General features: G+C 53.8%; 1 protein-coding gene across 1 annotated transcript; it reads right to left on the bottom strand.

Annotated features, from left to right (window-relative positions):
* Window positions 1-2,754: 2,754 nt before the first annotated feature.
* SH3BP4 (SH3 domain binding protein 4) lies at window positions 2,755-35,563 on the bottom strand. Its single transcript, XM_082285221.1, has 6 exons — window positions 35,489-35,563; window positions 15,331-15,412; window positions 13,324-13,502; window positions 9,169-11,531; window positions 3,658-3,846; window positions 2,755-3,316 (listed from the first exon to the last, which is right to left on the bottom strand). The coding sequence occupies exons 3-6, from the start codon at window positions 13,439-13,441 to the stop codon at window positions 3,092-3,094; spliced, it is 2,895 nt and encodes a 964-aa protein (XP_082141347.1). The 5' UTR covers window positions 13,442-13,502; window positions 15,331-15,412; window positions 35,489-35,563; the 3' UTR covers window positions 2,755-3,091.
* Window positions 35,564-70,173: the final 34,610 nt, after the last annotated feature.

The following is a 70,173-nucleotide window of genomic DNA, read 5'->3' on the forward strand; positions in this document are numbered from 1 at the left end:
TTCATCCCAGGCTCCAGATCTCCCTGCAAGCCACGCTTTGTGTGGAGACCCCGATAACCCAGGGGTCACTTTCCTTTCCCTTCCCCTCCTGACACCTCTCCCTGACCCTTTTGGCGCTGGATGAGCCCATGGAAGATGATCCCTCACTTGTGAGGGCTGAAGCAGAGGAGAAAATGCTGTGAGGATGCACTTGCAGGGTGACCCGTGCTGAAGCGCTTGGCTCCCTGAGGAATAAAAAGCCAAATCCTTTCCTTGAAATATTCCAGGGAGCTAGGCAAGGGGGAACTCCCCAAATCATCTGGCTGGTGTCCCTATTTCCCAGAGCAGGGAAAGGAGGCACAAGGCAGGGTGTCCATGGTGGGGCATCACCTGTGTCCATCCCACAGAGCTGGGGCTGGCCAGGGCTGAGAACCCCAGGGAAAACCAGACTTCTGTGCAAATAATTCAGGAATAATTCAGAGAAAGCTCCAGGGAGCCTCATCTGGGATCACAGATCCATCCTGTCACTCCTCCACCCTTGAGAGCCCTGAAGCCACAGCCAGACACCTGAATATTTCCTTTTCCTGGCTTGGCATCTGACCTCCACTGGGACTGGAAGCACCACAACGGCCTTGGCTAAACGCAGGGATGTTTTCTCCGGCCAGAAAACAACCAGGGAAACTCCCCCGTGCCAAAACAAACCCTGCAACCCCACCTTCAGGAAGTCCCTTAGCTGCAGCTTGAGCCTAAGCAGCAGTCTGGGCAGCGAGACTGTTCCCAGCCACTTCTCCCTGGAGAAAGTGGGATGGGAAGGCTGAGGGGAGGAAATGGGATTGAGGACCACTGGCTCCGGGTGCTGGCACAGTGGAAACCCCACTAAATGAATCCCACTTATCCAAGGTGCTTTGGGGATGAAGAGACAACACAGATGAGATCTAACCGGGAGCACTGGAGAGTAACAGCTTTACTTGGACTTTTTGGGGTTTTCCCCTGAAACACTCCTTTTTCTTTAAAAAAAGGCCCGTTCCCAATAAGAACAAAACCCAGTTCCTGCACAAGGGTGGCAACGCAGAGGCCCAGACAGATTTTTAGGAGAAGGCCTTGACATTTAGTCCAGAAGGCATCTGGGGGACACATTCCCAGTCCCAGCACGGGAGGAAGGACTGGATTTGGGACCAAATTACCACAGCCTCACCCCGTGTGGTGCTGGCCGTGGTCCCAGGGGGCTGGGGAGGGCACAGGGTGCTGAGGAGCCGAGCCCAGGGGGTCTGGGGCAGCTGCTGGAATGCCAGGGTGGGTATTCAGAGTACCTGAGGGAGACAGAAAAACCAAGGGAGAGCAGGGGGGTTAAAAAAAAAAGCTGGGATTATTCACGGCTCACGGGAGGCTCCGACTCCTGCCCTCACTGCTGCTGCCACTCTCCCAGCACAGCCTTCTGCAGAGCTCTGGAGCCTGCCAGGCAAAGGGGGAGAGCCCAGGTTCAGGTAAAAGCCCAGGGAAAAGGCATCCTGCTGCCTGCACGTGGAGGTCACCCTCACTGCAGCAGGGATTTCAGCTCCTGCATGGAAAAATGGGCTCCTGGGGTGCCTCAGGGAGAGGGAAAGGGGCTGGGTGCTCACAGACCCTCTGTGCTACGGGGAGTTGCACAGGAAAGCCCCGAGGAGAAATTGAAGGTGCTGTTGTGGGGTCCATGGAGAGCAATCACTTCTGGGGATGGAAATTTGGGAAGAAGGAAATACACCATTCCCTCCACAGGATGCCTTTCCTACTCTTTCTTCCATTTTTTTTCCCTTCCATTATTTTTTTAATTAACCTGAAAAAAAAACCAAACCCATCCCTTAACAACCCTTACACATTCTCACTACAAAGAGCCTCTGCACTTAAAATAACCTTTCTGTGCAAAAATATTCCCTTCCCAGGTGAAATACCTGAACGCTGGGGAGCAGAAGGAGGAAAGGAAGTCGTTCCAAAAACTCAGATTTAAAAGGAACGGGGGGAGGAAAAACATACTGGCACAGGGTGCCACAAATATTGAGGCTGTTGGCAGCAGGTTTATAGCAAAGATTATTGACAGGTTAAACTGGATTTGGGGAGCCCTGAAGAATTAGAAATCAATGGCAAAGAGCACCTGGAACATCCCCAATGAGCTCGGATTTCAAACTAGGAGGAAGATTCTCTCTTTTCCCTCTTCTTCCTTTTTTTTTTTTTTTTTTTTTGGCCTGTAGAGGGATTCTGTGGATGGCAACAATTCCCTCTCATCGTCCTCCTGATCCATCTCCTGAGGTCTCTGGCAAGCCCCAAACCTCCAGCTTCTTCCAGAGCTGTCCTGCACCACATCCAGGGGGGGATGAAGTTCCTCCTGGTTAAAGAAACAGGAACAGGCAACGAGCATCTCCCTGCCCACAAACGAGAAAATCCACGTCTGCAGAGACAGGAAAACAACCCCAAAAACAATGCAAAGGGTCACAGGGCCTGTGAATAAAATAAAACAATTTTTTTAAAAAGTATTTTTTGGTGCAAGGTGCTGCTTAGGCTGAGCACACCCCAAATTTGGGGACACCCCAAGTTCTTACGGTGCTTCAGTCACATCTGGTAGCCAAGATCCTGCCCGTGGTAGGGGGAAAGGGCATTTCCTGTGCTTCCTCTTAAGATATGTGTTTACAGGACCCGTATTTGTCTCAAACCCCATCATTTAAAAGCAGTTTCTACGACCTAAAACCAGCCACAGCTTCACCCGCCCCTCCCCCAAAGCCGTTACAACTTTTACTGCTCGTTACAAAAATTAGACTTTTATTTGTAAATGCCTAAAAAACCACTTGATCTCTTTTGGGACCCCCTCCCCACCCCTTCTGCCTGCCCTCTTGAAAGTCTGGGGTTTCTTCAGTAAGAAAGAGTTTAACTGGATGAAAAGCTGTCCCCTTCCCGATGAATTCCCATCGAGGTGGGATGTCTCCTGCTGCCTTCCAGCCCTGGTGGAGAACTTGCAAACTTTGGCCTCTTCCAACCCACGCAGAGCAACCTCCTTCTCTTTAAAGTCAGCTCAAGAAAGAGGAGAGGGGGGGGAAAAGCACAGGACAAACTTCCCAGCCAGGGAGAAGTGGACAAACGCGGGCTAGATGGCAAAATCCTCGTGGTCCTGGGGGCTGAAGGCAGCTGCCCGCAGCATGTCCAAGGAGTTGACGAGGATCAGGGTGCCCGTGAGGTGCTTCCAGCGCTTGGTGATGGGGTTCTTCATCTTGTCCAGCCCCGTGTGCAGCTCCTGGATGACGTCCCGGTAGCTGTCCCCCATCTGGCTGCTCCACGTGAGCAGGAAGTCGTACGCCGGCTTCCACATGGCCTGGGGCAGAGGGGGGACAGGTGGGAGGGGATCAGAGCTCAGCCAGCAGCCCAGAGCAAGCACCTTCCCAGGAGAACACCCCCCCAGATCCCTCTGGTCCTCCAAGAAGAGTGTGCTCTGGAGGAATCTCCAGAGAAACATGGAATCATTTGGTTGGAAAGCTTTAAGAGCGCTGGGCCCACACTGGTGGGGCTTGGCAGCGCTGGGTGAGCTCCAACACCTTGAAGGTCTTTTCCAGCCAAAAGAATTCCAAGATATGCAACCCACAGGGCCCCAGATCTCCACAGAGGGCCTGTGGAGGCCCAGATCTCCACAGAGGGCCCGTGGAGGCTCACTCTCACCTCGCTGTCCACCGTGCCCGTCTTGTCGCGGTGCGGGGCCTCGTAGGCGTCCATCTGCTGCTTGGACACCTTGGCCAGCTTCTCGGCCAGCTCCCGCCAGCGCTGGGCCACCTCCACGGCCGTGGTCAGCAGCACAAAGTCCTGGATCAGCCGAACCACCAGCCCCTGGCAGTCCATCTTCAGCAGGGCCTGGAGGACAGGGGGGGAAAGCGAGCAGGGAGTCAAGGCCGGGGGTGCGTGGCAGGGGAATTCCCTCCAGGAGCATCCCAAAACTCCTCCTGCCTCCTTGCTAGCAACAGCTGGGGAAATCAGGCCAGCAGGCCTGGGCAGGAGAGTAATCCCATTAATTGGACAAAGTACTCGACCCCTTGGGGATGGGCTTTGCAGCCGGGCTGGCCAAGGCAGCCTCATTCTCCAGGCAACCCCTCCTGGGATGTCCAGGCCCCACCTTAAGCAGTTTAAAGCATCCTGGGGGCTGAGGACAACAGATGCTTTTAATCAAGGGAACTAATCCAGACTCCATCCCAGAGCTGCACTATCCTGCAGAGCAGTGGGCAAGGCACAACCAGGACATTTTGGGATGGCACCTGGACATCAGCCCTGTGAGGGGATGGGCTGGGGTGAGACCCAGGTGAAGACTCCGACAGTACAAGCATTACTCAGCTCGGGATGTTCTTCCTCCTCTCCTCCTCCTGCATCATTTATTGTCCTAAAAGCCAAGATTTTCCACAAATGGTTTTGAAGTGGAAAGAGCAACTGCATCAGTCCGGGTTTTCGAGGTAGGAGTGACTTAGCCAGGAAAAAAAGGATGGAGTACGGTTAGCTCCTGCCTTGAAGTGTCAAATCCCATTAAAATCCCCTCACGGTGGGATGAAGCTGCAGTAAGGGAAAACCCCCCAGTGCAGCCTAGGAAAGGAAGGGTTTAATGGCAGTGTTCAGTCTCAGAGGATGGGATCTGACTGCCAGGATCGTCACCTCATTCCCCAGGGCTCCCCCAGCCTTTGCCAGAGCCTCTGGATCACAAGAGTCCCAGCAGCATCAACCCCAGTCCTTGGGCAAATCCCACCCTGAGCCTCAGGAAGTGGTTTGATGTTATTAAACATGGAAATCAAGCAAACAGACCCCACCAGCTCCTTCACAGCAGCATGGGGATGGTTCTCCCAGAAATGTGGCCAGAACCCACCTTTCTGCCTCCGTGGGCCCTGACACCCTCTCCCAACACAGGGGGCCAGGCAAATCCAGGTCTGGCTGTGGGGCAAAGAAAGGTTAAATCCTCCCAGTGGAGGTTTCACTTGGGGGAGGGAAGATGGGAACATCTGAAACCACTCCAGTGATTTGCAAAGCAAAAGCACCGTGGCTTTTCCCCCTTATCTGCTCCCAGCTTAGAGCTGAGCTGGGTTCTAATCACAGCTGCAGCCCAGCACGTGGCTGCTCCTCCAAAGTGCTGACACCGGCTTCCTGTGGGAGCCAGGGCGGCCATAAACCCCCTCGTTAAACAAGCAAGGAAAATCCATGGGAAAGAGCCCTCATTTGGTGGTGCAGAAGACAGGAGGAAGCATTTAGATGTCACACACCTGTGCCAGAACCGCCTCCTCTGCTAGAGCCGCACGGATCCACCACCCTCTCTGGATCCACCGCCCTCTCTGCAGGGGAAGGATCTGGAGGGTCCTAAGGAAGGGGGCAGACTGAACATCCCCAAACCCGCCTTTCCAGGCAGCTGGATCCCAATCCCGGGCAGAACCTGGCATTTAGGAAAGCAGGCTGAAGGAGCTGCTCTCACCCCCCGCCCGAAGTCAGAGGCAGCGGAAGAGGCCTCCCAGAGCCGGGAGCGCTGCAGGGTTAAGAGGGATGGAGCTGCAGGAGATGGATTCTCCTGCTCCTCCTGCTGCTCCAGGTGAACAACAAAGCAGCAGCAAAGGAAAGCAGCCGGGAGGCCACCTCAGCAAGAGCTGCAAAATCATCCAAAACAAGGAGTCCGGGAGAGACAGATCGGCCTGGAGCGCCGCGCGTTAGCTCCCAAACCTACTGCTGGCCACGGCACCACGGGCTGTGCCCTGGCAGCTCCAAGCACACGGGCAGAGGTGACAGGAGACAGGGACAGCACCAGAGCCACGTGGGGAAGGGGTGCGAGGCATCCCAGACACCGAGGTGGCAGCCAGAGGGGGAATATTACTGGGAACGGCGACACACTGGGATTAGCTCGGCAGACTTAATCCTCCAGTGGGATTATGGCCCAATTTTTTCCATCCTCCTCCCTCGCCCTGGACAAGCCTCCCGGGATAGCTGGGTGCACCCACTGCGTCTCCATCCCTCGGCACCCAGGTGTGACCTGGGCTGTGCTTTGCCAGAGCCCTCCAAAATATTCATTATTTATTATTTACTCCCCTGGCAGCAGCTGGGAACCGGCTCCGCCAGCCCAGCAAAGAGCAGAGAGGGTGTTTGATATTCAAATCCCGGTTCAAAGCAGAAACACCTCCACTTAAAAGGCATCCAGGGGAGGCTGAATTTACATCCCAGCTTTGAAATGCAGAATCCCATTTCCTAAAGAAGGAAAGCAGCTAGTGGAGGAAAACAGCTCCCACCTGGGACTTCCTCAAACATATAAACATGGGATAAAGGCCCAAGGAGACCGTGAGACCCACAGGGTGAGAGGATCCTCGTGCACAGGCTCCTGTCTCATCCTCCTCTTTGGGATATAGGTCAGGTTTTGACCCAAAAAAGTTGCCTCTGTACAAGTGTTCCCCAAAACAACCCTTGTTTAGGCATCAAACGTCTCTTCCACTCGTTTTTTGTCTGTCACCACCTCCAAAATCATCTCACACATTTAAAATACACACTGTCAGCCTTAAATACTGATATTTTTTTTTTTTTTTTTGCCTCATACTGGCTCCATGGGGTATTTTCCTTGGACATGACGCCCAGCTGGATCTCAGCATGCTGACGGTGGGCAGGCCTGGCACAGGGTGCCCAGAGAAGCTGGGGCTGCCCCTGGATCCCTGGAAGTGTCCCAGGCCAGGCTGGACATTGGGGCTTGGAGCAGCCTGGGACAGTGGGAGGTGTCCCTGCCCGTGGCAGGGGTGGAATGGGATGAGCTTTAAGGTCCCTTCCAACCCAAAGCCATGAACACCCTGACCTGCAGGACTTAAGGACAGCTCCAGCCCCCCAGCAGCTCTTTGAGGCCTGCACACACCAGGGACAAGGAAAAACTCTTGGCAGGAGACAGACAGCACATGGATACCTGGATACCGGGAGTCAGAGCAAACAAAACAATGGGAGGGGAAAAAAAAAAAACCACCCTCCCAACCTCATCTCGTGTGTGACCTTTACAAGCAGCCTGGAGAAGAACAAGCTCAGAGTTTCCTTTGCACGGCTCCCTGCTGCCGTGCCAGGAGCATTCCCAGCAGAGCCGTGCTTTTCCCAACAGCAGTGTGTGTTGGAGGGATGACAAACCAAAGTGTCTCTAACAGCCAGAGAGGGAGAAATGCTGTGTCTCAGGGCACGTCTATCCCCACGGGCCAGGCACCAGGGGCAACGAAATCTGCTCGAATCCACACCCAGTTTTTTTACTTTTTTATCCATGTGCTGCCTGCCTCTGACCGGCAGAGAGGAGGGAGGGAGAGCTTTCCCTCCCTCTCTGCTGTGCTGAGTAATTCCTGAGCCACATCCCCTCCCCGAGTTACCGTCACACTCCAATGCTAGTGCCTGATTAGAAAAATAGTAATTAGAGGCAGATTACTGATTAACCAGTCATCATGGCCAGGCTTTGCCTTGCTTGGCTGCTGGTGCACGACTCTGCCACTGGCATTTTGTGTGCTCGACGCTGAACTCTGATAAACCTGCTTCTGCTTCTCCCTTCCCAGCGCTTCTGAGGGGAGACAACCAATTTTCAGATGAAATGGTCACACTGGAGCTTAGTGCACCTGGTTCCCCTTGCCAGAAAGCCAGTCCATTTGTTACAAATAAAATCAGATTTAAACACAATAAAACCCATTACTGCTCCATTGCCATGCCCTGAAACATCATTATTTCCTTCTTTCAACAGGCTCAATCTAATTTCTCCATAGGCTAAGGAGGATTTGACGGCAGCGAGGGGTTTGGAAGCGGCATCGTGTTCCAACAAGAAGGGAGCTCATCCTTTATCCACGGGCTCAGCCTCCCAGAGAGCAGGATTAGAGAGACAAGGAGAATAAAACCTGCCCTGGGACTCTGCTCTCCAGGCAGCCACAGGGGAGCAGGATGTTTTCCTGCAGCTCCTTGAGCCTTATCTTTCCCTTTGTCTCCCCACTGAGGGTTCTCCATGACCTACAGACCGCCTGGGATCCCTGAAAACAATGGGAATAGATAAAAGCAACACCTACGGGGTTGGCAAACAGGGAAAGCAAACAGCGCAAAGCTCCCGGAAAGATGCAGCAAGAGCAGCATGGATTTCATCCCAACGTTCACTGAGCCTGATGACTGAAGGGGCAAACCCTCCCTCGGGGGGCAAAGGGCGGATTTTCCACTCCTGGATGAGGAAAGGGGTCACTGATGGCCAGGAGAACCCTGCAACAGAAGCAGCGTTGGTGGCACGACCTGAAAGCTGAAAGGCAAAGCTAAACCATGGCCCCCCAGGCCCCAAAGTGGTGCCTGGGCACAGGGAACTCTTCGGACAACACTTCCATAAATAACAACGGATTCCATACTCTTCCTGACACCTTCTACTCAGTCCTTACATTTCCCCTTCTCCCTAATAGGAGTGTGGGAACTGAACTCCTTCGTTCAGCTCCAGTCCCCTTTGCCATAATTTCATTTTGCCAAGCTATTCCTTAATCCAATTGCCATTTTAAACCACGCTGTTCCCCCTAACTCAGTTATCCTGCTCCTGTGGGAGGGCAGGGAACAGGAGAGAGCTGCAAATCTCTTCCAGACCTTTTGCCCTGTGTTTTCTTTGGCTCGCTTCCTGTGAAATGCTAGAAACGATCACGGAGATGATGTTTCGTATGGGATTGACTTGCTAATGGCATCCTAGAAGTACCGGCAGGCAGTGCTCTCCCAAATTCCTTTCAGGACAAGGAGCAAGCCACCCATTTCCGTTTGCAGTGTATAAAACGTCCCAGCTCAGAGGTGTCCTTGGTTTAGCTGCCACTCAGAAAAAAAAGAATCCCCATCCCTGGCAGTGTTCCAGGCCAGGCTGGACAGGGCTTGGAGCAGCCTGGGCTAGTGGAAGTTGTGCCTGCCCATGGCACAGGGTGGGACAGGATGGGCTTTGAGGTTTCTTTCAACCCAAACCATTGCGTGACTGCGGAATTCCGAGTGCCTCAGCGCCTCCCTCATTACTGCCGTGATCCCCCTAAAGCCCCCACTGACCCCAGGGCTGGACTCCCACCTGGCAGCGCCCAGCAGTGTTCAAAAGACCTGAAAGATGGACTTCACTCTCTACAGACCAAATTCAGAAACCTGCAACTCCCGTTCAGCCTGATCCCTCTGCAGAGCCAGGAACGGAGCCCCCCTTTCACCAGGCCTCAGACTCACCGTCATCAGCTCCTTCTGGAAGGATTTCCTCTCCTTGTTCTCCATGCTGTTACAGTCTTCCTTCAGCTTCTCCAGGACGGAGGCCACTCGCTCGGGCTCGCTGTCCAGCTCCGCCCGGCAGAAAAACGTGAGCGGCAAGTTCAGGTAGCCCAGGGCGTCGGCGAAAGAGCGCCAGCTGCTGAGATTCTCCATCAGCAGAGTCCTCACCGAGGCGTAGATGTAGGTCAGGAACTTGCAGGGCCTCAGGATCTGCTCCAGCAGCAGGCTGGTGGTGAGATCCGGCCCGGAGAAGTAGCTGGGTTTGACCTTCCCGACCACCAGCACGTTTTTGGTGTGCACGAGGCCGATTTTCCCCTGATAGTAGCCAATGTACCACTCCTTGGTCCACAGCTGGCCTTTCAACCTGATCTTCTCCTCACTGAGGAGGGCTATGACGTCTCCCTTCTTGTACTCCAGCAAATAGTGGTTCTTGCTCTGCCTCACCACCGTCTTCAGCAGCTTCCCGTACTTCAGGCTCAGCACCGGCCGGTCCTGAAAAACCGGATACTTGGTGGTGGCAGCCAGAGGGGAGAGGATGATCTTCCCCACCTCGTTCTTCTTGAGGAACCGCCTCTGCCCCGTCGGTTTGATGGCACTTTTCGGAGGCGGCTGCGGTGTCTGGACACAGAACTGGGTCAGAATGGCATCCTGGTCATCCTTGACTTGTATCCTCAGCGTGAAGTCCGAGAGCTCGTTGGGGTCGTGGGACGCGATTGGGAAGATGAGGCGGCTGACCTTGCCCAGCTTCATCTGGAAGCCCCTGACGATCTTGGCTTGCTCGCTGGCCTTCACCTCGTAGTTGGTCATGTTGGAGAACATGCAGAGCTTGAGGTCCTGGGGCCGGGACAGGGCAAACTGGTGCTTCCCCCAGAGCTGGAGGGCGACGGGAGCCGGGCTGTGGGACTGCCTGGTGACCTCGTTGACCAGCAGGGTCTTGGGCGCGCACTCGTGGCCGAACATGGCCACCACAGTCTTGAAGGAAGGGTGGATGTGCTTGGGGCCGTAGACGCCCACCGTGATCTTCTTGCTGATGTAATCCCACACGGTGTAGGGGTAGAGGATGTTCTGGCCCTGCGCCACGGCCGCGATGTACATGCAGGGCTCCAGGTTCTCCAGCTGCACCTGGATGGTGTCCCCGTAGGAATAGCTCAGCTGCATCGGCGTGTAGGGCCCCTCCTTCATGTCACTGCGCAGGCACTGCAGCCCCACCAGGCTCTTGCTCATGATGTCGTTCTTGACCTCCGCCGACACCTTCATCTCCAGGATGATGAAGGTCTTCACCTCCATGTTGCTGAGTTTGATCTGCAGGACGGGGCTGATGGTGCTGCACTTGTCGCTGTTCAGCTCCAGCGGCGGGTCCAGCATGGCCTTCATGGAGATCTGCTGCGTCTCCCCGGGACACACGTGGCCCTCGGGCACATGGATGCTGATGTTGGTGTCCGGCAGCTGGACGGCCCCACCAGAGCTGTCCAGCTTGCACACAATGTTGGTCTCCACCGGCTGCGTCTGACCCCAGCCAGGATTTTGGCCAAGCAAATCCAAGTCGTGGCAAGACCGAGCCAGCTTCCTGTGGTTCAGCCACGCTGTCCTAAAATCCTCCCGGCTCTGGAACTGCTCAGGGGTGGGAGACTTCAAACTGCTGAAGAAACCCGACGATGCCGGCGCGTCCGACTTGGCCTGGAGGACGGACAGCTCGGACAAGCTGTAGGAGCGCTTACTTCGGAAGAAGGGGTTGTCCCTTCTCACGGGCTGTTCCACATCCAGCCTGTTCGTGGAGGGAAACTCATCAAAAAGGTTCCCCAGGCTGCTGTTGGCGGCCGAGCTGGGAAGAGCCGACGTGGGAGCCCCCGTGTCGAAGAGCAACAAATCCACGGCGACGCTGGAGTCGGATTCTTTATCCGAGCCGGGCGCTGCTTGCAAGTTCCCATTCAGGAACGGGTTGGTCTGCACTCCGTTCAGGAAGGGGTTGTTCTGGTAGGATTTGGCAGAGTTCCTCTTCACATCAGCCCACTCCCCGAGCAGGTCCAGCTCCTTGACGCCCTCGTCGGGGCTCTCCAGCAGATTGTCGATCATGCCGCTGTCCGTGAGCGAGGAGTTGCGGTAGTTGACGGGCTGCACGTAGGAGGACGGGATGTATCCCATCTCCGTGGTGTTGTGGGCGTACCACCACTCCCCTCCCGACGTGTCCAGCACGTACAGGTGGTCCCCCTTGGAGAACTTCAAGGTGGTGAAATTCGTGGGACAGTAATCCTTGATTGCTACGACTTCCTTCGCGTTCCCGAAGGACGTGGGATTGTTCACCAGCAAGGCACTGGGAGAAGGCACTGCAGAGGCAAGGAGGAGACAGCACTGTGAGAGACGCACAGCAGAGTCACCACAGATTTGCAATCATTTATTCCTGGTCACTATTCCACACTGTTTTAAGTGATGAAGGTAAGTTTTGGAATCACTGAATCACTAAAGCTGGGAAAGCCCTCTGACATCATCGAGTCCAACCATTAACCCAGCACTGACACGTCCACCACTAAGCCATGTCCCCAAGTGCCACATCTCTGTGTTTTCTGGACACTTCCAGGTCCACTAATTCCCTGGGCAACCTCTCAAGGAAGAAGGTTTTCAAGAAAGCTCCACCATTTCTGCTACATTCACACCTTTCTTCCTTAAAGGGTTCATCCAAACCCAAGATAACTCTTCCTACAGGTGACAAGCCCTCTTGCTCTGCTGTAACCCCTCTCCTGCCCAGGTCAAACACGGCCAGAGAAGCTGTGGCTGCCCCTGGATCCCTGGAAGTGTTCCAGGCCAGGTTGGATGGGGCTTGGAGCAACCTGGGATAGTGGAACGTGTCCCTGCTTTCAGGTCACTCCCAAATCAAACCATTCTGTGTTTCTAAAGGTCACCCAGTTTGAACCCCCAAAGAATCCCAGCACCTCCCTCCCACAGTGCTGCCGTGGTCCTGGCAGCATCTCCAACCTCCCTTGCAGCAGTGCCAGCAGAAAGTTGTTTTGCCAGGGGACCCCAGTTTGCATCCAGGCAGGGTTTAGCCTACACTGTCACCCTATTTATTGGCTTTGCTCTCATTTTCAGGATGTGTTTCTGTAAAAAGCACCAAAGCCGAGCTGCAGCTGACGTTCCATCAATGGTTAATTGTGTGCTGTCTCCCTCGGCAGACTGAAGAAAACAAGGAAAGCTGGATTTTCACCAACAGGGAGCTGCAAGGGAACTGGGACAGCACCTGCTTCAACGGGCTTGAGAGCTCTCTGGGAGGAAAAGGGAGTTTAGAAAACACAGGAAGCCCTTAAAATCCCAGAGACAAAGGGATGGGAGCTCAGACTGCACATCCCTGCAGCCACTACTTCTCACCATGGAAATAACAAGGCGAGGAAAGATACAGCTGAGCAAAGAGAAGCCTTTAAATATAGCCTGGGGATCAAATGTTCAGAGGAGAAGAGTTTTGTACACATCCTGAACGACTCATCCGCCAGCAGGCAAAGGCGTGAGGACATTTATCCAGTGGAAAACTACACAGAACCTCCAAATTGGAATTATTTGGGCAGCCTGGCAGGTTGGAAGCCACTGTTAACTTGGTCATCCTGCAGGACGGAGCATTTTTGGTGTCAGATCAGACAGGCAAGTGGCTGCTCCTGTGTCCCTCCAGCTGGGCATGCGGAGGGTTAACAGGGATGTGCTGAAACCCCTTGGAGAAGAGGAATCATTCCTATTTCTGCATTAAAACCCATCCACTTCGCAGCAAGTGTTTGATGTTCGGGTGCTACACCTGCAAAAACAATCGCGTTTGTGCGTGTTTTGTTTGTTTCGAGGCCCTCGGTGCGCTCCAGCTTCCACCTGGAGTTTTTCCTTGGGATGCTCTCCTGCCAGAGGAGCAGCAATTCCCCTCCCACCTGACCACGGCTTTTATGCTGGGTAAGGAAAACATAGCAGGGGAAAAAAAAAAGGGGCAATAAAAGGTGGGGAAGAAAAAAAGGATTATTGGAGCAACCTGCAGGATCCCAGCGCTGGGGAGAGGGAACACCTTTGTCACCGCCTTGTGGGTGTCACCGAGCCCTCCCAGGAGGGGAGGACGGGCCCGAAATGAGGAGAAGGATCAGCCCCACGCACCTTTGACGTCGCAGAGCGCGGTTTCAGCAAAGCCCTCGCCCAGGTCGATGAGCGTCCCCTCGGACTTGCACCGCGGGAGCCCTCCCGAGTTGGCCGCCCGGATCCTCTGCGCTGCCATCTCCGCTCCAGGCAGGCACTACATGGCCATGGGGACCCCAGTGTCACCTCGGGGAACCAGCCTGGGGGACAGAGACAAAGGCCAGGGTGTTAGAAAGGCTCCGGGCTCCCCCATGCCACCCGCACGCTGCTCCCGTGGTGCCGATACAGGAGAGCGTCCTCCTGTTCTCCTTAAACCATCACGGAATATAACCTGGATGCTCCCAGGAACCACCAGTCCTTGGAGGGCAAGGACAGCCTGGTCTTGCATGGTGCTGGGCACACCCCCATACGAAGCAGCCCTCTGGCCTTACAGAGTTTTTTTGGGAATACGCTGCTCCCAGGATCATAAATTGCTCCTTCTCCCTGTTTCCCAAGCATTTGCTCGTTGCTGTCACACAATTATGAAACCACCGAGCACTGGGCTGCTGTGAGAGCATGGAATACCCACGGGACTGGGCTTTTTTCCATGTTCAAATGGGTCATCCCTGTCTCCCAGCTGCAGCACTGGGATCTCCTGGGATGGGGCCTGGCTCCTCCCGCTTGCTCCCCGCATCTCTCTCCACACCCAGCCAACCAGGCAGGGCAACATCCCTTCCTGCACTGAATAGGATAAAAATAAAGGGGTTTTTCCTCCTTTTTTTTCCAGCGGCACTTGCAAAAACACTTCCAGAACCCCTGTGGAAGAGCAGCTGCATCAGTGTGCCGGAGCCGAGAGGGAAAGGAGCCCGTTCCCACAGGACACTCCGACCACCAACGTCGCGGCTGATGCAAGCGTGGGCAAGAGCTGCCCTGACGTCACCCGTGTCCTCTGCAGCTGGGACAGTGGCCAGATGGGCCAGGACAAGCAGGGAAGGCTGAAGGCATGGCTGGAGCACAGCCTGAGCCCTGAGTTGCTACGCCAGGTTTGCACCAGGGAGCAGGAACGCTGTCGGGCGTACCCGGGATCATGCTGGAAATTCTGGATCCATCCCCTGCCTCCTGCTCCCTCAGACCTGCCACAAAACTCCAGCCTGGCTGCAAAACACCAACAGGTCTTAAACATCCAAGTTTTAATTAGAAGTTATGTCTGAATCCCTTGTTTTACAAAGGGATTTTCATCCACTCCTCACGCTGTTCTTCCTTTCTGCCTCTCCCATGCAATCTTTTTTCTTTTTCTCCCTCAGCTGGAAAATGAAATCAAGCAGAAAATAACAGCCAGACCCAAATTCCTGAGGTGGGAATACAGAGCTGATGCCTCCTCCGGCACTGTGAGGGGGAACAGCAAGTCCTGAAGGATTTGGTGCCCTTTTCTGGAATGCAGCAAGAGGAAATGTGCTGGGGAGAGCCTGAGCAGGAGATACTCCAGCCTGCTTGAAATGCTTCCCAAGCCATCCCCAGGGCTGGTATGCCGGGAATGCGGCTGGCTGGAAGGGATGCACCAGGCTCCAGCCAGAAAAGGGAAGGGAGAACTTTGTCTGGAGCAAACATTTCCCCTTCCAGGAGAGCCTCCTGCCTGGAGCAATCCAAAGGGAGAGGGCTTGGCAGGGAATAAACACAGGGCAACCGGGCTTTGAGTCAAGGCTGAGCTTATCAGGGCTGGGACAGGTAAGACAGGAGACCTGGAGCTGCTGCCAGGGGGCAAGACAAAGGAAAAATCAGTGGGAAGCTCCAGCAGGAAGCAAGGAAGGGAGGAAGGATGGATGCTCCCCTCGGCCGGCACCATTCACCCAGCTCCAAGCCCCGCTGTGGTGTTTCCCATTAATGCCATTTGGGATTGCAGGTTTTCCAGGTGGCATGGAAACACCCCAAACACACGGTGCCTCCCCTCTAGAGACCCCACAGACACTTTGTGAGCTTTTATAGGGTTTTTTCTTCCCTGGCTGGGAGGACAATTCCCCTCCCCCACCTTCACAGAGGCAAAAAACAAACCTCCACAACGGCATCACCAGCACAGAAAGAGCTCAAGTGGCAAAGTTTTCACCAATTCTGGCAATTCTTGCACACGATCCTGCTGGGAAAATAAATAAATAAATAAAATCAAACCACTGTGGCATCCCAAAACTCCCCCCTGCACAAAGTAGGAGAAGACCAAGTGTAAGCCACAGATATGTTTTGAAACACCTGCCTGCTGGTCCAGCATGGCATGAATTTTACATGAATCATGGCAGCTACAGCCCTGACAGCTCTCACTGACATATCCTCAAGCCTGGAACTCGCAGGGATGCTCCCCCTTCCTTTATTTATGCAAGGAGATGGGAAGCTTCGTGCTAAAGGTCTCTGACAGACGTGGGCTGTGTGGAGAAACAGCTGGAAAAACCCCCCTCTGCATCCAGCCCTGAGGCCTCAAAAGGCAGCAAGAATCTACACACAAAGGAGGGATAATGGAAAGGGATTTCCTCTCCTGGCAGGAGCATCCTGGATCTGTCTGTCTGTCCCTCCTGGATCTAGGGATGCACACACACACTTTAAAGGATGGGGATCCAGGCCCCCCACGGCTGGATTCGGGATGGGAGCCCTGTTTTGGAGCTGGGGACAGACCCAAAACGTTCCTGAGCGCAGAGATAACCAGCAAACCCCCAAATTCAGGCTGTGTGAGGATAAAAGGGATAATGGGAGCGGCGTGGGGGGAAACAAAGGGTGGAAGGGGCAAGATTTGTTTAGAAACCACTGAGACAATGGTCTGCAAACTCCTCTGAAAGCGCTTTAAATTTAGCCTGGGGTTAAATATAGCCCAGGGAAAAACCCGGCCCCACGTGTTTACCCAAAGCCACAAACAGCATCCGAAATGAACGGCGGAGAGGAGGGGGTGGGAAGGAAACCAGTGGGTGACCAGGGCTCACCCTGACAGTGCCAGCAGCTCGTCCTGCAGCCTCTCAAAGGCATCCACACCTGCTTTTCACAGCGGTTCTCCCGCTCCCATTAGGAAAAGGGAATGCTGCAGGGTCAAATCCAAGCCTGCGAGCCAGGGGGACCTGCTGCCTGCTCCCCCCATCCCAACAGAGAGCGGCTGCCTGCATCAGGGCCCCACGGTGGCTGCATTATTCTGGCCAAAATCCTAAGCAGGCTTTGCTGGGAGTTGGAGAAAGCTCTAGGGAGGCCCCGGTGAGCACATTTCCATGGGTGCATCCTCACAGCTTCCTGGGATGGACGGGGCTGCCCCCCGATTTAACTTGGCATGAGCTGGGGGTAAGGATAAGGGGTTGGGGATGGGATGTGCGGGCTGAGCACACTGTGGAGAGCCTGGCTGCTTCTCAAGGGGTAGAGAGGAGACAGCAGGGAGCATCTCCAGGGTCTTGAATCAGTGCTCCTGGATCTTCTCTTATAGAAGTCATGGAATATCCTGAGCTGGGAGGGACCCCAAGGAAGGTGAATCCAAATCCTGGCCCTGCCCAGACCCCCCACCAATCCCAGCCTGGGCATCCCTGGCAGCGCTGTCCAAACGCTCCTGGAGCTCTGGCAGCCTCGGGGCCGTGCCCATTCCCTGGGGAGCCTGGGCAGTGCCCAGCACCCTCCGGACAAACCACCTTTTCCTAAAATCCATCCTAACCCTGCCCTGGCCCAGCTCCAGCTGCTCCCTCAGGTCCCACCAGCAGGTCTGGGGCGGGTGGCAGTGTCACATCTACTAAAAAACCACTTATTAAAACGTACTAAAAACAAAACCCAAAGGTCACTTTTCCTACAGCACTCGAAAACACAGCATTCAGCATCCCAGCTGCAGCATTTCCCGGCACGGAAAAGGTTAAAAATAACTTCTGCAAACTGTCTGCTGCATCTTATCCCAGAAATCCAACTGCAAGCTCAGGGGAGCCACCTAAAACCTCCTGGCACAGGCAGAGCCCCGTCCTCGCCAGCGCTCCCAGCTCCGTTCCAAGCTCATCCTGATGGGATTAGAGGATGGACACACCTCTGTCCGGACACTGAGCTATCAGTCAAAGACACACCACGGGCACCTAGCCATGCTGGACAGGGCTGGCAGGGAAAAGCAATCCTGGGAAAAATACCAAACCCACGTCCTGGAGCAAAGAAATGCAATAAAAACCACGGGAACACCCCAAAGTGCGCAGCCCCAGGGCGGGAAGCAGGATCTGCTGCTGGCCAAGGGAATGTCTCTCCAACAAGCCCAGTGTAGGTGGGAGAGAACCCCTCCAGGAGCCTCAGTGCTGGAAAATCCCAGAATGCCAAGAATTCAGGCTGATAAGACCCAGGAGGGCTGGCAGGTACCAAGCACCATCAGGGCTGGAGATGGAGCCAGGTCCTTCCAGGTGCAGCCACGGACCTGCTGCCAGCAAAGGGAGCAATCCCTGCCCATCCCATGCTTCCCAGCCCTCCCTGGAGCTGCAGGGTCCATCCCATCACGGCATGTCCATGGGAAGCACAAGGAACAGGAGCCACCGTGACACAAGACTGGTCAACTCCGCCGTGACTACCACCCCACAACCTTGTTTTTCCTGGAAAATCTATAAAAAGCCTCTCAAGACCATGGTGCAAGACCATCTCCCACCCTGCCCCTGGCCACAAATTGAAAATTGGGAAGAAAGGAAAGAGCTTCCAATCAATCACTCATCATCCCCTCCCCATGCCAGAGCCAAGATCAACTCCAGGCACTCGTTGCTTATGGCTTTTAATTTGCTTTTTCGTTCCCCAAAGTCGAGTTCCTCCGGCTCTCCTACAACCATGGAAGTGTTTTCGGAGGTTTCTTCTAAAAACAGTCAGCTTTGCTTGGATATGAGCAAATTTAAACACTTTCTAGGTAGGAACTCATGTCCCAGAGCCACAGTGCTCTTGTGCCACACCACTTGTCCCACACAATGAATGTACTGAGAATGTTGCTTTCATCAGTCACAAAACCCTAGTAACTCAAATCCATGGAAGCAGATGCAGAAAAGGCCCCTCCAAACCCCAGGGACACCCCAGCCCTGAGGGAGCTGCTCAGGGAGTGCCTGGTGACACCAACACACTGCAGTCAGCAATGGCCTTCAAAAGAAACTGAGAAAAGGCCCAAAGTGGCCGAAACTGCCAAATTTTAGCAAACAATCTGATTTAGGAACTTGATTTTGCCCCGTGAATTCTCCACCTTCAAGATCTCCCGCATGGCTACGACACAACACAACGCTGGCCCTTGCTCAACACGCTTCCCGCCCCCCCAGTGGAAGATGATCCCACTACCTCGAGAATTCCCTCCTTTCTCCGTGCTCGTATGGACAGATCTTCAGGCACACCTTCAAAACTGGCAACACCAGCACAGCCCCACCCAGGTCCTCGGCAGCCCCCTACAAGGCTGGGGTGGCTTTGGAAGCTGCTGGTGGCAAGGAACAGACTCAGATGACCTTGTAGCTCATCTCCCAGTGATCCAGGTCTCTTCCATGCTGGAGGGGATGGGTGGGGGAGAGCTGGCTGCTGTTGAGTTCTTCCCCTCAGAAGCCTGGCCCGAGCATTCTCCAAGTCTGACGCCAGCCGTGCTGCGTATCCCGGTGATTCCTGACCCCGTTGCCTCTCTCTTATCTCCTCCTCCTCTTCCTTCACCGCCTGTGCTTGCCAAGCCAACGCTTTCATCTTCCAAAAAAAAAAAAAAAAAAGAAAACCCACCCAAGCCAAGCAAAGATAAACCACCCCTTAAGACAACACCAAACACCAGCTCTTTGTGCCGGAGAGAACAGCCTGGTGTGAACTCACACGTCCGTCCCAGCACGAGCCTCGCGGGAGCTGCCAGGAGCACAACACACGGCGCTTCAGTCCCTTTCCCAGCAAACAAGAAGGGACTTGTGGAAGTATCGGGACCTCCCATCCCTCCTGCAGCACCCTCACGTCCCAGGGGTTTGCTTTGGAGCCCATTCCCACCATGTGATGTGGGAATGACTGCACCCAGCACGGCGGCAGCGGAGCCTGGCCCCGCGCCGTGCCCTCCGCTCCCTGCCAAGCCCCACAGAAAAACCCTGCCCTCGAGCTCCAGCTTGGCTCAGCTCCGGCTGCCAGGCAAGGGCAAGCCAAGCACGGCCAGGGTGATGGAGAAGGGAAGGGAATGAAGGCAATTTTGGCCGAGTGCGTGCTGCCAGTGTCTGCTGGTGCCTGGAGTCCATCACAGCCTCCCTGCTGGGGATGTCATCCTTCACAGGCAGAGCGGGAAGGACGGGAAAGCTTCCTTTTATAGCACGAGTCCCGCTGGATATCCATCACCAGCTGCTCAGAGACTCAAATATAGATCAGTCTTGAAGGTGGGAAAAGGGAGCTTTCCCTGCAGGACCTCCTGCTGCTGCCCAGCACTGATGCCATGGCAGAGGAGCGTCCTGGAGATGCAGGCACCACCCTCAAGCACCCACAGCAAGCCCAAAACCCACCCCAATTCCCTGAAAGCGGTGCTGGTGTGGCAGAGGTTTAAAAAACCTGGACGTGCAGGAAAGTGCTGGAGGTGCTGCACGGGGCAGGAACCCTTGTGAGGTTTAGAGGGCCACAGGAAAGGTCTTCCTGGGACAACAGACCAGGTCCTCCCACTCCACAGCAACAAAACCATGACACACACGCCCGTCCTGATAACACAGGGAAGGAAATAAAGCTGGACTTGCTTCCATGGTTTCAAGACTGCAAAACCAGCCACTTGCCCTGGCATCCCCAAAAAAAGCAAGGCAGAGGGATGTCTCCAGTGGGATGGTCCTTGGTGCAAGGGATGCTGCTGGAATGCCAGCACGGAGAGCGAGGCACTCCCCAAGAACAGATTCCTCCACTCCACAGAGCCAATTAAAAACCCAGAGGCGGTGTCTGCCCAAACGTCTCTTGGTGAGGCAGAGGGATCAAAGGAGACCTCAACAGGAACCATTGTGGACCTCTTGCCCAGGGGAGGGCTTGGTTCCCTGAACCCACAGACATTTTTGCCTCCACAAAGTCCTGCAGCAAGGAACTCCACGGATGGGCTGGAAAGCAATGGAAAACTCATCTCCCTCAGGAACGGGCTCATCTGATGTCCACTAGCCCTCGGATCAGAAGAGGCAGACTTCAGTCCTGGTCCACCGTGCCCCTGATGTCTGCTCAATGTTCTTCCAAGGGAAAAAACACTTCCTAATCCAGGCAGGGCACTCCCAAAGGTGTCCTGGCTTTTCAACAGGGACCTATGGATGGATGCTCCTCTGGCAGGGCAAGGAGTTTGATCCAGACAAGTCCCATGGGGACCAAAAAATCCATGAAAACCCAAAGTCATATCTACTGCCGCGGTCCCAGAGGAGTTAAACATAAAAGCCGAACTCAAGCTTTAAAACCCTTGGATGGAACAGGAGTCCAGGAGAGAACCATCTTCCTGCAAGCCCTCACAGCCCCTCCAAAGCCCTTCAGAAGCCCAAGAGTTCGGCCAACAGCCAAAGCAAGACTGTTCCTAAAGGATGTTTAGGGCCAAAAGCATGGACCAAACGTCTCTCAAACTGGGGAAACTCAAATTTGAACTGGATCAGGCAACGGCTCAAGCTCACATAGGCAGTCGGAGGTGGAGGAGCAGTGAAACCCAAATTTCCAAAACCATAATAAGACACTTTCAAAGAAAAAATGGTCTTGATCCTGCCAGAATCACCAGGAAAATGCATACAGACACCATGGTCACCCAGGAGATCTCGGGCCAACACCCACAAAGAGCAGAGTAAGGGAAACCGTGGAAGTCAAAAGGAGGGGAAACAATTTCCCACCTCGGTGGGTGCTGCAAGAACCATCTCATACTCACCCAAGGGGGGGCCACTCAACCCCTCCTCCCCATCTCAAATCAACCAGATCCATGGAAGCTTGAAGGCTAAAGGCACCAACTGAGAAAATCCTGGAGCAACTCACTATCTTTCCACTCTCCAGCCGCAATCCCTGCAGCGTCTCCTTCCTCAGATAATTTGGATGCTAATTTGGCCTTCAAGAGCTGTCAAAACCCGAAGTCCCTGAGCTGCTGAGCTTCCCCCAAGAGGAGATGATGACAGAGCTTTAACTGCAGCAACACTTCAGAGCCCTGTCCCCATCACCCTTCAGCGATTCCGCCCTTGTCTGACGGAGAGGAGCTGCTGCAATGCCACGTGTTCTTGTTGCTGGCTGGAAAACCAGTCCCACCAGCGTATCTAAGAGAAGGGCAGGCACAAGAAACTCACTCCTGCTGCTGGCTGGACAGGCTGCCACCACAACTGGTGCAGAGAGGACAACACAAAGCTCCAGAGATGAGCTGCAGACCACCAGAGACGAGGCAGCTCCAAGCAGATCATCACACAGACAACTCCATGCAGCTCTCCCAGCCAAAGTACTCCACCAAGACTGATCTGTCTCCAGGTATCCTCAGTCAGGAGGCCCATTTTTGGGAAAAACAAGGGGTTTTGTCCCCAGCTCACCGCCTGAGCGAGCCCATGGACACCAAGCAATGACGGATGAAATCTCTCTGGATTCCAAGAACTCATCTGAGCTGGGACAAAACCACTCCCTCGGTTCAATGTTCTTGCACACCTTTCTGATTAGTCCAGCACTGATCTGCTGCTGGATTACAGGACACCCTCCTCTATGCTGAAAATGCTGACGGGAGCCAAAAACCTCCTTTCCTCTCTCTCTTTAGGTAGAAACAAATAAGAATCAGCACATTGCAAAGAATTCCCTCAAAACAGCAGGGTTTTTTTAAGCTCCTCTTTGGTAAACATTCCCAAAGCAGATTGCCCAGGACACCTGGGTGTGAGCAGCTTAACCCTTTGCTGGAGTTGATGGTCTTTCATAGGAAGGCAAGATGGGGGTTGGTCACATCATGGGATGCTCCATGCTTGACCCAATGCCACAAACCAGGGATTTCCATGGTAGAAAGAGGACAAGTCTGTTGGGAGCAGATGCCTGGAGAGCAAACTCCCAGGTGATGATGCAAGTAGGAAGTGGATGTGAGGGCAGATCAGAGAATCATGGAATGGTTTGTGTTGGAAAGGACCTCAAAGCTTGTCTCATGGGCAGGGACACCTCCCACTATCCCAGGCTGCTCCAAGCCCTGGCCAGCCTGGCCTGGGACACTGCCAGGGATCCAGGGGCAGCCACAGCTGCTCTGGGCACCCTGTGCCACAGCCTCAGCACCCTCACAGAGAACAATTTCTTCTTAATATCTGATTGAAACCACCCCAAACAGAGCCGGGATTAGGACATGGGGCTTGATCCCACCTGCAAATCCAGCCAGCTGCAAACCCATCCCAGAAAGAGTTCCTGCTCCGATCCAGAGCATGCTTTGAACACCACCCTCACTACACAGACACAAAAGACCACGTGCCTCATTCCAGGTGGTTTTCAGCAGCACAAGTCCTCGCCTTAATTTCGCTTAGAGCTTTTCCAGCGGTGGGAATGAGTTTTCCAGGTGCAGACACCTACCCCTGCCAGCCAGGAGGGTGCCTGAGATACACCAAAACCGGCTGCTGTTTATGCAACACAAGAGCAAACACCACGCCTGCTTGTTTAATTAATCACCCCGAAATTAAAGCACATCAGACTGCACAGAGACTCTGTGCAACCTGCAAATTAACTCAACCTGGGGGTGAGGGAGGTCAGATAGCATCCAAGCAGTGGCTCCAAGCGTTTTCCACAGCATCAGGAGTGCCATGAAGGGGAAAAAACCCCAATAAAATAACACCACCCACCTCCATCTGTCACAGCTTCAGGGTTTTGTTGTTTCGGTCTCGGAGCTGCTTTGGGGTTTTGTTGTTTCGGTCTCGCCAGGTTAAAAGCTGCTCAGCCCCATCACCGTGGGTCAGATGGCTGATAAGGAACCAATTTCATCACTTTAAGCCCCAAATGTTTATGGGAAGGCTCAGTCTGCAAGCAAAGCCATGCACTTTGAACTGCAGCTTTAGGTCAGTTTGAGAACACACGAGGTCCGTGTCGGGATTTAGGCGGCGTGAGGCGAGAGCCAAAGTCCTTTCTCTGCAGCCTCCACCGTGTATGATGGCAAAGCGGCTGCTCTGGGCCAAGGACATAACCCTCAGCAAAAAATTTAGCCCTTTTGGGGGAAAATGCCCCTTATTTAGCAGGATGTTTGGGCACAGAAATAGTAGTTTATGCAAATTTGGCAAAATCTTTGCTCTTGTCTTGTTGGACAGAGCACGGTTGAATCTCAAACACACTTTTTGCAAGCATTAGTCACCAGGGGAAATTAAAATTACACCTGAAAGTCATCCTAAAGCCACAGCAGGTTGTTCCCTGCTCAAGGCAGAGCTTTATTGGTTGAGTGGAGTCGTTTCTACAACCCTCTGCACTGCACTTGTAAGCACAAAACACCCTCCCACACGGGCACCACACACAGAGCACTCCCTAAAGAAGGGACAACTCCAAGCCACCACACAGGGAACATTTCCAAAGGACAAGTTATTCCCTCTCTGCTGGCTCCAAGAAGCCAGCCCCAGGCAAGGCTGGAAGGAGACAGACCTGCCCTGGCTTCTCATGCCCGACAGGAGTCTCAGAGCCTCCCCGTTCAAGCCCCAGAGCCACGTGCTCCGCTCATTCCCACTGAGATTTCACAGAACCCCGGAAGGGTTTGGGTTGGAAGGGACCTGAAAGCCTTTGCCCATCCATGGGCAAACCTTCCACTAGACCAGGTTGCTCAGCTCCCATCTGTAAGACACCACGAAGCCAAATTCTGGATTTCTGCAGCTTGAATTAGGGGTGAAGCGTTATCAGCTGTGACAAGGGGCGGTTTTGGGCCTACACACAAGTGCCCAAATTAGAGGAAACAAGACAAAGCCACTGAGAGCCACTCAGGGGTACAGAAGAGCCCAAAGCCTGTCCTCTGTCTCTACAAGAACACCTCTTTTCAGAGAGTAAGGACCAAACTGAGGTTAAAAAGCCCCACACGCTCAGGGACGGATTCCCTACGTCAGCAGGCCGCGAACAGCGCAGAACCTGCTCCATTTCTGGATTCTGTGGGAAAACCACCTCAACCCCACCACCAGCTCTGCTTGGAGGCTGCTTTGACAACCACAGGGATGTCTTTTAATTTCCAGACCCAAACACGGGGCTGTAAGCAGCAGGCTCTCGGCTAGAGAAGACAAATCCATGGCACCTTCACTGACTTGCCCAGATGACACCTCCTGTTCTCAGCATCTTCCACAGCCTGATCCCAGATTTTTTTCCCCCCCTGTTAGGATTGAGCTCTTCCATACCTCAGTGTTGGTCACATCCAGCAGATGTTGGTGCCAGTGATGGGACAGCTCTGTCAGGAGAAGCAGCCCTGAGGAAAAGACCTGGACCTCCAGGGGATGGGAGATGTTTGACAAGGGACTGGAGTCACAGGACAAGGAGGAAGGGCTTTAAACTGACAGAGATGGGATATTGGGAAGAAATTCCTGGCCGTGAGGGTGGGCAGGCCCTGGCACAGGGTGCCCAGAGAAGCTGTGGCTGCCCCTGGATCCCTGGCAGTGTCCAAGGCCAGGCTGGACGGGGCTTGGAGCAACCTGGGACAGTGGAAGGTGTCCGTGCCCTGGAATGAGATGAACTTCAAGGTCCTTTCCAACCCAGACCATTCCATGATTCCAAGCAGGACACGGCAAGAACTTTCCAGGAGCTGAGGACGCTCTCCAGCCCAACCAGCTGACGGCCACATGCAGCCTTCAGGACTTTGAGGGGTCAGGCTGGAATTAGACACGCTCTTGATGAGGAGAAAAAAAAACAACCCTCAATATCAAACCAATGCAGATGGAACTTTCTTTTTTTTAATTAAAACTTGCTTGAAGTGCCACATAAAAGAAGTGAAATCCCAGGCACAGCTGACGCATCAGGAGAGATTTATATTTAGAAGAACGACTTAAAGTACTCGATCAACAGGGGGAAAAAAAACAAAGGGAACTTTTTCAGCAGGGTCCAGAAGGAGGAAAGAAAACCAAAAGGGAGACAGATACCACCACCCATTACTCCTTAGGGCAACATCCCCTGGCATTTTAGCCTCCCAACAATCCACTTTTACAGTGAATCCAGCTTTTTTTTTTTTTTTGCCAGGCATGATCCTAGCAAACAACATTTACAGCAGGAACACATGATGTGTATCACAAGACAACTGGCACCAGTATTATTTTTAAATACCATCCGCTTCTGCTTTTAACAGGACAATGGGAAATGTGTTATTGCTTGAGCATAAAACAAATATACCGAGGTGATAAAAAAAAAAAAAAAAAAAAAAAAAAGCCATTCCTAAGCTTTGCAGGGTGAAGATTTAAAGAGAAATAAAGCAGAGCACCACCAGAAAAATAGAATCCTTCGAAATCTGCCATTCCTCCCGCTGCATTATTCATTTGGGAGCTCTCAGTCCAGAAGTCAGAGCCCTGCTTAGCCGGATATCCGATTGCTCGCTGGGCCTCATCCCAAATTTCTCCAGCATTACTCACACTTTTCTTTGTGCGGGAAGGGGGATGAGGATTTTCTGGTGAAAGGCAAAAGGGAGGCAGAAGTGTCTGCAGCACTGTGGAGCGTGGGATTTCCATGGACAGGCTCAGACCTCTGCTTCCAAACGGCTCCCATCCCCAGGAGAAAGAAATTGGGGAGACGCTCGGACTCTGTGCTGCTTTGGAGCTGAGGATGAGCTGGGAGCTCTCCAGGCAGGAAGGAGCACTGGGGAAGGGATGCTCATCCCAAAGGAAGATGCTCTGCATCCCGGTGGTGCCCAGCAGCCTCACCTTCCCTGCCAGCATTCCCACTGGGAATTACCTTCTGTCCCACTTTCACGAGCTCTATTGCCTCAAAGCAGCCATAAACCAGGAATCACCTCCCCTGTCCCAAAGCAAAACACCTCCCCTTCCCTCTCCAAGGCAGGGGAGCATCTGATGCAGCATCACCACTTTTAAGTGTCACGATCCCTTAAAAATTAGGCCCAACAGCAAATATTCCCATGCCATTTATCCTGCCCGACCACAGGGCAATCTGGACACACTGATTTCTCTTCCCACCCCCAACAAAAGCCCTTCTGGAGTGATTTCAGAGCCCATTTTTGGAGACACGGGCACCACGAGTGCAGAGACCGCGGTTTAACCTTCCACCACTGACGCTCCGTGCCTCAGTTTCCCCGCGGTATCCAAACCCTTCAGGACACGCGTTCCTCCCGTGTGCCTAAAGGACACATCTCCGCCTGCCTGTGCTCAGGTTCCCTGTCACAGCCAGGAAAAGCAGCTTCCCTCGGGATGTCTGTAAGGCCAGGCTTTAAAACAGAGCCCAACACACGGAGCTAAAGCCGGGATGGAACGGTCACAGTGCAGACAGGGGGTTAAACACTCACCCTTCCCAAATCCCTGCTCCAGGGCCCTGCATTCCTCTGCTCAGACAGCGTGCAGGGCTTTTTCCTGCTCACTCTTTCCATGCCTGGCCGTGTCCTGCACCCTGGATGTGGTGGATGTTCTAAGAGCTCCTGTTCATGGGCACAGCAGGGCTGGGAGAGGCACCAGCTGCTCTGACCAGTCCCACCTGGAGGAGCCTCAGGGATGTCCAGTGCAAGGTGCACAATCATGGAATTCCTTGGGTTGGAAACACCTTAAAGCCCATCTCATTCCCATGGGCAGGGACACCTTCCACTATCCCAGGCTGCTCCAAGTCCCAATGTCCAGCCTGGCCTTGGACACTGCCAGGGATCCAGGGGCAGCCCCAGCTGCTCTGGGCACCCTGTGCCAGGGCCTGCCCACCCTCACAGCCAGGAATTCCTTCCCAATATCCCATCCAACCCTGCCCTCCAAACCCGGGAGTTTAAAGCCCCTCCCCCTTGTCCTGCAACTCCGTGCCCTTGTCAGGCATCTCCCACGGCAGGTCCAGGAGCAGGGATGCTCTGGAGAGCACAGCACATCCCGTGGGGATTCGGATGAGTCCCCGTGTCCTCCCTGTCACCGGGCTGGAGCTGCGACCTCATTCCAGGGATCTCATCGGGCTCTGCAGGAGCCCAGATGGACCGTCTGGCTAATCGAGTTAATTAAAGCATTTTTCAGCAGCGATTAACTTTCAGGCAGCCTCTCCCTGGGGAGCAGGGGCCACAGCTCGGGAAAGACGGGAAAAATTACTTGGAAGCACCGACGGCACTGAGCTGTTCCTCTGCAGCGTTTGCTGACTCCAACAACTCGCAGTGAAAAAACCAACCCCGAGTCCCCAAAACTTCACCTGTTTTCCAGGCTGAGCAGGATGTGAAGAGCCAGGCAGAGGAGGGGAGCTGCCACGCCGGTGTCCCGATCCCAGAGCATCCTTCCCAGCCTTGGAATGATGAGCTGGTCAAGGCCAGTGGCTCTGTTTTGCTGACAAAGTAACTGCCATCCCCCCAGGGACAGCAAATGTCCATGGCCCATTCCCAGAAAACCAAGGAAAACTTTTCCAAAGACCCCAGCAAAGCCTTGTTTTGCAGTCTCACTCCCCGACAAGGTTGGCTGCTGGAAAGGAGACGCTTCCTGGGAAGTTGGTATCAAAAAAAAGGCACAAAACACCCCCAAAATAATCCACCCTGGTGCTGGGGATGCCAGGTTTTCCTCCCCTTTCCCCAAAAAACCCACCTGTCCCATCCCAGCAATCATGGGATGCATCCCTGCAGAGCTACCACTCGTGGGGAGGCTGCTCCAGGAAACCTGGAGCCAACAGCATGCACAGGGAAGGAGGAGCTGGAGCTCGGGAAGACAAGCTGTGGGATGCATTCCTCCCTTCTCCTCCTCCCTTTTTGTGGAATGCATCCCCCATCTCCTGCTGTCTTTTTTGTGGGATGCACTTGGGCATCTCCTCTTTCTTTTTCTGGGATGCACCCCCATCTCCTCCTCCTTTCTCTCTTGTGGGATTTCCTCACATCTCCTCCTTTTGAGGGATACCCCCACCTCCTCATCCTTTTTCTTTTTTTTTTTTACAGGATACACTCGGCCAACTCCTCTTTTTTCCAGGAGGCACCCACGCATCCCTTTCTCCTTTTGTGGGATGCGCTTGCACATCTCTTTTTATCCAGGATCTCCCCACGCATCCGCTCCTCCTGCTTTCTCTTTTTTTCTGGGATGCACTCACACATCTCCTCCTCCTTTTCTGCGGGATGCACTCCCCACCTCCTCCTTTTTCTGGGATGCACCCCCACCTCCTCCTCCTTTTTTTGCAGGATACACTCAAAAGCATCTCCTGCTTTTGTGGGATGAACCCACGGATCTCCTCTTCTTTTTCATGATGCACTCAAGCACCTCCTCTTTTTCCCACCCCAAACCTTATCCATTGCAAGGACCAGTTGCTCCCAGGCCCATTGGGAACTATTCCCTGTGCCTCCTTACGGATCCCAACAGCTCAACCTGCCCCAAAGGCGCAGCCACATGCACCTGAAAAAACCCACTGAGGGTGTTTTTGGCAAAAGAAGCACGGAGGGGACTTGGGGGAGGGAGCAGAGCCATTCCCAAGGCTGCCTTTCCATGCAGCCTTCCCAGAGCAACCCCACCCCGGGAGCCCTAATCTGATGGCAACTTTTCTATGGAGCAGCCAGGATGGGGAGGGAGAGAGGCTGGAGAAGGGGGGGGAGAAAGAAAGCAAGGAAATGCCTCAGAGGTGAGGAGGTTTTTTTCTGGCCAGGGCCGCCTTGTTTTGTTCGCCTGCCTCCAGCACGCTGCCATTTTCCGGAAGCCGGAGCGCTCACCAAAAAAAAAAAATGGGAAGTTTCTCTTTGTTTAATTTTAGCCGTGGCAGCCTCTGCAGAGAGGGACCCAGCAGCCCCCCGCCCTGGGCCGCTCTGGGAACGGATGTGAGCCAAGAGGACGGAGCTGCAGCAGGGAATGAGGCAGGAATGAAGGGTTTCACATCTCCCACAGCCACACGAGCCGGGTTGAAATGCTCTCAGTCCCAGAGGTGGGTGAGACTTGGGAGACTTGGCTCTGAACTCCCTGCGTGACCACTGCATCTGTTATTCCAATTCCTGCTCCTTTTTGGCTCCCTCTCTCACCCTTTACCTGTGGAGGTGTTTTTAGATGGATAACTTGAGCATCTTCCCCCGCCACGCCAAGCAAAACGATGGATGCTGCACCCAGCCCCGGACACACCGAGAATCCAACCAAACCCACTCTGGGACTTATCCCAGAGTCACAATTTCGGGTGTAAAAGACCTTTAGGATCACTGCTTCCAGCAGCAGTGCCCATTAAAACACCTCCTGCCCCGCTCTGTGCTGACCCGGCCGGCGCCACACCGTTGATTGTTCCATTCCCAAAAAGCCTTTTCTCCCTGTTCCTAAGGAAACAGCCGGCGGCTGTTCAAACAAGGCCACACACCACGCCAACCCTGCCCCCCAAAAACGACCTGAAACGCTCTGTAGGGATGACCTAAAGCACTTTACCCGGGCAGCGTGGCCAGGCACGGCGGGAGAAGGGCGGCAGCTGGATTTAGCTCCAGAGAGAGGGAAGCACGGAGCCGTGCCCGGAGCTCATGCAGCACGGGATGAGCAGGGCAGCCTCCCAACCCCACAGCATAGCCAGGAGTCCTTGCTGGGTCAAAATTTTCTGGAGTCAGCTAGAAAACATCTGGTTTGGCTCCATGGCAGCGATTTCCCTCTTGGAAACGATGGGATGGTCCCCAGGACGACCCTCCCGTGGGGTAGGAGAGGAAGCAACTCCAGAAAACACAGAGAACAGTGAGAAGGAAAAGCTTTCACAATATTATTATTATTATTATTTATTATATTAATATTATAGTTGTTATTGTTATTATTAAAGCTTTCCCCATCATTTAACGGGACTGCAAACCAGATGTGCATCACCATCCCTCCAACTTACACAAATAGCACCCAGATGATGCAAAAATCACCCAATCCCAACATGGTTTGTATTGGAAGGGACCTCAAAGCTCATCCCATTCCACCCCCTGCCACGGGCAGGGACACCTTCCACTGTCCCAGGTTGCTCCAAGCCCCATCCAGCCTGGCCTTGGACACTGCCAGGGATCCAGGAGCAGCCCCAGCTGCTCTGGGCACCCTGTGCCAGGGCCTGCCCACCCTCCCAGGGAACAATTCCTTCCCAATACCCCATCTAAACCAACTTTCTTTCTTTTTGAAGCCATTTCACTTGGAAGAAACACAGGAGTGATTGCAAAATAAGTGGCTGGGCCACCTTCCACCTTTGTACTTTAATATTCAGAGGTTTGAGGCTACAAAGCTTTTTTCCCAAACTGAAAGAAACTGGATATTGGGAAGGAATTGTTCCCTGGAAGGGTGGGCAGGCCCTGGCACAGGGTGCCCAGAGCAGCTGTGGCTGCCCCTGGATCCCTGGCAGTGTCCAAAGCCAGGCTGGACACTGGGGCTTGGAGCAACCTGGGATAGTGGGAGGTGTCCCTGTCCATGGCAGGGGGTGAGATAGGATGGGCTTTAAGGTCCCTCCAGCCCAAACCAGTCTGGGATTCTGTGATGGTCCTATAAAGAGAATTTGGGATGTGACACCACCTCTCTCCAGGGCAGAGCAGGCACACCCATTTACGTAGGGAAAAGCAGGAACACTTCTTTAGCCCCAGGAGCTGGGGAATGAGAGCACTGCTCTCCCACTGATATGCCAGCTGGGAATGGGAATGGTGCCTCCCAGCACCAAAAATAACCCCTCACACAAATCCACACAGAATCGGTGGGTCAAAAATAGAAATGTCCCATGGGACTGCGGGCACGGCTCAAGGGGTTCCCAATGGAGGGGCAGCAACTTGGCCACCAAAAAAAATGGGATTAAAGCCAGGGAATGCTGCTTGTGGCGCACCGAGTGATCCCTCCCAAAAACGTGCAACCCACCCAAAATGCCACCTTCCCCAGCAGAGAGGGAAAAAAAGAGAATCCAGGGCCAGGAGGAAAGAGTTGGAAGTTTTACAGCCTGCTCTCTGATCCGTGAAAAACTGACTTCACCCTGGGAAACACCTGGACCGAGGCAGCAGAGGGGTTCCATGTGCTCCTGCACTCCCTGGCGCTGGGAGCCATCCACACACATCCCTGCCCACACTCCCACGCTTTTCCTTAGGAGCCCACGGGAGCAGAAATACACGGAAATCACTCCCAGCACCACCGGGAGAAACTGAGGCCTCCGGGCTGCAAGGAGGACTACGGGAGAGGGGAAATGCCATAGGTATCCTGAGAAATGATCCTTCAGCGTGGTGTTAATGGAACTGGGACATCACCTGGGCACTAAAAACCAGATCTGAGCCGCTGGGAGCGAGTCCTTCCGCCTTGTCTGGGAAGCAGAGGGACTTGTCAGGACACGCGCGTGCCAAAGCTGCAGGTCCTGCAAGAGCCTTCTCCTTTCTCCGCTTCCTAAAATCCCAGACATTATTGATGTGTGGTCACAAAGCCAGCTGGGGCTGCAAATCCTTCTGAATTTACAAAAACCCTGCAGCCCTGTAAGCACTGCCCTGGTGTCCCCACAGCTCGGTGACACCAACCCTTCAGCTCCTTTGGGGACAGGACTCAACCTCACTGCCTCCACCAGGAGCAGCCCAGGCTTTCTCCTGCCCCTTTCCAAGTCCAAGAGGGATTTTTCCCGTGCCAGCACCAGCGGAGCCACGTGCTCCCTGCCCCAGCCAAGGCTGGCACGGCGCTGCCGAGGTCCCTGGACAATGCCAGCCCTGTGCCCAAGGACTGGCCCATCCAGGGATTGTTTGCACGGAGGGAGCCACGGGAAGCATCCCCCACTCAGCTCCGGGACACACTCCGTGCTTTTAAATCTCACCCTGCAAATTTTGGGAGCAGCTTGGAAGGGTCCTGAGCTGGTGCTGACACTGGAGATGCCTCCCCCATCCCAGAAGGCAGGGAACCCCAGCAGCACCCACACCTTGCTCTGCATGAACACCTCGCTGCAGCCACCAGGGAATCCCAGAAGGGTTTGGGTTGGAAGGACCATAAAGCCCATCCCATCCCACCCCTGCCACGGGCAGGGACACCTCCCACTGTCCCAGGCTGCTCCAAGCCCCAGTGTCCAGCCTGGCCTTGGACACTGCCAGGGATCCAGGGGCAGCCCAAGCTGCTCTGGGCACCCTGTGCCAGGGCCTGCCCACCCTCACAAGGAACAATTCCTGCCCAATCTCCCATCTCTCCCTGCCCTCTGGCAGTGGGAAGCTCTCCTGGAGCCCCTTTAGGCCCTGCAAGGGGCTCTGAGCTCTCCCTGGAGCCTTCCCTTGTCCAGGTGAGCACCCCCAGCTGTCCCAGCCTGGCTCTCCCAGAGGGCTCCCATTAAGATATCCCAGTTAAGAAGCAGAAATCCATTTTCCAGTGGGTTGATCCCCTCGTTTTGAAGCTGACTCATCCCTGGTCACTGGGGAAGTCAACATTTGGCTACAAAACCTTCCTGGGTGTTGCCACCCCCTCTCTGTGACAGGGACAGGATCCAGGGAACAGCTGGAGCTCTGTCAGAGCAGGGTTAGGTTGGATATCAGGGAAAGGCTCTTCCCCCAGAGGGTGCTGGGCACTGCCCAGGCTCCCCAGGGAATGGGCACGGCCCCGAGGCTGCCAGAGCTCCAGGAGCGTTTGGACAGCGCTGCCAGGGATGCCCAGGGTGGGGCTGATGGGGTGGCTGTGCAGGGCCAGGGATTGGACAGGATGATCCCTGTGGGTCCCTTCCAACTCAGGATATTCCATGATTCTATGAAAACCCATCCCAGCTCCTCACCAGCTCCTGAGCAGCCTGCAAAGCTCAGGTGCTTTCAGGATGAATTTTGGGCAGGAAAGAAAAGGCAGGTGCCAAACCCGAGGCCGAGAGGCTCCGAGGTGAGGTTATTTGCATTCGCTCCCGTGCCAGCCGCCGTCCGAAATCCACCCACGGAGCCAGGAGGCGACGCAACTCCCAGACCACTTGGAAATGAGAAGACTGAGGAGGATGCAAATTCCCCTGCACGTCCCGACCTCTCCAGCTGCCAGCTCCCTCCTCACACACAACCCCGGCCATGAAAATGCCTCTTGCCATATTTAAATGATTTTCCCATTAAAAAAAAAAAAAAACAACAAACCAAAAACAACAAAACCCCACACAGCGTCTAAACCACCTCCTTACCATCCACACAAGCTCTTGAGAGAGCAACCCCACCAGGCTAAAAGAAATATTTTAGCTTGGCAAATAGTTCTCCTCTCATTAAAAGGAGAGCGTAACGAGGATGCCGAGCAGCGGCTGCAATCGCTCCACGCTGCTCCGGCTTTAGTTGATTAAAAGTAATGAAGCTGCTATTTTTGAAAAGCACATTCCCTTCCATGGCCTGGACGGGGTTATTTTGGAAATACAAATCCATGGAAAGCTGGCATCTCTGCTTGCAAAATTCCCCAGCCAGGACGGGATGCGCTCAGAGGAGGCTGCGGGTCCGTGGGATGGGGGGTCACGAGAAAAGTGGGAATTCTCTTGCTATGAGTGACCAGGGCGGGTAAAGCTCACTGTGGGAAGAACATGGAGACCCTGGAAAGGTGAGGGAATCCTCATGGAATCGTGGGAGGTTTGGGTTGGAAAGGACCTTAAAGTTCACCTCATGGATAGGGACACCTTCCACCAGACCAGGGTTGCTCCAAGCCCCTTCCAAAACTTCCGGGAATGGGGCTTGGAGCAACCAAGCTTGTCAGGGCAAGAAAAAAGGAGGAAAGAAGGGAAAAGCAGAACAGGAGGGAAGAGCTGCCACCAGAGATGCTGTCCCCTCGGCAGGGTCTGCCGGGAGCAAGAGCCAGGAGGAGACGCGACCGTTCCGAGGATCCCAGAATTACTCAGGTTGGAAAAGCTCTCTGAAGTCATCAAATCCAAGCACTAACCCAAGTGCCAAACCCACCTCTAACCCCTGTCCCCGTCCCAGGAGGACTTTGCTCTCACTATCAAGGAATTTTTTGCTTTAAGGCAAATCTAAGCATCCCGCTGCTGCAGTCAGGCACGAGGAAATCAAGGATGAATCCTTATTCCAGAGTCTCGGCATCCAGACACAGCTGTCAACACAACACACCCCCCTCTCCCGTCTCCTGCCCGAGCTGCTGCTCCGTTCAGCATAACTCAATTATTAACTTGTAATGTATATATTAATTAACAGCCAAAACTTAATCATTGCAAATCTCAGGGAAGGACAGGCTCGGGGAGGGGGAAGGCAGTGATGGGCATTCCAGAGCAGGGATGCTTCGCTAGGAATTTGCATCCGCCTGATCCCACATCCCACAGCTCCTCTGGGTTTTGGGGGATCCGATGCAACGTGGTTTAATTTGGGCGGAGGCACAAAATGACTCACGGTCACTGCTGTCCCCTCCTCGCTACCAAAGTTATGCTGAGCCTAAGTAACTCCTGAACAGCCAGGGATCCCAAAAAACGGGTATTCCTGGGAGCCCGAGGCAACCCGCACAACACTGTCCCGGGAGCAACAGCTGGAAAACCCAGCCCTGCGCAGCATCCCTCGCTTCCACAGCATCGCCCGCGGGCAGCCAGCAAGGAGCAACGGGGTCAGCGACCCCTCGGCGAGCCGCAGCTGGGAAAACCCTCCCGGAAAATGAATGCCAGGCACAGCCGCTGGAACGCTGCTCAAAACAGCCGCGAACTCCCCGCAGCGCCCCAGAAGAGGAGCCACGCCGGTCCCTGCGCAGGACACCGAGAAGCGCCCGGTGGCACCGGCAGGCGGACAGCGCTGCGAGCCGGGGCCCATGGTCCCCATCCCGGGGTGGCAGCGCCAGCGGGGGACCCGGGGAACGCGGGGCAGGTGCGCACCCGCACGGAGGGCACCGCACAGCCCCGGGGAACGGGGACACGGAGCCACGCGTGACACGGTCACGTCTGCACCCTCACACAGCGGGGACAGCGGGCAGGGACACGGGCACCGAGGACAAGGCAGAGTCACGCACACGGGGGACACACTAACACGCACACACGGGGGACATGCGACACGCACAGCCACACGCGACACCCAGCCTGGCGCACGCAGAGGACACACGACACAGCCACACTGACTGACACACACACACACACGCAGGACACTTACACGGAGCCCCACGCACACAAACACCCACCCTCACCCTCTCCCCAGCCGCCTCCCCGCGCTCCGCCGCTGCCCCAGCCCCGACCCTCCACCACCGCCCGCCCGGCGCCGCCGCTCCAAACTTTTCCCCGGCGGCCCCGGGAGCCCGCGGGGAGCCGCTGCCGTCCTCGGTAGCCCCGGGGTTCGCCCGCTCCCGCCTCTCACCTGCGCCCGCCCGGCACCGGGAGCACCGGGAGCACCGGGAGCACCGGGACCCAGCCCCGCCGCGCTCCCGCGCGCGCCTCCGCCGGCACGGGCCGCGCGCGCCCGCCCGCGCTGACGTCACCGAGGGGCGTGGCCCGGGGGGCGCGGCCCAGCGGAGGGGCGGGAGCGGGGGGTGCGGGGAGGGGAAGGGCCGGGAAGGGAAGGGAGGGGGAAGGGAAGGGGAGATGGTGGTGTGAAACACGTGTGGAAGGGTGGGAGTGTGCTCGTGCAAGGGGCACCAAGCGGGCGTGCACCGGGGGGAGCTGTGCGAAGCGAGTGTGCGCGGAACGGGTGTCCTTGTGCAACATACTGCGGGCGGAACGAGCCTTGTGCAGCAAGGCGCGGTGGTTGCGCGAAATAAATTGTCACGGAGCGGTGTCCTTGTGCAAAACATGGGAGGGGGTGTGGCTGTGCCCGTGCAAGGGGCAGTGCTTGTGAAAATCACGCCCGCCCAGCCCGGCGGTGGTGGTGGGCGAACTCAAACCCTTCCTTCCCTTGCACGCTGGGCAGCTGAGGGTGTATGTGCCCCCCCTCCCCTTTTTTTTTTTTTTTTTTTTTTTTGGCCTTTTTTGTCACGGAAGGGAAGCCGTGAAATCCTGGTGAAGCAGAAATCCCGCCCCTGTTCCTCTCCCAGGATGGGAAGGGCAGGAGAAACACGAGGGAAAACGCTGAAGTCTGATTTCTGGAGGTAACCAGAGTCAGAGAGCGACTCCCAATGCCAGAAAAAGGAGGTTGTGTTCCCTAAAATCCCATGGATTAAGGCAGCATCCCACCCTAGGGTTGTGCTGCCTGGCTGGGATGCAGGGTTAGGAAAACAGGATACCAGGAGCAACATCGCGACAGGACAGGGATGGACACGAAGAGCACCCAGAGATGGTGGCCGCCAACACCACCACAGTGGCCAGGTCCCGTTGGAACACCCCTTGGAAAAGCGGCTGAGTGAGAAATATCGGAGCAGATGGGTCCGGGCTACACGAGCCGCTGCTCTTCCCACCCCCTCCTTGTTTTTTCCTGGGTTTAATCGGGATCTGATGATTAAATTTCCTCTTCCTGGTGCTGGCTCCTCCTGCGCCCAGCGCGGCAGAAGGAGACGGAGTTTTGGCGGGGCTGTGACAAAAGTGGGGTGGCAACGGGGTGGCTGCGAATCCTTGAGTGGCCAGACCCCATCCAGGGGGGTCAGCTGGGACTTCCTGACCTCATCCAACCTTTTTCCTGGCTTCCCAAAATGACCCCCACAGAACTGCTTCAAAGCACCCTTGGGAGCTCTTTTCTGCGGAGTTATTTTGGGAGCTTTGGGGTTCCTCCAAGGTGAGCTCCCTGCAGCTGGATAACTCGGTTCTCTAACTGCAGTGGGGCATTCCCATCCTGTTTTGCCAGTGGAAAACATTGGGATGGCACCTGGGATGCAGCTGGGCTGGCTGCTGCCCCCATCCGTGCCTTGGCACCGAGCCTGGGGTGCTCCTGCAAAACTCTCATTAAAATCAGTATTTGAGTTGCTGGTTTATTCCTCTTTTCTATCCCTGCTGTGATTCCCCGTCTTTTGGACACTGGAAGGTCCAAAATGACTCCTGCCTTGGGCTGGATCATCCCAGGCTGATGCCTTGAGTGGCTGTGGGGACAAAAATGTCTTTTCCGATGGGCTGGAGGAGGTGTACGAGAATCTGCAGTTCCAGCTCAGCATCCTCACGATCCCTTGGGAAAAACCACATCTCCGGGTGGGAAAACTCTGCTTGAACTCCATCAGTTTGTGCTCCCATCCCAGGAGCAGCTTTCCCAGCACTCAGGGTACGCCTCGGGCGCATTGCCGGTGCCGAGCCTGGGACGGAGGGATGAGCATTCCATCCGCATCCATCCCTCTCTGTTTTCCCAGCAGTTTGCAAACGCCCGGGAGCAGCTCAGAGCAAGGAAGGGGATTTTGGTCGCAGGGTGGACCAAAATCCACGTCATGGAGCAGAATCCACGGCTAGAGGATGCTCCACCAGCGCCCTTCCAGTGGGTGCTGGATGCCCCATGGCTCCTGCCTCCCACCCTCCCTGCCCTGCTCCCTCCTCCTGCTGCCACCTTCCCTTTGCTCCCGCTGGGAAGGAGCCAGGCACAGTGGCGAAGGCGTCTATCCCACCTTTGGAATGGTGCCACTCCTGTTTCCCCTGCCAGGAAGCGATCCAAGGGAGCAATTAGACCTGGACAGAATGCCCTAACGAGGCCAGGCTTTTCTGTGGTGCAGGAATTCCGTGGAAAGGTTCATTTCTCCGTGCGTTCCCCCATGGTGTTTCTCAAGCACAAATCCAGGTAGAAATTGTTGGCCTGGGCAGTTTGGGATGCCATTCCCGTAGCTCAGGTATGGGTGTAGCCAGCTTTCTTTGGGAAGAGAAGAGCTCCTCTTTGCTCTGATGCTCCTTTGGAAGTTGCAGACAGGAGCTGGACCTCCACACCGGGGTCTGTTGAGCCCCAAACCCAGTGGCACCAATCCCCCTCACCAGGGCTGGAGCATGGACCCTCCTCACCAGGAGCATCATGGAATCACAGAACCATGGAATGGCTGAGGTTGGGAGGCACCTTCAAGCCCACCTCATTCCAACCCCTGCCGGGGCAGGGATGCTCTTGCAGTGGCTCAACCATGAACCCCGAGCTCCGGGAACCCTCCAAAGGGAATGTTCCCAAACCTGAGCCTGACAAAACCCACTTCCACGCGCAGTATCAGAACACCCCGGCCCTCGGTGGGCGCGCCCGAGCTCCGTGTCTGTTGCTTTTCCCGCGCTCCTGCAGCTCTGCCAGGAATCCAGCGAAGCCCCGTGCCCGGATCGTGCTGTGGATGGCTCTCCGGAGCCGAGGGAGCGCGAGCTCGGCTGCCAAGGTGTGTTTAACAACGCTTGGCTAGCGCAGCGCTCTCAGCAAACTCCCCGGGGCGAGCTCTTCCCGGGCCAATCCTCCCCTTGCCGCGAATTAATTGCAGCCCTGATGGTTAATGACGACGGATGGGGATAACCGGCGGGGTTTGATGTCCCTCTCCTCCTATGGAAGCTGAGTTATTGACTTCATCCGGGGAAGCAGCAGCTCTTTGTTTGCATCCCGAGGCAGGGATGGAGGCTCTGGAGCATTGCTGCCACGGGCAGCGCTTCCAGGTGTTTTAGCTCTGCTCACTCAGAGGTGCTCAGGGCTTAGGAGCTGGAGAAAGCCAATAAATTCCAACAAGATTCATGTTGTAGGTACAACATTCCCACCTCGTGCCTCGTAAACGAGGCTCACAGCCTTCGGAGCTGGCAAAGAGAGCACCGCTGTCCCTCTGCAGGGCTCCCCACGTGGATTGTTTCTGCTCCGTTTTCGGAATTCCATTGCGCCGGGCTGGGATTAAAGCAGGGCAGATTTGCTCCTCCAACACCCATCTCCGCAGGCATCCACCTGATTTCCTCCTGGAGCTGGAGTCTGGGGGATTTTTTCCCGTTCCGTCCGTTCCAATGGCTGAAGGCAGCAATTCCCTACGTGATATTGGCAAGCCTGGCCTCTGCTTCTGCTTTTCCTCAGAGTCCAGCAGAGCATTGCCAGCCATGCCCACCCTGGGATGAGACAATTGAGATTGCTCAGCCTGGAGAAGAGAAGGCTCTGGGGTGACCTAATTGTGGCCTTCCAGGGGAAGGGGACTTGTAAGAAAGATGGAGAGAGCTTGTTTCCAAGGGATGGAGGAACAGGATAAGGGGGAATGGCTTCCCACTGCCAGAGGGCAGGGAGAGATGGGAGATTGGGAAGGAATTGTTCCCTGGGAGGGTGGGCAGGCCCTGGCACAGGGTGCCCAGAGCAGCTGGGGCTGCCCCTGGATCCCTGGCAGTGTCCAAGGCCAGGTTGGATGGGACTTGGAGCAGCCTGGGATAGTGGGAGGTGTCCCTGCCCGTGATGCTTTTTAACCTTTAAGATCCTTCCCGACCCAAACCATCCCATGATTCATAAACCTGTGGCCCTACTGGTGCCACAGGGGAGGGAAAGCTGTGGGAAGGGGGGCTGATATCACCTGTGATCACCCCTGGATGGGATTTGTGAGGTGACAGGAACACCCAGCCAGGTAGCAACCACTTCCCACTAATAACAGGGATTAGGTTTTTAAGCCTGAGGAGGAAGTGCACAGAGCAAAGGACGGAGCTTCCGGAGAGGCTTTTGATATCTTTGGCTGCCTGACATGGACTGAGAGAGTGAATGAACAAAGGACAGCAGAGAGGTGCAGGGGAGAGCTGGGAGAGCCACAGGGACAGGTCCTGCACCTTCTCTGCTCCTCAGGGCGGATCCTACAGTGCCCTTCCACCGCTGCCCTCAGCTGTGCCCACAGATCCTGCCCCCAGCACACCCCTCATCCCTGCCAGGCTGCAAACCCCGCCTGCTGCTCACTCTGTGCTGTGGCAAGGAGTGGATTTTGGAGAGCTCTGCACCAACCTCCCTCCTCCTGGGAGACTGCTCCATATGGCAAAGTCCTTTATTTATGGCCTAAATCCTAGGATTCTGGAATGGTTTGGGTGGGAAGGGACTTCAAAGCTCATCCCATTCCACCCCCTGCCATGGGCAGGGACACCTCCCACTGTCCCAGGCTGCTCCAAGCCCCAATGTCCAACCTGGCCTTGGGCACTGCCGGGGATCCAGGGGCAGCCCCAGCTGCTCTGGGCACCCTGTGCCAGGGCCTGCCCACCCTCCCAGTGAACAATTCCTGCCCAATATCCCATCTATCCCTGCTCTCTGGCACTGGGAAGCCATTTCCTGTGTCCTGTCACTCCAGACCCTTGTTCAAAACCCCTCTCCAGCTCTCCTTGGAGCCCCTTCAGGTATTATTTTTTTGTAACCAAAATCCTTTCTTTTAAGCCACCGTTCCCTGTAAATCGCCCGCTTCATTTTTCCTCATCACCCTTTAGAAGCCAAGGAATCCCTGTCCTCACCTCCCACCCTGCCTGGCCACTCACAGCAGCAAGACTCCACAACCCACGAGTTACTGCTGCCCTTCCCCTTTCCCCCTTCCCTCCCCGAGTCCCATCCCACAAAATAAACCAGCTTTTGTTCCCGCTGGAGATTCTCCTGGCAACAGAACCACGGAAGCTGCGGGAGGAAAAAAAATTAAAAATCCCCAGACTCAATGACAGCTCTATCTAAAACCAAGCACCAGGATGAGGCTGCTTCACCGTCATCATCAGGGGAGAGAGCGCCGGGGTAATGGGAACAGGAATGGGAATTGCTGGTTAGGATGGCTTCCCAGATGGATAAACATCCCTGCCGAGCAGAGGGGGGGATGCAAAGGGGGATGCAGCTGTTGGTGCATCCTTGCGAACCTTGACACGAGAGTGAGATGGCTCCAGCCTCCACCCTGTGTGTACCAAGAGATTCCAGACTGTGGGATTTCTGCGGTCGGTGAAGAGGCTCCAGCAGAGCTCTGTGGGTCTGGAAAAAGCCCAGGAGCACAAAGTCCTGGTTTCTTCAGCCAAGAATACTTTTGTCTTCAGCTGAACATCCTCCTGGGCTGCCTTTCCGTGCCCCTCAGAGGCTCAGAGCAGCCCTTTCCCCACCACTTTTGGGCTGCTGACTCCCAAATTTCCCCAACACATCTAAAGACTCTCTGGGGCAAAGGCATGGGCAGCGAGAGCCATTTCGTGGTGCTGCCAAGGGATGCACCTTTATTTATTAGGATCATTTATTCCCTTCCCTCAGATCCCTGCCGGAGCCCTTCCAGCTTCCAGACAGCTCCGTGATAAAACGGGGGAGAGTTTCCTTCCCTCGGCAGTGTAAGGCACAATAATTCCCCACGTCCAGTGACAAACAGCCTCGTTTGTGGCCACTGCTGAGCTCCTGCATTAATCAGTGGGGTTAATTGAACTGATGAGTGTGCTGGCTTGTGCTCAGAGCAGCTGCCTCACATCATTAGCCCTGTTTTAACGAGAGGATCCACCCCTGCTCATTTCCACCTGTTGGGTGTCCTCACTAGGCACCGGTGTGGCCTGGGACAGGGACAGGCATTTGGAAGATCCCGGTACAAATCCAGGGCAAGCCCAAAACAAGCAGCATTTTCTGCAAATTCATCCCAGGAATGCTGGGTGGAAGCTTCCTGGGATAAAAGCAGAGGATTAAAGTATCAGCACCCTCGGCTACGTGCTATCCACCTTGTAAGAGGGCTCAGGACTCGAAAGATAAAGGAGAAAATAAGAATTCCCTGGCTTTTAGAGGCAGAGGAAAGTGGGAGAGAGGAATTAGACCAGGTTGGGCAGGGATTGAGACAACCTGGTCTAGTGGAAGGTATCCCTGCCCCTGGCAGAGGGGGTGGAACAAGATGGGCTTTAAGATCCCTTCCCAAACCATCCTGGGATTCTCTGGTCAGCCCCATGTAGCACAGCAAGAGCACGGTGCTAAAACTTGCCAGCATGCCCATAATTCAGGGTATTGCCAGTGATTTCAGGTGACCTCAAGCCCAGCTTAAGTGCTGACACCTCTTTCACCCCAAAACCATGCTGAGGTAAAAGTGGGGACACTGATTGCCAGGACAAGGAGGGCAAAGCAGGGATGCTGATGCTCATATTCCCCTCATTTCCCCGGCAGGGTTTGAAATCCATAACCCCACAAACCTTTCCCTACTTCACCAGCAATCCTGGAGCAGCCCCCAAGGACGAGGCTGAGGACGTGGTGGCTGTTTTGCCACACAGGTGCCTGTCCTGAGGGGTTTCTCCACCTTGCCAAGGGCAGAGAGCATCCCAAGTGAGTTTTATCATTCTAAAACGATGTTAAACGTCAGCTGCCAGGTACAGCCCCACACGCTGTGGCTCTCCCAACAAAGCCTGGCTTGTCCAAAGCTCTGCCTGGCTGAGATTTAAGCCGTCAGAGATAACCACTTGGCTGTTCCTTCCCCCAGTGCCTCCTCTGGCCTGGTGGAACACGCTTCCTTTCTGTGCCGCCGGATTTGCTTTTCAATGGCCCATTATGTCCCAAGGTCACGGCGGATCGAGGAGCTCGCTCGGCTGCCCCGCGAAGAAACCGAGTCACGGGAATTTATTTCTCTTTTCCCCATTTAATGACTGCGTGTGCTGAGCCTGAATTGCCTTCTTGAAGGAGAGCAGCCAGCGCTCGGCTCCACATTTTTATTGGCACTGCCTCTTTTCTAAGCCCATTATTCGCCCTCCTTTTCTCTGGCGAAGAAATGCCCAGTTCTCCTCTTTTCCAGCTGGCGAGTGCCGGGGCCTCATTTAGTTCCCAGGGCCATGGGATTATTAGCATGGATGTTGAGACCCTCCCTGCAAGAACAGTGACCACCAACCCATAAGCTGAGCTTGCCACCAGCACGAATGGCACGATTCCCATTTTAAAAGTGAGAAAATTGGAGCGAGGCCGCGTTTATCAGGCTGGTTCTCTTGTGGTGGACATCCCGTGGAAAAGATCTGGGATTTGTGTGGTCCATCCGTGCCAGGGACAGAGCGGCAGATGGGAGCAGCAGGGTTTTGGGGCGAAATGTTGGTCTCTTTGAAGGCAGCAGTGAAATTCCCGCTGGCTTTGCCCAGCAGCCATGGCACGGCCAGGGCTCTCTGCAGACCTGCTGACGGTCAGAGCCAGAGCTGGAGCCTGTCTGGTGGTGTCCCCTTGCCAGCTCCTTTGTACTATTAATTATGGCCATGAGTCTGCAGGGTTTCCAAGCTCTGTGGCTCCAGTTTGCCGGGTGGGAAGGAGCTGGGAGGAGAACTGAATTCCCTCTGCGATGCTTCCGAACAGGTCCCATGTTATTTATGCCTCTGACAACGCTCACATCCATCCGGGGTGATGCTGGGCCTCTCACAAAGCATCCTCAGAGCAGCTCTTTTGTGGGACAGAGCGTTTCACGGGGTGCAGAAACCTTCTTCCCCCTGGACATGGCATTCCCATTCCTGCCAAGGCTTCGGCTGCAAAGCCAAGCAGCCGGGCTGCCCGGTTTTCCACCTGCGGATTTTTGGCAGATCTCCTGCCACAAAGCCAAGGGTGAGCAGTTCTTGGGCACTGGCAGCCCCCAGATATCCCTGGAAACCTCTCTGCAATCTCCCAAAGGTGAGGTTTGTGCAATTCCTTCTCCGTTACAAATCTCAGCTCCCTGGTTGTGAGTTTTCATCGCTTCTCTGTGCTGATGGTTGCACAAGGTCCAAGCCACTGCAGTTTCTGAGGAGCCTTCAAGGTTGAACTTGAAGATCTTGGAGGTCTTGTGCAGCCTTCGTGATCCTATGGTTCTATTTACAACCAAATCTGACACAAGGATAAATCCATCCTGGCAAAATTTTATGTGGAAAAACATCCACAAATGCCTCGGCGAGGGAAAAAAACTGCACGAGGTGCTCATAACTTATTGAACACTCAAAAACGCACATCGAGGGAGATGTAAAAGTTACAAACATCCCCAAATCCGTTGCTGGATGAGTTTTTTGGAGACTTTGAGAAATGGAAGGAGCAAGTAAACACGCTGGGATTTCCCCCTGTGCATGCGGGAACGTCTCCAGCGCGGCGGAAAGCGCGATCAATAATTGAGTGAGAAGCCACGCTGCTCAGAGCTCTCACAAAGCACAGCCCGAGCATCCAATATTTATTTTCAGGCCTTAAATAATGCATTTGCGAATGCTCCTAACTGGATATTTTAAGGCAAACAAATTTATGTCATGGAAAGTTAATTGGCGAGAGCTTCTCTGAAGGAAAATCACCAGCAACCATGGGAAACACCCCTCAGCTCCTCATCACATCGGTCCTGTTCTTCCTCGTAAATTAGGGGGCAGTTCTATAATTTCTAATTAAGGAACCATTTGCTATCAATTAGCCCATGTAAGTGGATTTCACTCGTTCCCCAAGCTAAATCACTTAAGCCCTGGCATTTCCTCCTCGCTGCTGCAGCGCCGGCTGCCAGCGGAGCGGTGTGGGAATGGGAGGCAAGGGGTGTTCTGACACCCCTTTCCCATGGGAGCTGGGTGGGAGGGGTCCATCCCCACGGGTTAATTCACTCAGCAGAAGTGTGGCAGCTGCTGTGGGTAAATAGGAGAAAAATCACCCATTGTCCAGGGAGGTGGAATGGGCTGGACTGTGGTGATCCAAGTGGTTCGCTTCCAGCTCGGAATATTCTGCGGTTTTGTGGTGGGAGGTGGCGGGAGTTGCAAGGCGTGGAGAGGAGGAATATGTCCAGGCCAGTGGTCACAGGTGGCCCTCAGAGAGGTCCTGGGGCTTGGACAGGCGGAGGTATCACCATTAAGGACAGCTTGAGCTGGAGGTGAAGGCAACGAACCTTCTGTACTGCCAGCTCCCAGGCACTGCTGCATCCCAAAACACCAGCGTGGGCAAAAGCTCTGGAGGAGTGACCTTGGCCAGGGCTGGCACCTTCCCACAGGTGTTTGCTTCCCCCTTGGCAGCAGATGAAGGGTTTGCTGTGAAATCCACCATGGCTCTAACACTGACATGTTCCCTCCCCACCTTGTCCTTTGGCCCCTCCGCTCCCGGGAATGAGTAAACACAGCCAAGGACACAAGGATTTTTCCAGTTTTCCTGCCCCATCCTCATCCCACTTTACAAACATGGGGAGCAGAGCTGGCTGTCCCCCTGCAGCACCCCCAGCCATGCCAGGCCCCAGCTGCCACGTCAGGCTTCTCCTCACAAAACCCAAAGAGATAAGGTGAGATAAGATAAGAAAGGTTCGTAACCTCTCATCACAGGACAAGATTTCTCATCTCCAGCTGGGCTCTCCTGCCTCTGATGTTTATTTGCCATTTGAGCCAGCATCCAGCAGGAGATGAATTGCCTCCACTGGGATTTCAGCTCAGTCTGATCAGAGGAAATTGGTTTTGACAGCTTTGTGATAGAAACACCTTGGGCCAAACTCACCCCTGGTTGAAGCTCCCTGGGGTCCCTGGGGCTGGATTTGGCTCTGGCTGGATGGGAAAATTAAAACCAGGAATGAAAAGCCTGGAAGCAGAGTAACCTGGATCCAAAAACAAGTAACAAGGAATGGATTAGCCCACACCAGCCTCGGGAGCTTAGAGGGTAATGGGGGGAGAGCCAGAAGGGGGAGAGAGGCTGGCTGCAGCTGCATGGGCTGTGTGACGTTGGTGTTATCTCCTCCAGGGCTTAGGCTGGCACAGACACAGCCTGAAAAATCATAAACTAATCCCAAATGCTCCCGTGCAAACCGAGCTGACCTGGGAGAACCAGTGCTACCACTTCTCCAGGAGTTATTTCTTCCTGGGCCTTAGAGAGAACCGAGGTCATGCTGACACAGAGCCCTGGACATCCAAGTGTTGGCTCCTCGATTCCTTTCTCATGGCAAAACGTTTGGGCTGAGGGAGCTTTCCCCACCCTGCAAGATTTGCAGGAGGTGGGAGGAGTGGGGAAGCACAAATGTGCTTTTCATGCCTCGCTGCCCTCAGTTCAAAAGGCTTTCGCCTCCCCGGGAGCACGTTCACCGCTCCTATCTAGTCCCAGCAGCTCTCGTGCTCGTCAGGAGCTGGGACAAACAGGAAAGCATGGAATTACTTTGATCCCAGCCTTCAATACCTCAAGGCTTCGTGTTACTCTTGGATTGTGGGAGCTGGATGCTGTCAACCCAAGCTCAAGGATTTTTCCTTGGAGCCTGGTTGAGGTACCAGGCCCCTTTGGATGCAGCTCCACCAACCCTTTTGATTTGGGTCCAAATCCCTTCTTTTATTCCTTGGAGGGTGGGGAATGGGTGACAGGTAAACGCTTCAATGACAAAAGTGCTCAGTTTTGCTTCATGGCTTTATCTTCAAGTAGGCCCACACAAGTGGCAGTAGAATCCTGTGTCCCTGTATCCACCCCACATGGATAACGGGGCTGTGGTAGTGGCAAAAGCAGCCTGGATGCTGGAGCAGCTGGAATGAGATAGGGTTGTCACAGATATTTGCAAACAACGCAAGCTAAATTTGGGATGGAAACACCACTTTTTAAAGGCCATCAGGAATTACGGCCGAGCATCAAGAGCATAAATCCAGCAGGAATTTAAAGGTTACAAAAATACCCTCGTCGTACTCTCCTTTTCATCCCTGTTTTTCTGCCCGTAATTCAGCCACTCAGGCTTCGTCAAAGACTCCAGTAAATCATTCCCAGGATTGGAAGCTCGCCAGTTTGCCTACAGCTTAATGGCACCTCTCACTTGACTCTTGTTTTCCTCATTTGCTTCACACTGAGTGAAAATGATCAAGTCTGACTCACTCAAAATCAGTGGGAGGAGCATGGATAATGGGAATGGGAAGTTTAGCCCTGGTCCATTTTGTAATTACCACACTGAGGGCTCATGGACTTTTAGGATATGCTTATTAAAACATATATAAACTTATTTTTATGTAGATATATATATTTGTATGTATATTATGCCCAGCGAAGGTGTGGATGCTCCATGTGTGGAATTGTTCCAGGACAAGTTGGACAGGGTTTGGAGCAATGTGGTCAAGTGGAAGGTGCCCCTGCCCATGGCAGGGGGGTGGAACTGGATGAGCTTTGGGGTCCCTCCCATCCCAGACCACTCTGGCATGATTTTTATACACGCTCACTTCAAAGCACGTTAAACCCTCCCTGTCCCCCACCAAACCCAACAACAGAGAACAGGACTTTTGCTCTTTGGGGTCACTGGTCACTCTCCAGATCTCAAATGACACCTCAGGGACCTGCTGGAGCACCAGTTCATCAAATACACGTCTCCTGGTGGATTTTCCCAGCCCTGGAAAGGAGCTGTGACCCTCATGGACAGGAGAGAATGAAACGTCCCTTTGAGACCTGGCGAAGATCATGGTGGGCTTTCAGGTGCCCAGATCAGTCACTTTAAGGGTCTCCACTTTCACTGGGTCCTGAAAAAGCAATTCAGCTCCCTGTTTCACATCCCTACACACCACATCTTGCTCGAGTGGGATTTTCATTATCTCAGGGCTTTTTCGTGTCTCAGGAGAGACCCATCAGAGCTGTCAAACCCTTAGCGCTGCTCAGCCTCCCTCCCTCTGCAGGCTCCGCTGCAGCAGCCCCCGGGAGCACCAAATTCGGGTGATTCAGGGGCAGTCACGGACTTTGAGCAGAGTGTGATCACCTCTCCTGATTAGTGTCACGCTCCACTGGCCTCTCTGATTAATTCACCATTAACATTCCCATCATTATCCCGGAAACTCCTGGCTCTTTGGTAAGGCAGAGCTGGTGTATCATTTACTGAGTGCATAAAACTCTCCGGGATTTTTCCCACAAGTTTTTGGGACTGGGAGGAGGACTGACTGTGCAACCATAAAGGAGATCGTGGTATCCTGTGGTGGAGCAAGGGCTCACACAGAAACCAGGAACAGGAATGGCATCTCCACAGGATTAAAGGTGCCTTGGTGCAAAGGAGCAGCGGGGTGCTCTTCCTCCACTGGTTTAGGAGAATCTCCCAAGAAAATCAGGATTGCTCCCCTTCCCTCCATGGCAACATGGCTCCAAAACTTTGTGGCCCAAAGGGGAGAAGTTGTGGCTACACCTGGAGGCTGCTTCCTCTCTGCCCTTGTTCCAGGAGCCTGCGTAGCTCCTTATCCATGGATGAGGGCTGCCAGCCTTCATTTCTGAGCCAGTCGCTTTGCAATGGCTCAAAGGGCAATTTCCAGTTTACAAACACTCACTCACCTCCGGCTGGACCCTGAAATGGGGCACATTCATTGTTCCACGCACGTGGGCGGCCAGAGGAATGCAGAAGAAATCGCAGCGTGGACCCAGGATCGTGAAAACTCATTAATTCTTGGCTCCTTTACAGCTGCACAGTCCAGACGCTTTTTGGTTGGGTTTAATCTAATCTGGATTGGAAGAGCTGCTCCCGAGGAGGGGAGAATCATGAACAACACATCATTTGGATCGTGATGTGATTTCCCACAGCAGTGGGGGGGTGGGACGAGAAGCCTTCTTCAAAGTGCTGTTAAGAATGATCGAGGGCAGGCATGAATTTGTGCCCAGCACCTCTGAGCCCTGAGGTGCTCAGGCGAATCTGCTCTGATTCCTTTTCCCAGAAGGGGCAGGTACAAATGTTGCTTGACAAGCAGTAAAGTTTTACAACTTGCTGTAAAAGAAGGCACAGAGATTGGTGGGTTTTTTCTCCCAAAAAAATCCCCATCCAGTAGTCAGAGTCCAAACTTTCTACAGTGGGAGATATCCCCCTGGGCTCTATCCACATTTGTGCCTTAAAAATTCCTGTCCTTGAGGTATAGATTCCCTATCCCTCCCTGAGTGTCCTGGACAATGGTCATGGGCTCATTAGGCTTAAACTCCTCATGTGGATCAGAGCCAAGAGAGACACAAAGACTCATTTGGGATCCTTTCATCACGTCAGGAAAGGAAAGAAAGCATCAATCTGTTGGTTTGCCCTTGCCAGGAGCCCCTTTCCTGCAGGCTCCAGGTTGCACTCTGCCTGCAGAGAAAGGCCAAGGAGTTTTGGGATGCTGAATGGGATGTTATCCTGCCAGCTGTCCTCCTCAGGTGGTTTTGGAGTGCTCTGGATGTGAAAAGTGAGTAGGAATCAAATGATCCTCAGACGGTATGAACTGGAAAAGGGCAGAGCAGACCAAGACCCCCAGAGAGGGTGAACCGAGCCAGCAACAGCCGTATCTGAACCATCCCTGCTCAGCGACTCCCTTTCTAATGCTAATATCCTGCGGGGAAATCCTGCCAAGGAATTGCTCGCATTCCTCCCTGCAGCAACAAACCCACAAGAGCCAAAGCCCCGGCCCCCCACATTCATCCTGGGCCTGGGCTTGCTTCAGGCTCCGCGTTCTGCTGGCCGCGTTCCCTTTCCCTCCCAAAGTCACAGCCTGGCAGCCCAGCTCCTGGGGCAGTTTTTCCATGGAATTCGGGGCAGGCACTCGGTGTGCTGCACACCCATCCTCCCTTCCCACCACAAATCCCAGCTCCCCCTGCCTCCCCTCAGCCTCCTTTCCCCTCCACCTCACCCGCAAAGCCTCAAGCTGATATTGTCTGGAATTCCCGAGAGGAAAAAGGATCTGAGGGAGTTTCAGAGGTCTGAAGCAGGAGGAGGTCTGTGCCTTCCATTCCCAACGAGGTTGGGCTGATCAGCAAGGGATGGGGAGCAGCCAAAGAGCAGCCTGGGAGCAGAGCAGACCCAGGCAAGCCAGAGCAGTGCAGGGTTGGAATCACAGAATATCCCCCAGGGATCATCCAGTCCAACCCCTGGCCCTGCACAGACACCCCAACAATCCCACCCTGGGCATCTCTGAGAACGGTGTCCAAACGCTCCTGGAGCTCTGGCAGGACTGGGGCTGTGGCCACTTGGATTCATCCAGGTGGCCAGAGGAGGAAGGTGCCAGCATCACCCTCTACAGAGGACCTGCCTTGTGGGGCTCCTCCTTCAGCTATCACTGCTTTCCACAATCAGCTAGGAAGGCCTGGGTTCCCTCCTGGTGAGCAATTAAGTGTAATTAACACGCAATTAGAGGGCTTCTATTCCATTATAGCCAACCAGTGGGACTGGAGCCACTAATCATGGCAAACCCCAGGAGACTGCAAGCCTGGGGTGAAGCTCTTTTGCGAGTCCTACCAAATTCCAGCTCATGATCCACAATTCCCTTCTCTAATTAGGGTCCAGACACACAAAGAGACCAAACATTGAGTGGCTGCAGTGAAAGCTCCTTTTAAATATGTCTGCTTTTCCAAGGGGAGCCATTCCTTGGTGGGCTGGAGCGTGCTCTGGATTCAGATGAGCAAATTCCCACACGAGGGACAATTAAAAGACGAACCCATGAGGACAATGCCGTGGGCTGGGAGTGAGACACTGCACGTGGGCTTTCCATTGTAGCTTGATGGAAAAGCAGGAACAAAATCCAAGTCCTACTGAGCCCGTGTTCCTGTACAACTCCGAAAATAATTGTTCAGGAGGCAGATGAGAACATAAAGCAGAATGAAAACACTTTTATGTTGTTCAGGCACTTAATCCTAAGGAAGAGTCCTTTGACAGAGCATGGCAGGGTGCACGGTGCTTATCAGCCCCTTGATTTTCTTTGGCATCGGGGCCATAAACAAGAACAGAGCAGCACTGAGCCTCTGAAGTCCAGAAGAAGTCTCCTGGCTTTGGGAGGACTCTGTAAACATCAGGGCAGACGCTATCTTAAAAGGCTCGATGCCTTTGATTATGTTCCCGCGTTGAGTTTCCTCCATTTATTTTTGTCTCATCGTCTCTAATGTTGGACTGTGCTGCCTGTAGAGAAGGTTGTGAACCGAAACACCACCGCAAGTTTCTTCTGATGGAGCCTGAGCTCCAGCAGAGAAATTGGCACTTTGGATTTTGTCAGTATTCCCAGCCACAGGCTCAAAAGATTATTTTTTTCCTAATGGTAGAGCTGTTGTGGCTCTGATAGTCCAAGGTCATGGATAAGGCAAGATCTGTGGGCAGAGCTAATATATTTTTTAACCCAGCAAAACCCTCAAGCCCCCAGAAATAAGTAAAAGGTTTAGACAGGCTGGGCTTTCACAGGATCTGTCTTACTGCGAGGGAGTAAAGTGTTCCCAGTACATGACAGCAATTTCCCAAAAAGACTTTTAGACTTTAAAAAGTGAGAGTGGAGATTGTTCCTTGTTCACATGACTTCACAATCTGGGGCTTCCAGTGAACTTCAGGTCGGGTTGGGCACACAGCAAAGCCGTGTGAGGTGACAACACCTGCGTGACTCTGATGATGGCTGTGGGCCTTGTGGGCTGCATGGAGAAGGACCTATAGGTTGGGATGGTGTCGGACCTGTGGGTTGGATGGAGAAGGACCTGTAGGTTGGGATGGTGTTGGACTTCTGGGTTGGATGGAGAAGGACCTGTAGGTTGAGTGGTGTCGGACCTGTGGGTTGGATGGAGAAGGACCTGTAGGTTGGGATGGTGTTGGACCTGTGGGTTGGATGGAGAAGGACCTGTAGGTTGGGATGGTGTTGGACCTGTGGGTTGGATGGAGAAGGACCTGTAGGTTGGGATGGTGTTGGACCTGTGGGTTGGATGGAGAAGTAGGTTGGGATGGTGTCGGACCTGTGGGTTGGATGGAGAAGGACCTGTAGGTTAGTAAGGTATAGGGCGTGTAGGTTGAGTGGTGTAGGACATGTGGGTTGGATGGAGAAGAACCTGTAGGTTGGGAGAGTGGTGGACCTGTGGGTTGGATGGAGGAGGATCTCTAGGATGGGATGGCGTTGGACCTGTAGGTTAGGAAGGTGTAGGACCTGTAGGTTAGGAAGGTGTAGGATCTGTGGGTTGGATGGAGGAGGATCTCTAGGTTGGGATGGTGTAGAGTGTGTGGGTTGGGTGGTGTGGGATGTGTAGGTTGGATGGAGAAGAACCTATAGGTTGGGACAACCTTGTTGCTGCAGCTCTGGCTCTGACCGGCTCGTTGGCACCAGTCTGAGAGCTCCTGTGCTTTTCTATGACCTCTCTGGGCCAGGTGACCTCTCTTGCACAGGCCACCACAGGGAGGCTGGGTTTGGCCGTGTGGCCCCAAGAGGAAATGTGTCCCCCACCCCAAGACCAAGAGAACTGTCGCAGGGCCCTGCTGGTCCGATCACGTTCTCTCCAAACCGTGGCAGAGTTCCCACTACCTTCAGGGAGAACGGGGACCCAGCCATTGTCCGACACCTTTGATATTTTCCGTGACTGAGAGGAGCTATTTTTGGGTCAGGAAGGTCAAAGTCAGAGCAGGCCCAGGGGAGGAGGGTGGACAACTTCAAAGCCCAGCTCTGAAGTCTCTCTGGGCAGGAACCCACGTGGAGACATCCAAAGCACCGCTGAGCAGCCTCACTTTGAAGGAGGATCCTGAGCTCTGTTTTTATGGTGGAAAGATCTTTCCAGAAGAAGGTTTCGTAACCCCCCAGAAGGCCTCAGCCACTTGGCTTGGTCCTTGTCTGCTGTAAATTCAGCCCCATCTCCTCACTCCAGGCTGAGAATTGTCCCCTGCCTGCTCTGAGGGTATTTGTGATATCAGAGCCATTAAACTCTGAGGGTATTTGGGATATCAAAGCCATTAAACTCCGAGCGTATTTGGGATATCAAAGCCATTAAACTCTTTCCCAACGGAAGTCACAGCCTGTCCCGCTGCTTCAACCCTGCCACTCGCAATCTCTGGCGTTAATTGATGTTTGCCATTAACCACACACTCGATAAGTTAACGGAGGGAGGAGAACGTCCCTCGCAGCCGTCAGCCCCTCAGTTGGGATGTCTGCTTGGCAGAGCCCTCTTTGCTCCATCCAAGGAACGAGTAGTAGGAACATAAATTTGCCTGGACCATCAAAAGCCACCCCTCGCTCCCATTTGCTATTGGCACCTGGATGAGTCACGACGGCAGTGGGAGATTTCCAAAGGAGCCGGCAAGGAGGGAGAGAAGGGGGAAGGGAAGCTGCTGCTTTCCTGAATTTTTTTGTGCAAGGGAGATGTCAAAGAAAAGTTGTTTCACTGAGGAGTGTCTGTCAGCTGTGAAGTGTTGATGTTCGGGGCAGACGTGCCAAATACCTGCTAAAACACCAGGGCTTGGTTTGTGAGGGCTGATCTTGGTGGAAATGGAAAGAAAACAGGGAGGAGACTGAGCGTGTTTCTTGGGTGGCAAAATTCCACGAACCTGTCCGAGATTTACCAGCAGCAGCCGACCTTTCTGCCTGGAAGATAAGTAAAAAGATGAGTAAGAGGCCCCGTTAAAAACTTACCAGTCACTTTAGAGCTGATGTGTTGAAGGTTTGGGCTCAAGAGCCAGGACATTTTTCACTTTGGGGCAGTGGCAACTTGCTGGTTTGGCTCCCTTTCCCCTTTCATTAACACTTGTGCCACTTGCTAGGTGAACAAAAACCTCCCAGCTCAGTTTCAGCTCGGTTTAGCCAAGAGTTTTCCATTTAAAATAAAACTTCCAAGCTCCTGATGGCCTCTGTAGGGGAGGAATTAAACCCTGCCTGGCTCCTGACTGCTGGGAGAAGCATCCCAGGGCACGTGCAGCAGTGGGGAGATGTCTGTGGGTGAGAACACCCAGAACACCCCCATTGCCCATCCTTTCCATTGTTTCCACAGCTGACACACCCCTGTGCCTCTTCTCCCTCCAAAAACGTCCCTGTCCCTTTGGCATTACCGAAATAAACTCACACATTTCCACATGTATTTGCCCCTCCTTGACCAGTTACTGAGGCACAGCTCTGGGGAATACTAATTGCCAGAACTTTTCCCTTGGGAACTTAATTCCTAGGAAAATTAATTCCCCTGAAGCGGCTTTAAGCGCACGATTACCCTCACGAAGGTGGGTGCCAGCAAAGTCAAAGACCACGCAGAGCTTCCTGCAGCTCTCCAGATCCCACCTGGAGCACCCAGGACCTGCATCTGCCCAGGGAATGCCGGGAACAGTGTGCCAGGAGGAGTCTCTTGGACCCTGCTCCAGCGGTGAGTGTGGGGTGGGAAGCACACGTGGCCATCAAACGGGATGTGGGAGTGGGGTGAACAAGAGCTGGATTATCTGGAAGGGATGAATTCTATCAGAATGGAATAATAGAAGCTTAGAATCATGGAATGGTCTGGGTTGGAAGGGAGCTTAAAGCTCATCTCGTTCCAGGGCAGGGACACCTTCCACTATCCCAGGCTGCTCCAAGCCCCAATGTCCAGCCTGGCCCTGGACACTTCCAGGGATCCAGGGGCAGCCACAGCTGCTCTGGGCACCCGGTGCCAGGGGGCCTGCCCACCCTCCCAGGGAGGAATTCCTTCCCAATATCCCATCAAACTTTACCCTCCCTCAGTGGGAAGCCATTCCCTCTTGTCCTGTCATTCCATGCCCATGTCCAAAGTCCCTCTCCAGCTCTCTTGGAATACCTTTAGATGCTTATCTCAGTTTTTACCCTGGGGCAGACTGTCTGTCTCTCCTCACATCCATAAATCCTGTGAGCTCAGCCTTGTCTGAAGGCAAGGCCCTCTTCCAAAACCTCTCTGAGATGCCTGGGGATGGGGAAGGTGAAACTCTCTCCAACTTTGGTAAGAGCAGGGCTGAACTCGGCCTGGTTTTCACCACACTCGTTCCTGCTGCTCAGCCGTCACTTCAAGAGGGTTTTTGCCTTGGTCTGGACACAGACATGAAGCCTTTCCTGAAAAATCTCTCCTGGGATCCGTAAATTGGGATGTGGGTGGTGGGTTAATGGTTGGACTGGATGATTTGAGAGGGCTTTTCCAACTGAAATGATTCCATGATTCTCTGGCTAGCGCTGAGGTTACTGCAGCCCGGGCCGCAGCATGGTTGGACCTCCAGGGACCAATCCACCCTTCGTGGGCATCCTGACTTTGTCCTGGCTTTGAAGCGAGCAAACAAAGAGCTTTTGGCCTCTATAAAATGAAAATTTGACAGGCACAACTTTTATTAGAAGATATGGAAAACTACTCAGCGCAGAAGTGGTAAAGTGGGGTTCCCCACCCTGTATCTCAGCAGCCTTCCTGAGGGCTCTTTAATCCCATGGGACAACCCACATTCCTCAGTGATTTGCTGAGCTGTGGATTCGTTTTCTGAAGGATTCACATGCTTGGCAAGGGAGGTTTGGGAGCAGTTTCTTCTTTTATTGCATTTTTTCGCTTATTGTTCTTTACCCGGCTAATAAATAAGTGCATTCCAGGGGTTTGACATCACGTCAGGGAGAAGGAATGAAGGTAGGAAATGAAAACACAAAGGGGAGCAGAGCCACAGCCAGAGGCTTTGCTCCCTGGCTTATTTTGTGGCCAATTTCCCAAATTCCAGGCTCTTTCGGGATTATCTGTATCATGATTCATCTTTCCATTGTGTGGGTCTTGAGAAGGTAAAATATCTCGAGGTGGCAGCAAGCAAAGGTGAAAATATAATGGAATAAAATATTATTTCTATGATAAAAAGAATTAAATTGTCTAATATTTAATAACAAACAATGGAATTCCTTAGGAGACATCAGTGCTCCATTTCTGGCTTTGGTAAGAAGGGATGGAGAGCTGGCATCAGCTCTCAGTTCCAGCATCTCTGAGGTACAAACCTGGGTTTGGTTGTAACCTGAAACAGGGGAAACTTTTAGAAATCAAGGCTTTGAAATCCTAACAGGCTGCGGAATTGAGGGCAGGTGTATTCGAGCTTAAATTCAAAATTATTCTACAGCTTTTATCCACGGAAAAGTCCTTTACTAGCGTGAGGAGAAGAGAACCACCACCTTCCTAGAGGTTGGAGATTAAGCTCTAAATGAGTTTTTAAAACAAGGTAAACTCCCTTGCTCCAGGGCATGAACCAGTGAAGACCTGGAAGGAACCTCAGCACAGTCATTCCCTGCCTGTTTCCAAGATTTTTATCCCTTTTTTTGCAGGCTGCCGATGCCAACAAGCTCCGGGGATTGAAGAGGTATCAAAACTATGGATTATTGTGTGTCTAATTTCGAAAGATTCCTCGGAAAGGCTCACAGAAAAGCACACTTCAGTGAGTTTTTTGTCTGCTGCTCCTCTCATGTGTCAGCTAATGAGCTGCCACAGCCCCAGAACAGGGCCAGGCACTGCTTTATCTCAGTTAAATGGGACGTGAGAGCAGCGTTCTGGCACCTCCACCTCCAAACCGACAGCAAGGCATTGATTACTGAAGGAAATCAATTATGTTTGGGCCTGCAATTGGCGGTGCATCTAAACCTGCAAGAGCAGCAGGGTTATTCCTAAACTGAAAAGGAGGTGAAGGCTTAATTACGTGGCTGAATCCAGGGCTGCCAGCGTGGAGAACTCGAGTGTTAAATGTCAGCGTGGAGGCAGATTCCTATGGGCGCTTACAAATCACTGGGATTTATGCTCACTTTATGTTCCAGGAATGCTGACAGCTTTAAATATAGCGCCGTGCCTGTGATAAATTGCTGGCATTTTTTTCTCGTTAGCCCTTTGTGACTAAATTTAAGGTATCCATTTCAGCGTGATCCAATTATGGAAGCGTAATCGGGAACGGCTCCCCATGCAAGAGGCCGCATCTATTTTTGTCTGCGGAGCTCAAGTCTGCATTTCTGAGCTCGTGATTTATGGCAGGCTTTAAATTAATAATGAGGCATCCATCCACTGGCAAATATTTGTATTTGGAGAGCCAGTCAGACCCCAGCCAAGGCTTCCCGAGCAGCCGAGGATCAGTTACAACAATGCCCACACAGATCCTATTTCAAACATCACCTGGCCTTGCACAATTAGCATCGCCTCCTCCCTGCTAACGAGAGCCTCAAATTAATGGCGTGTCAGCCAGAACTATGGAACCCCCAAAGATTCCTTCCTGAGACCAAGAAAAAGACCACGTGCCAGCTAAATTTCTGCCGAGCCGCACCCTCGCCTCCGTTGCTGATGGATAAATTTCCATCGGTGCTTCCAGGCACACAACGCAGGTGTCCTGCAGGCCTGCAGGCACAGATGTGACCACACAGACAGAGCCCAGGGGGCTGCAAAGCTGAGAGGGAGAGGGATAAACCCTCCCCAGGCTGTTACCTAGCAAAGACACGAGTTTGGGGACGTTTTGAGCCGTCGCTTCTCCCGCATTAATCCATGGAAAATACACTGATTGCCTCTGGAAAGTGCCTGGAAACCTGCTGGTGGCAGAAGCCCAGAGCCAAGCGCTGCTGCCATGGTCAGAGATCAAGAAACCTCCTGCAATTAGTCCTGACGAGAGCAGCTTGTCCTGGAGACAAGGATTTATTTATTTTTCAGCAGCTGGGGCTGTCACAGCTTCAGGTTTCCTGTGGAAATTGCAGCTCCATTTTCCTTCTCTCCAGTCACCATGGAATGGTTCGGGTTGGAAGGGACCTTCAAAGGAGTTGGAAGATGCCATGAGGAGTCACAGCAATATCCATGGATAACCTTCCCTGGTTGGCTTTGTGAGTAGAGGGCTGTGTTGCCTACTCGGCAGTGAGATATTAGGAAAAATTTCTTCCTGGGAAGAGTTGGCAGTCCCTGGCGCAGCTGATCTGGTGGAGTCATGATCCCTGGAGGGATTTAAAACACTCGTGGACGTGGCACTTGGGGACACGGGTTAGTGGTGGCCTTGGCAGTGCTGAGGGAATGGTTGGGCTTGATCTCCTCCAGCTGAGATGTCTGGATCTGTCTGAGCTGGGCTCCCCCTATAGCTGAGGACAGGACAGGAGGCCTGAAGGTGCTCCCTGATCCATCCAGAGGAGACACAGGACAAGTGCTTGCTGAGTGTCCCCACCATGCTCAGTGGCAGCACAGGGTGTCCCATGCTGATCCCTGTGCCATCCTTCCTCTCAAAAAGTCCATTTACTCCATCTGGAGTAAAGCTCCTGCTGCTCACAGCACCCTGGGCAGCAGCTCTTATTATCCCTGCAATTAAGTTCAGCTTATTCCTCCTTAATCCAGGCCTCTAAATCCCAACAAACCCCGACCAAAGCGCAGAGCTCTTTGTGGACAGGGAAGGAGGGAGACATTGGACACAGCCCGAGCTGTGTTTGGAGTTGAGATGGGGAATTTCACCTGGCTGGGAGGTAATTGCTGCTTCCCAGGCTGGAATGTGCCCACAGATGGGCCCAGTGGGCTCGGCTGTGCCGCTGGCTGGGACCGTGGCATGGAGCCACGGCAGCCCCACAGCTCAGGCTGCGGGTCCAGCCCCATTCCGTGCCAGTCCGACCTCCAAACGCCTCATCAGCACCTCAGCTGTCAGTGCCCCCACGAGGAGTCACCTCACACAGCCCCGAAGCTCCTCCTGCAGCATCCCCAACCAGCCCTCAGAGGTTTGACCCCCTCTTTTTGCTGTCAGTGTCGTGCCCAGAATAAGGCTGGATGTGCCCAGAGCCACTGAAATGCCAGATTTAACTGCTGGGGACCCACTTGGGATGGGCACAGCTCTGTGTCAGTGCTGCTAGCCCCATCCCCCCCTCACCGGTGGACATTCTTATTGGTAATTAATTTCATGATGCTTTGAATCACATCTGTGTGCTCCTTTCCATTGATTTGGGACCGTGGACAAGTTAATCCGCTTTATTCCTGGTTTTTCTCTGGGAATGACCAGCTTCCTTTAGGGATATTTTTCCATGTCTGTGTGGCGGGAGGTTCTTTGGGAAAAATGATGCAATCCATGGAGGGCCTGCCTTGTTTGCCTGGCAGCCCAGCAGGAATCTGAGCACCACACAGCCTCAGCTGAGCCTCTCCAGGTTCTCCAGGCTGCAGCAGAGATTCACTAAGCTGAGCTTAGCAGGGAAGGACAGCGAGCTTGTGAGTGATTGGGATCATAGGGAATCGCAGAGTCCCACACTGGGTTGGGTTGGAAGGGACCTCAAAGCTCATCTGGTTCCACCCCCTGCCATGGGCAGGGACACCTTCCACCATCCCAGGTTGCTCCAAGCCCCGTCCAGCCTGGTCTAGATTGGATATTATGGAAAATTTCTTCTCTGAAAGGGTGATCAAGCACTGGCACAGCTGCCCAGGGCAGTGGTGGAGTCCCCATTCCTGCTGGGATTCAAAAGCCATGTGGATGTGGCACTTGGGGACAGGTTTGGCAGTGCTGGGGGAATGGTTGGACTCTGATCTCGGAGAGCTTCTCCAGCCTTAATGATCCTGTGATTCAATGGTTAAAGGTCCCTGCCCTGAGCTCATGACCCTCAGCACCCACCAGGGTGAGACAACAGCAGTGCTGAAAGCCCCCCAGGAAGCTCCATGAGGAAGGGATTTCCAGCAGATCCCAGCCTGGCTGGTGACTGTGTCCCATCCTCTGTGGAGGAGCACATCCTTAGGGAACCAAGAAACACAGTCCTGCCCTCCCGTGCTCAGCTCCTTCGCCTTACATCGCTCAAAGCCTGCTCTGAGGTGTCCTTGCACCTGGAAAACTCAGGAGAGCATTGTATTCCCAGAGATCCTGGGGCCAGCCCCTCTGGAGAGTGCTGCATTTCCTTCTCCCTGTGTTTCACCCTTGCAGGGAAGGGTAACAGCCACTTCAGCCTGGCAAGGAGTTTATCCAGAGTCTGGGAAAGACCTCCCTGCTCCAAAATGCAGCTGGGTGGTGAATTTGCCTAGAATTCCATTCCTGGGGTGTCCCCAGCTGACCCAAACCCGTTGGATATAATTCATTAATCACTCCTCACTGCTTATTAACATCATTAATGCAGCAGAGCCCGCTGGTCTTCACCACCTCACCCTCCATCTGCTCACGGATTGCTCCCTGCTTTTCACACTGCCTCATTCCCACAGCGCTGAACCGAATGTTCTTCCCTCCCCTCCTTCCTCGCCCTGTCTGGTGACAGCCTCAAAGCCCCAGTCTGGTCTGCATCAAGGTCAAAATTATCTGGCAGACTCGAGAAGATGGGTGAGCCTTTGCTACAAGCAGCCTGGCACTGCCGGGGGTGGGGGGGGACAGATGACAGCAGCAATTCATTTCTTTCACGTAGAAAAACTGAAATATAGGAGTTTTTAGTAATTTTTTTTTCCCCTGAGATGTTCCTGAGGTGATGCCTTCCCAGCTTGTTTGAGGGCTCAACCAGAAGCTCGTTTGGTGGCACTGTGCTGATTTCTAATGGACGCATCCCTAGTGAAAAGTCACATTAAACGAAGTGTGATGCTTTTCCTTCCCCTTAAGGATGATCCGAGGGCTTCTCACCTCTGCCCAGAGCCTAAACTCAGCAGCGCTGAAAGAACACGCCCAGACAAGCTGCAAACTTTGCAGGGCTGCTATTCAAGAGGAAAAAAAAACCAAAGGCACCCGAAGGCAGGAGGGATCCCAGAGCTCCCTGACCCCGGGGCACAGGCAGCGGCTTGGAGCCGCAGTGCTGAGCCCCGCTGTGATTTTCAAATAGCTCATTTATTCTGTCCTCACCGACTGCTCGGCTCTGCAATTATTTGTCCTTGCTGCTGCCAGCTCAGGACACGCAGCCTGAGCTTTTCCCCTCTCGCAAATCTTGCTGTGCAAGGGGCAGAACGAGCCCTGGCAGCAGGGACGGCTGTTGCAAGAAATCCAAGGCTTCAGGGGGCATTTACAGAACTCTGCTTGCTTTCCAAATGGTCTTTTTCCTGACCCTTTGTGGCTCCTGGGTGGACAAACCACCCCATAAAAGCCAGGCAGTGGTCCAAGGCAGCACAGACCCAGACTGGGCTTAATTTTCAACTGGCCAAGCGATGAAGTGGGAAAAAAAAATCATAGAACCCATTCCTTTGGGCAGGAGATTTCCCACAGACACAGCTCAGGCTCCTGCTGGAGCCCAAGTGAAGCCCTGCTAGGAGCATCCCAGCACAGGCAAGCAGGTTTGCAAGGACTGGGGAAGAGCAGGGATCCATCAGCATTGCCTCTTCCCAGCTCAGGGATGCAAATCCTTCCTCACTGCGCACTCGGAGTGTTGGATTTGGCCTGGGGAGTGTTTATGAGGCAGCCCCAGGGCTCTGTGATGAGATGATGCATGAATGGTGATAACCCAGGCCAGCTCCAAGGAATGGGGCCAAAGGAGCCCTTCCAGGGGCTGCAGGAGAAGCTTGACCTTGAATATGGGCTGAGACAATGCCATGAGAGCTCACACTGCCCTCTCCTCATGATAAAAACACTTTTTCCCAATAAACAGCAGCTTCAAGGCAGAAAAAAACCCCACAGAACAATTTCTACCCCACAGTTCAGTAATTTCAGCATCAAGGAGGATTCGGGTGACATCTAATTTTGGAATAACATCTGGCCCTGGGGACCAAACCCTTTCAAACTACTACAGCAACTGCAGTAGTCCAGCAAACCTAACCCCGACAAAATCCCAGCTTCCCCAGCATCTGGACAGTTGGGATGGGGAGAAAAAAAGCCCAGCAGATGCAGAAAGCAAGCAATTGGAGCAGAGTTTATTTTAATAAACTCTTGTGACTGCAATAATCTCAGCTCTGATTAGCACTGGAGATTAAAAAATGTAAATATTTACCAGAACATCTTCAATATCCTCGTGGAGTCAAAAGGGCAGTTTCTGCGTGCAGCAGGTCAGAACTACTTGCTCTGGCAAACTCTCTCAGACAACTGTGGAATTATGCAAAGAGCTTCAACATAATTAATTATATTCATTACAAAGCCCAAATATTGGAGTTTTATTTGCTTTCTGTTCCAGCTCAGAGTTCTCCCTGCTTTCTGCCTCTTGTGTGAGACTCCGACGGCTCCTTGAACAAAAGCTGTGATTCCCACTTGGCTCGGGGAGCTGCATTTAATGAAAACTAACAAGTGGCGTGATGCCTGCTGTAAATTTGGGCTGCCAGACCTCCTCTGAGTCCCTTCAGGAAGGATGTCTTTGCTTCTCCTTCGTTTCAGCAGCCCAGAGAAGCTGTGGCTGCCCCTGGATCCCTGGAAGTGTCCAAGGCCAGGTTGGACAGGTCATGGGGAAGGTGTCCCTGCCCATGGCAGGGGTTTGGAATGGGATGAACTTTAAGGTCCCTTCCAACTGAAACCATTCCATGATTTCATGGTTTTGTAAGCCTTCATTCCCCCAGCACACAGCTTGGCTTGCTCTGCCGTGGGGGAACATCTGCCCTGGGTTGCTGGTGACACTGGTTCCCAGTGAGCTCTGGATGCAGCACATCAAAAGCAAACCAGTGGCCTGGCTCCTTCCCCAGCTTGCCAAGCACCTTGTTTGAAGACGCTTAGAGCTGGTCTTAATTACCAGAGGCGCTGTGAATGGGCTGGAGCCTGTCCTGCCCTCAGTAACAGGATTACATCCCAATGAACTCATGCCGGGCACGGAGCCTGCTGTCTGCCTTTGGGGTAGGCTGGGAATTTGAGGTGAGGCACAAGGAGCAGTGTCTCCCTGCTGGCACATTCCCACCCTCTGCTGTCTCCCCACCTTTCTGCTCTGTTCCCACCTTCCTTCTGTGATCCCAGCTTTCTGCTCCATTCCCATCTTTCTGCCAGGATCCACCCTGTCTCTCCCTGCACAATTCCCAGTGTTGGTACTGAGCACAAGCAGGAGATAAAGATGCCACAGGTGCCAGCTGCCCTTTGGTGCAGGTCTCCAAACCCACCTTCCAGGGCTATTCATCCCCACCCAGGATGGAGGGCTTGGAGCTGCTGTCTTTGCTGCTGGGGTTGGGTCACTTTGGAGCCTGGATCCAGCCTGGGCACACAGCATCTGTGGAGCAAAAATCATCATCCCTCTGCCCTTAAACCCGAATTTTCTCTTCCTTGTCCCCCTTGTGCTCCCCTTGTGCTCAGTCCCACAATGTCAGGTTTAAAATCTCTGTGGGATTGGGTCTGTTGCCGATGGAGAAACCCCATTGCCAGATTAAGGAGAAATGGCAGCTGTGCACTGAGGGAGTGACATGCAACAACAAATCCAAAGAGGCTTCTTATTACTTCAAAAAACCTGTCAGATGCCATGGGCCTGGGTGAGGGGAAGGAGGGAAACTTCCCTCCCTTCCAGAGGGTGAGAAATGCCAGCAAGGGCCCTTCCTGGACGCAGGGTCAATCCAACCTTGTAATTGTGGTTGTTAAATCATGCAGTGAGCAAAGATGTGGTGGTGAGTTTGGGCAGGAGAGGCCTCTTTGTTTTGCATGCCTCCAACGAAGGGAAAAAGGGCAGCAAAGTTGCAAAGGGGCTCAGCAAGGTGCAGGTCTTGTGCCACGGCCTTGCTTTTAAAGACCGGGAGCAAAAAATCAAGTCAGATGGGACACAATGCTTATTAAGGGAGTAAAAGCCACCAGCTTGCTGGGTTTAAGAGGCAGAAACCACAGCTGAGGGGCAGCCCTGCAAAATCTTCCTGGCTGAAGATCCCACCACCTGCAAAGAGCGGGGTTGGCAGAGTTTCAGAGAAAGAGGAGGGAATCACCACCTCTTCCTGACACCCTTAATGCATCAAAAAAGATCCTTGCAAAGAGAATTTTTCCAGGACACATAAAAATCTGGTTTGAGTTGAGCTCGTTTCAAGGCGAGCCGGACACGCGGCCTCTCCAAAGAGGCCGAGCACGATGAGTTCACAGAGTCACTGCTCGAAACAGGGGGTTTGCTGTCAGAAACCACGAAGCAAGAAGCCAAGTGGGATTTTTTTTGACCTGCTGCATCCCTGGATCTCTTCCCGCTCCAAGCCTCGGGCCCAGCTTCACAGCAAGCCAACCATTTGATTTGGCAGACGTGCTCGGGCCGGGCCTGCCTTTTAAGTAGTGCTGAGCTGCTACAAAGAAAATCCACAGCTCCACGATAGGCGAGCAGCAGCTGCTCTTGACCAGCAGTCAGGAGGGACAATGAGTCTCCTCACGCCGGGAGGAACGAGCCAGCCTTTCCTTCCCAGCCAGCCAGCCCAAGGAAGGGACAGGCCCGCCACAGGCCCTCCGAGTAAACAGAGGTGAGCTGCAAAGTCGTCTCAAACAATGGGGCCCAGAGGGAAATGGAAAAGCAAATATTGATGTTTGGCCGTTCGCATGGGCCCGGAGAAAAGAGAACAATGCCTTCGGTCGGACACCACCTCGATGTCTTCCTCCTCCTCCTCCTCCCCTCGTGCTCTAAAATGTCATCTCGGGAGCTGGGATTTCTATGGATGGAGCAAGGGAGAGCTGAGGGCTGCCTGCATTTCCCGTGCCAGAGGGAAGGATTGCTTAATTATAAACCTATTTCCGTGCCCTCTCCCCAAAGCCAGGCTCCTCCTCATGAAGCAAAAACCAGCAGCACACGAGGACACCTCTGACCTTGGCTGCAGTACTGAATCCCAGCAGCTGGGCGAGAGCACAAGGAAATACAGACACCCAATTCCTCCTAAACCTGGCAGAAAGGGTGAGCAAAATCCCAGGGATCAACAAAAAACAGGGAACATCTCCCCAGGGAGAGGCAGAGATGAGGGCCTGGATTGTTATCTACTTCCCTTATCTCTCCTGTGGGGACAAGTTGGGAGAGTTGGGGTGTCCACCTGGAGAAGAGAAGGCACTGGGAAGACCTCAGAGCCCCTTCCAGGGCCTAAAGGGGCTCCAGGAGAGCTGCAGAGGGACTGGGGACAAGGCATGGAGGGACAGGACACAGGGAATGGCTTCCCAGTGCCAGAGGGCAGGGCTGGATGGGATCTTGGGAAGGAAATCCTGGCTGTGAGGGTGGGCAGGCCCTGGCACAGGGTGCCCAGAGCAGCTGTGGCTGCCCCTGGATCCCTGGCAGTGCCCAAGGCCAGGCTGGATGGAGCTTGGAGCAGCCTGGGACAGTGGGAGGTGTCCCTGCCCATGGCATGGGGTGCAACAAGATAAGCTTTAAGGTCCCTTCCAACCCAAACCATTCCAGGATTCCATGAGGAAAATGCCTCTCCTGGCTTCACCAAGAGCCCCTGGAAGGATCTCTGGGGCAGGCAGGTGACCAGAAATCTCAATGGAAATACAGACCAGGCTCCTTGGGCCCTGGGGGAGGAAGGCTCCTGCTCCTTCTGGGCCTGCCCAGAGCTGGGCAAGCCATGCCAAAACGCAGCTGGGCTCTCATCCTGGCCTAATTGTTCCAGAGGCAAACGAGAGCAAGGAGGAGAGCAGAGAGCCCTTGTGCTCGGCCATTTGATAGGGGAGGTTGCCATGGAAACCTCTGCGTAATTAAAGCCTCCCTCCGCTCCTGGAGGCTTTGGTCGTGCAGGAGCTGGGCTGCAGCATTTGGGGCTTTTCAGCTCCTGCTGGTCCCAAAGCGAGGTATCCCCTTGGAATGAGGCTGTTCCAGCAGCGTGGCCTCGCCTCGGGAGAGATGTGCCACGGATAAATGGTTGTTGTCTTCAAATAGGAGCAGTTTTTGTGGCTGAGCAGCAGCCGTGGGCTGTCCTGCCCTGTCCTTTAGTGCCTCTCCTCCAGAGCAGCAGGGACAGTGGCTGGTGGCCTCCCAGGACACATTATTCCATGGAATATGGGATGGGCAATGCTGGGAAAGCCTCACAGATCATCGAGTCCAGCCTTTAACCAATGCCCTTAATCACGTGGCCATATCTGTTCATTTTTTGAACACTGCAGGGATGGGGACTCCACCACCGCCCCAAAGCCTGGCTGCTCCTTCAGCGAAGCAATTCTTCCTAATATCCAACCTGACCCTCCCCTGGTGCAGCTTGAGGCCATTTCCCCTCGTCCTGCTGGTAGTTTTTCTCGGGAGAAGAGGCCAAGGACATCAGGTGGAGAGGGGAGGGATGTGCACAGGTATCTCTGCTTCCTCACACCACGCTGGGTTTGAGCCTGGCAGGGAAGGAATCTCTTAAAACAGAATTGTTTTCTCCTTCCTTTTCCCAGACGTAGCCAAAAGCTCAGGGTTTTGCTGGGGTTTTTTTTCTTAATAAACCTCCCAGCGTGGGATGAATCACTGTTTTATCATCCCATCTCTCCCATTCTTCCCCCAAACGGCACAAGATAAGTTGTAACTTATTAAAATCAGAGGAATCGACTGAAAAGCCTCGCCGGCAGTGAGGCTTTTTGGTTTTTTTCCCCCTGCATAGCAGCCAGTAAATTATGCTCTACACTGTAACGGAGCAGGTTCATTAAATTGTACCACTTTGATGTTATCTCTTGGGCTGAGCTTGGGGGGGAAGTCTGGGGAAACACGTGACACTTCTGGGGGAAAACACTTGTTTTGTTCATTAGTATGCATTAAAGCCTGGCTGCCTGGGAGCCAGGCATCCCGAGTCAATAAAGCAGCTCTGATTTCAGGTGAAAGGCAATACCCACCCTAACGAGGCAGCTGTGAGCCACCCTCAAGCCCAGGGCTTTTTTTGCAGAGACCTCCAGCAATAACCCTCGTGGCCAAGTGCTGCAGCCCAGGGGCAAAAATTCATCCCACCAGCTCCTGACAGAGCTTTGTAGGACACAAAGAGCTGCTCAGGGAAGCCCTGGAGGGAGGAGGCTGCGGTGGGAATAATGTGGTGGCACACCAAGCGGAAGGGACCGGCCACCTCCTGAAAGGTCAGGCCGAGGCTGGATTGAGAAATGATGTCTTTGGTGCAAAGACTTTGGAGGGAAAGGCTGCAAACCAACTCCTTCCACTCCTTCGTGAGCTGTGGAAAGGAGCTCTCCCTCCTCTGGGGCAGGCAGGCACTAAAGAATCCTGTTCTCATCTGGATGGGAGTGTTAGCATTTAAAAACCCAGCCTAAATCCCACAGTGGAGAAGTCTGATCTCACCTTGAAATAATGGAACTTGTCTCTTGATATCTCAGTTCCAGAGCAGGGTGGGGAGAAAAGCTGAAGCTGTCTGTGATGAGCAGCTCCAGCCTTCCCTGCTCCTGAAAAACCCGAGGAGGGTTCCTTTTTAATGACACCGTGAGGGTAGACAAGATAATTTAGCTCGAACAGGGAAGCTGGCGAGGAGAGAATGGAGGATCAATATCTTGGATGAAATTTGGATGGGAGAGGTGAGGGGACAGGGGAAGGTCCTGTGGGAGAGACCAAGGAGGCACAACCAGCAGGAGAGGCAAATGGGGAATGATGAGACTCTGTCCCACTGCACATCCGGGCTGCGGGGTGAGGATGGGGCTGATATTCTCCTCCCCCCAAACACTGTGCTCAGCCTGCTGTGTCCCCAGAAAATGCAGATGTGCCTGCTCTCTGATGGATATCTCTCATCCCTTCAAAACACTGCAGACTGACTGCTTCAGTAACAAACATGGCAAAAAAAGGCAGCTCCATTCCCATTGTCCTCTCTTTAGATAATTTCTTTTGCAGCCTGATTGCCAGCAGCAGAGGCAATTTTGCAATCGGCTTTACAGAGTTTCCCTGCTGGAAAAAAATAATGAAAACAACGCCAAAAAACAACAGCAAAAAGAACGTGACGGGGCTGCCACGGTCAAGTGCTCCGATATCAAATTGTGCTGAGGCAGAGCTCGCCTCCAGCAGCAGAATTCTGGGAGTTGTGCGTGGATCCTCAGCTTCATTCCACAGGAGCAGAGACAGGAAGGTGGTGGCAGCACTCCCAGCACTCCCATCCCTCCCCAGGCTCCTTCCCAAGAGGGCTTTGCCCGTGTCCTGCCCAGCTCCTGATTCCTGCAGGACCCCGGAGGGTCGCTGCATCTTTGGGGCACGAGCCCTTCACACATCCCATGGAAAACGTGGGAAAGGCCCATATCCGGAGCTGGAAAACTGCTGAAGCCTGGAAGGTTTGGAATCGATGTGGAGAGCAGCAGGTGGAGGCGATGTGGCTGATCCTCGTGGGACAAAGGTGACGGCTGCCCTCGGGCTGTGCTCGCTTCCGCGGGAAAAGCTGGGATGCAGGCACAGCTTCTCTTACTCTGCAAGTGTGCTACCCCAAAGGAATACAGCTCGTTTGATCAGGCTGTGCTGCTCCTCAGCAAAGCCACCCACAGCTCCTCTGGGGGCAGGTGATGGGGGAAGCCTGTCCCAGATTATCTCCTCCCATCCCACAGCTTCCCCAAACCTCCGGCAAACCCAGCTCTCCATCTCCAAAGGGTTAAAATCAACAGACCTCAGAGCCCTTTGCAGGGCCTAAAGGGGCTCCAGGAGAGCTGGAGAGGCACTTGGGATAAGGGATGAAGGGACAGGACACAGGGAATGGCTTCCCAGTGCCAGAGGGCAGGGGTGGATGGGATATTGGGGAGGAATTGTTCCCTGGGAGGGTGGGCAGACCCTGGCACAGGGTGCCCAGAGCAGCTGTGGCTGCCCCTGGATCCCTGGCAGTGCCCAAGGCCGGACTGGATGGGGCTTGGAGCAGCCTGGGACAGTGGAAGGTGCCCCTGCCCGTGATGGTTTTGAAGGTCCCTTCCAACCTAAACTCTTCTGGGATTCTGTGAGTCCCTTTCGGTGCAAAGACACCAGAGATCCATGCTTTTGGAAAGCTCTGCAGATTCCCAAATCCCGGCCAGAACAGCTGACAAGGTAATTTTTGTTTGAATGCTCTGGGAGTGAGGGAATGCAGCCCAGAGAGCTTGGCTGGGTAACAGTCACTGGTGCAGGTCACAGCAAAAGTGTTTTTAAAGAGAAAAGCGATCCTTTGGGTATTTCCCCGCGGGTGTTCCTGCCATTCCCGGTTATTTCCGGATTGCAGCAGCTGAGTCACTGCTGGCTCTGCAGGGCTGAGAAAGTTCAGGAGGAAAACGAACAGGTCCTGGTGTCCCTGGTGACCTCTGCAGAAAGTCAGAGGTGGAGTTGTGCACTTGGGACGAGCAGAGGGAATTCGCCGAAGACCTGAAAATGCTCTGAGATCGATGGCAATTAACAGCAGAAAGGCTCAGAGCAGCGTGGGAAGTGAAGGTGGAGTCAGGGAAAAGGGTGGAGTGTTTCCCTCTTGATAAAAAAGGTGTAAAAAATGAGGATTTTTGTGTTTTGCACAAAAACTTGAAGTGTCTGTCCTTATTTTTGCCTAGGCTTTTAAAATGGTGGGTGAATTCTGTGGGGAGAAGCTCCAAGCTCGAAGCTCCAAGCCCTAAAGTGAAACCCTCAGGAAAGGTGGAGTTGCTCGGGTGGAGCAGCTTTGGGGTGAAGCAGCGGTGCCTGACCCTGTTACCCGAACGGGAGCCAAAGGCAAATTCCAAAAAGCAAATTTTAAACTGAACAATCCCCCAAGTCATGGTTTTCCATGACTTTTCCCACGGTTTTCCACCAGCTTGAGGTGGTGGAAGAGGTGAGACTGATGGGGGCATCTCCGGAAGAGGGAGCTGCCCCAAATCCTGCCGTGGCTCCACGCCCCAGACCCAGCCAACCCTTTCCCGTGTTATCCCATAAATCCTGTGCAATCCCAGTCTGCCCAGCAGGCAGGGAGTCCCTAAGATCACCGACTCATTTGATGGGTGGCACATGAAAAGCTCTGGGAGGGTCCCAGGTGGGGCTTTGGTCACAAAACCTGAGGCAGATCCGTGTCTCCTTCAGAGGGAGGGCAGGGAAAGCAGCAGGGAGTGCAGGACGTCTCCGTATTCTTTTCCTCCCCAGCCCAGGCTCGGTGCCAGCAGTGCTGCCGGTATAAATAACGGAGCGTGATGACAGGGACATTTTTAAAGGAGAACAAATCACCAGACTCCCTTTTCCCAGCTTCTTCGCTCCAGTCTCAAGCGATGTTAACGAGAGAGGTCAAGCCGTTTCCATCTCTCCCTGCTGCACGAGCTGCGACATTTATCTCTTCTGACAAACTAAAAAGAAAACCAAGCCCAAACTCTTGGAGCAGGCTTTGCATTTTTCAGTTTGCACGGCTGGCGTGTCCCTTTCCAGGGAGGAAAACTCCTCCAGGAGCCGGATTGACCGGGGGGGATGCCCCAGTCTTCCCCCCAGCCTGCACGGGTCAGCTGGAATGTTGGATCCCGTGAGGTGCTGCCTCCGAGGTCACCTCGGGGGGTGCTGGGGACATCCCCGGGCTGGTGACAGGGCCAGCTGCCCTCAGGGAGGGCTTGGAGCTCAGCAGGACACGGGGGGGGGAATGCTGCCCTGCCTTCCTGCAGGGATAACTCGTTGTCAGAGAGGACGGCTTGGAGTGACAGCACCTTTCCAGCCCTGACCTCATATCCCAAACATTTGTGATTTTCCCGTGATCCACGCGGGAAGCGCTCCCGTTTCCAGAGCAGCAGATGCCAGACCACACACGCGCCGGGCTCTGCTGAGTGTTTGGGTAAAAAAAAGTATATTCACGTCCCTGAAATTTGGGAGACAACCCAAATTCCTGGGAGAGCGCGGCCTTTCCTGCCTGCTGTGGTAGCTGGAGGTGGCTCAGGAGAGTTCCCAGCTTCACGGGAGCAGCCCTGGGCTCCCAGCTCCTGCTCTCCAGGCAATCGGGATGTGTCCAAAGGGCTGGGATTTGGGGTCTGTTCCTCAGGGGAAGGTGCTGCC

Source organism: Coloeus monedula, assembly GCF_965178545.1.
Source record: "Coloeus monedula genome assembly, chromosome: 7".
Lineage (NCBI taxonomy): Eukaryota > Metazoa > Chordata > Aves > Passeriformes > Corvidae > Coloeus > Coloeus monedula.

What these genes read in the sequence shown, in the direction of transcription:
- SH3BP4 (XM_082285221.1), bottom strand. Translation starts at nt 13,441, where the DNA reads ATGGCAGCGCAGAGGATCCGGGCGGCCAACTCGGGAGGGCTCCCGCGG. An exon ending in TCCAGAAGGAGCTGATGACG is followed by an intron (nt 3,847 to 9,168) that starts GTGAGTCTGAGG and finishes CCTGTCCTCCAG; the next exon opens with GCCCTGCTGAAGATGGACTG. An exon ending in CGGGCACGGTGGACAGCGAG is followed by an intron (nt 3,317 to 3,657) that starts GTGAGAGTGAGC and finishes CCTCTGCCCCAG; the next exon opens with GCCATGTGGAAGCCGGCGTA.